This window comes from Engystomops pustulosus, chromosome 4 (assembly GCF_040894005.1).
Source record: "Engystomops pustulosus chromosome 4, aEngPut4.maternal, whole genome shotgun sequence".
In the NCBI taxonomy this organism is placed as follows: Eukaryota; Metazoa; Chordata; class Amphibia; order Anura; family Leptodactylidae; genus Engystomops; species Engystomops pustulosus.
The window spans coordinates 219,859,419-219,930,560 of NC_092414.1; the positions used below are offsets into that span (position 1 = coordinate 219,859,419).

Genomic DNA, 71,142 nt, shown 5'->3' on the forward strand with positions numbered 1-71,142 from the left:
GCTACGTCCCCGACTCTGATCCCGTGCTGCCTGTCCTGATCTATTGCTACGTCCCCGACTCTGATCCTGTGCTGCCTATCTTGACCTCCTGCCTGTCCCCAACCACGAGTTTGCCTTACGATTCTCCACTACGCCTTGGCCACCCCTGCTGAAAAAATCAAGCCTGTGGAACGACCTGGTGGTACCACGCCGCAAAAAGTCCAAAATGCTTTGCAACTCTGGTGAAAACCGGGTACCATTTAGACTGTGGTCCCAGGTGTCTGCTTACGTCATTATACTGGGTGGTACAGAGGATCCACTACCTCTGATCCTGCGCCACATTTATTATGCAAAGTCTGACAGAAGTGTGTTGCAGGACCGATGGTAAAGGGGCACCAAAAAAATAGTGGATCAATCCACGGTACATTGCTTACCTATTTTCTTTTTTTTTTTAGGGCTTACCAAGTAACATTTTAGACTAGCAAGTGCTTTGGAAGCATTTAGGCTAATAGATATCTATTAAATAAAGCTATGTATGTGTGTATGTACGTGTGTACATGCGTATGTGTATATGTACGTATGTCTACTAAAAAAATCTGCACCTTTGCATTTATAGTCACCAAATTTTGCATAGCTGCTCTCTGTGCCTTAGGGAACGCCATAGATTTGGTTTTGAACCTGAATTTTCACCCCGCGCTTTCCAAAATGCAGTTATTTACCACCATATACACAAGCCATGGTCTACTGCTGCGGCTCTGGCAGCTAGACGCTGAGCCGTGATTGGCTGCTGTTCTGCTGATAGGTTACTATAGGCAATGAGTATAAGATACTTATGCGTGAGGTAAAATGGATAGAGACAATTAGACAGGCAGGGAGAGCGACAACACAACATAAGGTTCCAAATGCAGTAAAATTGGTGAAAAAAAAGCATTTGCACCATTTTCTTATGGGCTTGGATTTTACGGCTTTTGCTGTACGCTCTGTAATGAATTATCAGCTGCTATACAGCCTGGGGTCTTACAAAGACCCCAGGCTGTCATAGCAACAGATGGTCGCTCCCCAATGACGCTACGGGTAGCAATGATCGAAGCCAAGATGGCGGCGCCCATCTGCTGCTGGCCTTTTGATGCAGCCGGCTGGTTGCTACCAGTATTAACGATTGTATGTGTTATCAGTGGGTTTTGCTGTATGACTATGTATTAATCTGAACTAGTATTGTATTATTGTCTTGCATAAGTACATTTTTATTTTTTTTAGCAAAAAAAAAAATTTGGTAAACTCTAAAGACTGTGCCGAAGTCCTTTCTATGGATCTGTCTTTATGTTTTATAATCCACATTTTTGTGCACATCTAAAAAGAGAAAATACATAGGAAATAGTGAGCCACTTCTATCCCTTTTTAATCATTATAATTTTAACTTTAGTAATTTTTGTCTTGACTCCAAATCAATCAAAACACATACATTGGGGTCAAACCACGACTGAGTCCATTCACAGTAATTTATGGCTGTGGATGGACAAAATCCTGATCTGATGAAATTGCTGGAGGACTCACAAATTGCTGGAATTTCTACTCATTTGCACTGTGGGATTGGTTGCCGTTTAATAAGTCTTTGCTCATGTGGTGTCATGGAGGTGAGATGATCTATGTATTGTGTTCTACAAATAAACTGCAGAATTCAATAAGTGGTTAATCCCTTTTCTGTTTTACCTGTTTATTCGGTGAATTCTCCCAAGAGCCTCATGTGAGGAGACCGGAGGACTCTACGGGGTCCATTATAATCCCTCAACATTTTCACCTTCCATGTGGGAGCCAATGTATCAATGTATAAATATGAGGTCTGATGATTCATTGTATTTCACATGGTGATCACTGACGCTTCTATCTGGGAGAATTATCTGTAAATCCTGCAGGAAGAAAATAAGGCCAAAGGATCTTGGAGAGAACAGAAATGAGAGAAAGATTTGTGAGTGAAGAGGAGAATTTTACAACAATTTCAGAGGTGAGGTTATTTTAAGAAGTCTGATACAAAAAATCTCTGTGTACAATATATACATTTCTATGTTTCAGGTTTAGCATGGTTCTTATGCAAGGTTAGAAGATCAAAAACATAAGAAAGTAAAATAGAAACAAAATAACCTTCCAAATATGTTTAGCCAAAATTCAAGTACATGTATTCCAGTTCTGTTTTTTTAAATGTTGATTTCAGATTGTTTTTTTTGCAAAACTTTGAAAAAAGTATGTCTGCTTATCCATATATGAGGATGCCCTGGAGCTGGAGAGGGTTCAACGTAGAGTCACACAAATGATAAGGGGTATGGAGGATCTCAGTTAGGAGGAAAGATTAAAACAACTGGATTTATTTAGTCTGGAAAAGAGACGACTACGAGGGGACATGATTAATTTATATAAATATATGAATGGTCAATACAAAAAATATGGTGGTAAGTTGTTCCAGATGAAATCAAATTAAAAGACGAGGGGGCACTGTCTCCATCTGGAGAAATCAATGTTTAATCACCGGAGGCGACAGGGCTTTTTTACTATGAGAACTGTAAATCTGTGGAATAGCCTGCCTCAGGCGCTGGTCACAGCAGGGACAGCAGAGAGCTTCAAGAAGGGTCTAGGTGTCTTTTTACACCTAAATAACATTGATGGTTATGTTATATAGAATTGTTTCCCCTAAATCTCTTCCTCATCCAATCCCTTCCCTTCCTTGGTTGAGCTTGATGGACATGTGTCTTTCCAACCGTATAAACTATGATACTATGATACTATGATGATACTCAGCGGTAACATCGCACTCAATGCTCTCATCAATCACAATTATTAACCCTTTAAATACTGGTGGCAGATGTGTGTCTAAAGTCTGGGTTCATGTTTGTGGGCCACTGAATCCTACTAATAGGTCTTTCCAGAAGTGCAGAGACATTACTTGTTTGTAGAGCACATTATCCTCACAATCTGCTTCACTGTCTTAAGGTTAAAGCTCCAAGTAACACAAGTGGGATAGTCTCAGTAATTCTCCTTGGATTTCCTAACATTGGAAGCTTTAGATGGATTCTTTTCACTCTCCTCTTGGTGATCTACTGTGTGACAATATGTGGGAACCTCCTGATCATCGCCCTGGTGTCCATCAGCCAGAACCTCCACTCTCCCATGTACTTCTTCCTCTCGTGTCTCTCCATCTGTGACATCATGTGGATAACAGACATTGTCCCCAATGCACTTTATTGCTTACAGGTTGAAGTGGGGATCATGTGTTTTAGATGTTGTTTTGTACAATATTACTTTTTTGCTGCTACTTTATGTGTGGAATGTCTTCTTCTTGCTGTCATGTCTTTTGATCGATATTTGGCTATTTGTAGTCCTCTACGTTATACGTCTATCATGAAGATGGTGATGTGCCGGTGTATGGCCTTAATTTCCTGGAGTCTGAGCTTCTTTGTCATTTGGCTGCTTACACTATCCATCTACCTGCTGGACTTTTGTGGACCTTATGTTATTAACCATTTCTTCTGTGATTTTTCTCCCTTGCTCCAAATGTCTTGTTCTGATACCTCAATGATTCAACTAGAAGTTACTCTACTGAGCGTTCCCGTTGTTTTTCTTCCATTTATTTTCATCATTTCAACATATGTTTGTATACTCTCCTCCATCTTTCAGATCCGAGCACTTACCCAGAGGCAGAAAGCTTTCTCCACCTGCAGCTCTCACCAGACTGTGGTTTCTGTATTTTATGGGACCATAATCAGCACGTACTTAGTTCCCAGCAATGGGGAAACCATGAAAGCCAGTAAAATCCTGTCCCTATTGTACACCGTGGGGACCCCATTGTTGAATCCCATTATATATAGTTTAAGAAATAAAGATATTAAACTAGCAATTATAAAATGTATTCAGAAATTATTCCCAACTAAAGGAGAATAATTCATGGTGGGACGAATATGGAAAACTTAAATGTGGACCACACAGTTTTGCGGGAAAACATCTAGCACCTCCTTTATTAGTCAACGGTGATATTGTTTTATGAGATTTTTTTGTGATTCCAAATTGCTTTTTTGTTGAGTCTCATTACTGGTGGAAAACATTCTATGATGTTCCAGGGTATCATGTAGGTTATTTGTAGATTGCCTAATAAATCATCTATTAAATATTTTTATACATTTGTTTCCTATTTTGTTCGCCTCTCCCTATTTATATACAGGATTTCTAGTGTTCTCGGTGGGATGGAAGGTAGAATCCACTGTCCATAAACATTAGATGACCGGTCTGTTTTTAATTATGTATGTTACTAATAAAGTATCTATAGAGATGGGACTAGAGGAATGATGATTCTTGGGGGACCTTCTCCAGTTATCTTCATGATGTGTTCATTTCAAATCCTATAGATGTGTCCACTAGACAAGCGAACCCATTAAGGGTATCGTTGGGGTACTTAACCTGAACCCAAACGCTCATCCCATGACCACACCTGGGATTGGTGTCGGCACTGAAATATTTGTACAGGAGGTTTTAATTTTTGTAAATGTATGAAAACATTATAAAATCTATACAAATTTGGTATCCCCGTGATTGCACCGAACCCAAAGAATAAATCAGACCTGTCATTTGTGGTGCACAGTGAAAGCCGTAAAATCCAAGCCCACAAGAAAACTTTGAAAATGCTTTTTTTTATTATTTTCACTGCATTTGGAAATGTTTTCCCGCTTCCCAGTACACGGCATGGAATATTAAATACCGTCACTATGAAGTGCAATTTGTTACACAAAAATTAAGCCATCACACAGCTTTTTATATGGAAAAATAAAAAAACAATATAGATTTTTGAAGGTGGTGAGTGAAAAATGGAAGTGAAAAAACGAAAAAGGGCCAAGTCGTTAAGGGGTTAATGTTTTTGACCTTTCATTGTTGCACTTCATAGAGATGGTATTTAATATTCCATGCCGTGTACTTGGAAGCATGAAAAAAATTCCAGTGAAATTGTTGATAAAATGCATTTGCTGCATTTTCTTGTGGGCTTGGATTTTATGGCCCCCCCCCCCAAATGACAGGTCTACTATATTCTATAGGTGGGTATGATCACGTGGATACAAAATTTTTATAGGTTTTATTGTGTTTTTATACATTTACATAAATTCAAACAAAGAAGATTAACAAAGTCACGGCGCCTTGATCTATTAGTAAGTGTCCTTGGTTTATGCTGTGGTAATCTTTGTTTTCATGCTGGACTTCGTCGCCACCACCTCTTCTTCCGAACCACCAGTTTCTTCAATCCATGTTCAGTCTAGGCATGAGGAAATTTTTAAAATCTCTATGGCGGAAACGTACCAAGCTGCCTAAGAGTAAGAATGTGCTTTGTTGCCCATTGCAGCCAATCACAGCTCAGCTTTCATTTTACCAGTGCTCATGAATATTTTAAGAGGAGCTGTAATTGGCTGCCATGGGCATCTAAGCGCATTCTTACTATTAGGCAGCTTGATAAATCTCCACTGTTTTTTCAATATCAAGTAACATAGACCAATGAAATAAAGATAGACATAACACTTCTATGTCCCCACCGCTTGTTAGTCCTTGTCTGTCTCCATATTTCAGAAAGCCACAGAACTTGGCAGTTAAGTTTCATCCTCATCATGGAGATGTCCTGGAATGTTCCGTCATCCACATCCTCATCCTCCAACATATGTTGTAGGGCATCTGGGAACATTATGGCTGCACATGGGGCAGGGGAATGGCGGATAGAATCCTAGCTAGGAAAGTAATGATATAGCATTACTGACTGCTCTATGACCTGCAGCTGAGATGTCCTTGCTTTTGGAAGGTCAAGAAAAAAACTACATAAAAATGGTTAAACATTTCCATTTTATTAGGAGCTTGGTGGGCATTCATTTCCCCTGGACATAACTTTAACAACCTTTGCCTCTCTTTAATTTGGTATTCACTGCTAAAGCAAATAACATTATGGGATTTATCAACAGAGACAGAGATTCTTATAATAAGGACATAGATTTGCCCTTTTACAAATCACCTTAAAAAATTGTGTACAGTTTTTATAGAATGCAATAGAATAAAATGCAGATTGTGGTTATTCAGCTTCGAAACAGGGAGAAGTAGGACAAAAACTTAAAGACCGGATAAGGTCTCATCGCCGCACAATAAAACATGAGCAGAAATATCTACCTGCGGTGAAACACTTTTGCAGTCCTGGCCATAATATCCTAAATATGAAGGTTCTAGTATTAAAGGGCAATTTCCGGTCACAAAATGAGAGACACATTTGGGAATACAAGTTTATAACCCTCTTTGACACCCTCTACACAGGACTCAATCGATCAAAGGGATTCATGGCCCACAACAACCTCTAACAGAAGTTATCCTCAGATTATGGTTCATCAGAGACTCCAGGGTTTTCAACTTAGAGGCAATAAACCATCACACTACCCAAGTCATATAATTAAGGACCTGTTGTCTCAACTTTGTTATTGCTATTGTCCTTTTGTTTATATTTTGTTTGCATTTCTTCTCTATTCATGGAGTATAAGATCTGTGTTACTTCAGAAAGACTGTTATACCTGCCTGATGAAGGGACCCTGGCTGTCCCTAGTTGTAACATCTTATATTTCAGTTAGCCATTAAAAGGCATCACAATCTCAAGAAGGTGACTTTATTTGACCTATCACAAGCAACAGGAATTTAAGCTTAGAAAAAAGATGGCTGAGGGGAGACCTCATTACAATGTATAAATATCTGCATAATCAGTACAAGGATCTCTCCAAAGATCTTTTTATACCTAGGACTGTGACTATGACAATGGAGAATACTCTACACCTAGAGGAAAGGCAGCTCCACCATTGCCATAGAAAGGGGGCTTCATATACACCTAGAGGAGAGGAGGTTCTACCATCCCCATAGAAAGGGGGCATCCTCTACACCTAGAGCAGAGGAGGTTCTACCATCACCATAGACAGGGGGCATCCTCTACACCTAGAGCAGATGAGGTTCTACCGTCATCATAGACAGGGGGCCTTCTCTACACCTAGAGTAGAGGTGGTTCTACCATCACCATAGACAGGGGACATCCTCTACACCTAGAGGAGAGGAGGTTCTACCATCACCATAGACAGGAGGCACCCTCTACACCTAGAGGAGAGGAGGTTCTATCATCACCATAGACAGGAGGCATCCTCTTTACCTAGAGGAGAGGAGGTTCTACCATCACCATAGACAGGGGGCATCCTCTACACTTAGAGGAGAGGAGGTTCTATCATCACCATAGACAGGAGGCATTCTCTACACCTAGAGGAGAGGAGGTTTTACCATCACCATAGACAGGGGGCATTCTCTACACCTAGAGGAGAGGAGGTTCTACCATCACCATAGACAGGGGGCATCCTCTACACCTAGAGGAGAGGAGGTTCTACCATCACCATAGACAGGGGGCATCTTCTACACCTACAGGAGAGGAGGATGTACCATCACCATAGACATGGGCCATCCTCTACACCTAGAGGAGAGAATGTTCTACCATCACCATAGATGGGGGCATCCTCTACACCTAGAGGAGAGATGGTTTACCTTCACCATAGAAGAAGGGCATCCTATAGTGTCAGGGCCTTTTTGGTTGAGAGAGCCATTAGCGCCACATATTTCAAAATGTAATTCTGCTAGAGCCATACAATATATTTCAAGGAACACTAACGGAAAAATATACATATACTGTTAGGGTTGGGTAACACAGAAGACAGGGGATAGTGTGCCCTGAGCTTGCCCCTACCTCTGTCCCTTCCTATAGCTCCCCCATGCTAAACAGTAGGGTGACTATTCGAAGACTCGAAATACACTAGATATGTGTGGGAAGGCAACATTATGAACAGACTGACAAACATAAAACACAAAAGAATAAACTAGCCAGAGTCACAAAGAGAGGATATGTCAAGAGAAAAATAAGTAAGACAAAGGGTCAGCGTCAATAACTAGCCGACATCACAACAATTCAGAACACAGAGCAAGTCAAACCTATAGCAAGGAGCAAGCGATGAAAGGGATTTCAAACACTGGCACAGGTGACTAGTGAAGCTTCAATTTTTGCGTCCAGAACCTCCAGAACCTGATTGGAGCTGGACAACTTCTATGAATCAACCCCTCATGGTGCAGAATAACCAAGCACAATAACAGACACCATGCAGAGGTACCACAACTCCCAGCAGTCCAGAACACAACCCCTAAACGGCATGAGGTCTTAGCAGCCGCTGCCCAGAGTGCGTGCCAGAGACCACTGGTTTCCCTTGAAGGGTTAACAATTTTAGAAATAACAAAAGGACCTACAAATCTGGGTGCAAACTTCAAAGAGGGGACCTTCAATTTAAGTTTTTTGTGGATAACCACTCTTTATCCCCTACCACAAACTTGTCCTTGAGTCTGTTTGACCAAAGAATTTTGTGCCCTCCGAATATTCTGCTGAAATCGTGACCAGAGCGTGCGCAATTTGGACGTATTAGTTTCAGCCCGAGACATATCAGGGACAGGCACAGATGAAAAGGAGAAACGAGGATGAAAACCATATTTGCAGAAAAATGGAGAAACCTGAGTAGAAGAATTACAGTGATTATTAATAGCAATTCTCCAACTGGTCCTGACTGTCCTAGACAAAGAGTCGCAGATATTGATTCATCTCCTGATTCATTCTCTAGGACTGACCATTAGTCTCAGGGTGAAACGCCGACGAGAACGACTAATTCACTTCCAGTCTACAACAAAATGCTTGTCAAAACTTGGAGACAAATTGTACGCCCCTATCTCACACAGTATCATCTGGTATACCATGGAGGCGTACAATATTCTGTATAAACAATTCAGCCAACACTTCAGCTGAAGGCTACTTTTCTAACGGGAAAAAAGTGTCCCATCTTAGAGAAACGATCCACCAGCACCCAAATCACATTGTGCCCTTAAGATGCTGGCAGATCAGTGACAAAATCAATAGAGACTTTATACCATGGCCTTGTAGGAACTGGAAGCGTAAGGCCCCTCAGGAATCTCTTAGGAGTGTTTCCTCGCGCACAGACCTGACAAGCTTGGACGAATGCGCGAACATCATTAGTCGTGTAATTAGTAATGAGGCCACCAGTAAATTCTCTTTAAGAGATCCAAGGTACTCCGCATTCCTGGATGACCTGCCAATATCGAACAATGCATCTCCTCCAACACTCTCAAACGACAGGAAAGAGGAACAAATAATTTGCCTTCCAGAAGGTCTTTAGGTGCAGATCTTTGTCCTGCTGAAATTCGAGAGGAGAGGTGGGAGGAGACAGCTGCCAGCACAGCACCTGGAGACAAAATATTAATGGCCGTAGCCTCTGGAGGCTCAGGAGCCCAGAAGCTATGGGACAAGGCATCAACCTTCACATTTCTTGACCCAGGTCAGAAGGTGACCACAAAATGAAAGCACAAGAAAATCAAGGCCCACCTAGCCTGACGTGAGTTCAAGCCCTTAGCAGTATCCAAATATACTACTTTCTTATGATCTGTGAGCACAGTTATCGGATGAAGAGCTCCCTCCAAAAAGTGTCACCAGACTTCAAATCCCCACTTTATGGCACGGAGCTCTTGATTACTAATATCATAATTCATCTCACAGGAAGAAAACTTTCTAGAGAAATATGCGCAGGATCAGACTGGCACAGGTGACTAGTGAAGCTGCAATTTATGCAGCCAGAACCCCACCTCCAGAACCTGATAGGAGCTGGACAACTTCTGGGAATCAACCCCTCATGGTGCAGAATAACCAAGCACAATCACAGACACCATGCAGAGGTACCACAACACCCAGCAGTCCAGAACACAACCCCTAAACTGCGTGAGATCTTAGCAGCTGCTACCCGGAGAGCATGCCAGAGACGGCTGGTAGTGGACGAGAGGTGGAGTTTGAGCCCACAGGCAAGATGGGCGAGATGGATGGGTGGGACACATATGAGAGTGCCGTGAGACAGGAGAAATTTGAGAGGGTCGGGCAGGTGGGACACAGGCAAAATGGATGGGCTGCAGGAACACAGGTGAGACAGGTGGGCAGAAACAGGCAAGACGGGTGGGCAGGACACAAGCAAGATGGGCCAGCAGGACACAGGCAAGACAGGTGGGCGGGACACAGGTGAGAAGGGTGGGCGGGACACAGACAAGATGGGTGGGAAACAGGTGAGATAGACAGACAGGCGAGATGGGCGGATGGATGGCCCGCCACATACAGGGTGTGCAGGCAGGTGGGCAGAGATAATGGGGCAGATTTATCAAGTGTCTAAAAGTCAGAATATTTCCAGTTGCCCATGGCAACCAATCACAGCTCAGCTTTCATTTTACCAGTGCTCATGAATATTTTAAAGGGGAGCTGTGATTGGTTGCCATGGGCAACTGAAAATATTCTGACTTTCAGACACTTGATAAATCTGCCCCAAATGTGTGTGGGTGGACGGGGCCCTATCATTGCCGTGCTGGGCACAGCCCCCATTAATGCTGTGCTGGGGGCCTCTTTCAACAAGGAGGGAAAGGCAATAATAAACTTTGGTTTCACAGGAGCCCTGTCTGCGAGCCGAATGCGGCCATTAAAAAGCCACATCTGGCTCGCGAGCCATATTTTCCCGACCCCTGCTCCAGACCAAGACTAGTGGCAGTTCGACCATCAGTATAGAAAGGATACACCTAAAGGAGATGTCTTTCTATCATCACCATAGACAAGGATCATCCTCTACACCTAGAGTAGAGGAGGTTCTGCCATCACCACAGACAAGGAGCATCCTAGAGGAGAGAAGGTTCTACCATCACCAGAGACAGGGGACATCCTCTACACCCAGAGTAGAGGCGGTTCTAACAACACCACAGACAGGGGGCCTATTCTACACCGAGAGATGAGGTAATTCTAAAATCATTAAAGAGGAGAGGTGGTTCTACCATCGCCACAGACAGGGAAGATCCTCTATACCTAGAGGAGAGGCTGTCCTACCATTATCATAGACAGGGGGCATTTATACACCTAGAGGAGAGGTGGTTCTACCATCACCATATACAGGGACATTATCTACACCTGTTGGAGAGGAGGTTCTACATTGGCTATAGACAGGGGCATATCCTCTTTACCTAGAGGAGAGGGTGCCCGAGCATTTCCATGGACAGGAGACATGCTATACAACCAGAGTAATGGAGATTTGAACATAAACATAGACAGGGCAATACTATACACCTATTGGAGAGGCGGATCCACTATCACCATAGACAGGGGGCATCCTCTCCAACAAGATGAGAGGTAACTCTACCATCACCATAGATAAGGGGCATCCATTACACCTAAAAAATAGGAGGAGGTTCTACCATGAACATAGACAGGGGGCATCCTCTACACGAAAGGGGAAATGGTTCTACCATCACCATGGAAAGGGGACATCCTCTACATCTAGAGGAGAGGATCTTCTACCATTATCATAGGCAGGGGACATCCTCTACACGGAGTGGAGAGGCAGTTATACCATTGACAGTAGGCAACATCTACACCTAGAAGAGTGGCAGCTCTACCATGACCACAGACAGTGGACACCAAGAGGAGAGAAGATTCTACCATCACCATAGAAAGGGTTTGTTTGCTAAAATATGGGACTCTCTGCCACAACATGTTGTAATGGCCGATGAAGGACAGATGTATTTTTCTGACCTTATTTACTGTGACTACAATACAAAACAAAGAGATTTTCTATATTGTATCTTAAAAATAACATATTGTGTAAATCTATTTTCAGTTTTATTTGTTTATTCAGTTAATTCTCATGAGATTCATTAGATACAGAGACTGGAGGACTCTACTGGGGCCTTTATAATCCCCCAACATTTCCATCTTCCATGCTGGCGCTGTACTTGTGCATCGTAACAGTGTATAAATGTGCGGTCTAATTCACTGTGATTTGTATGGAGGTCACTGCCGCATTCATTAGTCACAACCGCCTTGTAATTCTACAGGGCTGATGGGTGTCAAAGGACTTAGGAAAGAGAAAAGAGAAACCAACAGCAGGAACCATCAGTGGAGGGGAGGTTGTGTAAATGATTCCAGAGGTGAGGGTTTTATTAAGACTGTTTGTCACAAAGATGTCCTCTATTTCTTGGTTAGCTCATATATACAGTTTTAGAAAAAAAACTAACAAAAATCTACAGCTTCTACCTTGTTAGACACTGTACTTATGGCTTCCCAATGTTCAAACATGTTCTTCATCTCTTCAAAAATGTTCTTCAAAAAATGTTCTTCATCTCTTCAAAAATGTTCTTCAAAAATGTTCTTTGTTCTCTCCATCTCTTATTATTTATTTGGACTGCAAATTCTTTCACAAAGTGTTAAAGATGCTCCATTCCAGCAATAAATAAACCTTCCTTCTCCACTGTCCATAAATTATGAGTAATAATGAGAACTGACACAGGGGCAAAGTACTAGTACTACGTTACTGACACTTTTTAATACTTTCTGTAAACCCCTTATTGGTGATGACAGTTCCCAAGTTGCCTCCTGTATGGAGAAGTTACTAGGGACTTGCATTGCTCAGGTAGGTTCGGTGGACTCCTCCTATGAACTCTGAGCTTCCATAGGTTTCCTATTCATCAATGTCTTGGTACATTTTTTCCATTCATCCTTATTATTTTAAATGTGCCAGTTCTCTATGCTGAAAAACAGCCCCACACCATGTTTCCAGTTCCAAGCTTTACTATTGCTATGGTGTTCTTGGGTGATAGTCATTGCCATTTGACCTCCGAGTATGTAGTATGTATATTGCATGGTTCAATTTTGAGCAAATTATATTTGTTACATCTGTGCCTGTATCCATAGAGTAGGACTGATAGTTTCAGTTTGTCATTGGAAAGTTAACAACAAGACAGACCTTCTATTGAAGTGTCCTCAATAACATCATAAAATGACTTGAATGTCCAAAAGTCAGGACTGTTCTCCTAAGGTTTTGTAAAAACATTGATCACCATTCTGAGCTTCCTTACCAGGTCCATATTCTCTCACAAGGTCCAGATGAAGCTGCTTTTACACCTCTTGGCGTTCAACATGAGTTATGCTCAATGATGCTCTCGGATCATTTCTCAATTGACCACGAGAAATGTGGAACATTTAGAGAGTCTTGTTTACTGTATTTCAAGGTGAACCCACTTACCTCCATAGCCCAGGTGGTAGGGGTAGTTCCTGACTACCCTGTTATATCTCAGCTAACTCTGTCCTTGACACCAGCAATCAGTTTCCGCACTTTGTACTCTACTGATATTGCTCTTTCTAAAGTATCCAATGTTCTCCCCACTGCCAAATTATTTTTTATTAATATGTCCTATAAAGGTAGAAGGGGGGGTAGGTGGATGGATGGGACGTGAAAAAACACGTCCCGGGTGTTTTTTAGAAAACTTTATTGCAGGTATATGCTAATTTTTTTATGCGGCTACTGGGGCGTGGAGTAGCCGGACATGAGGCTACTAGTCGCGGCTACTCCACACCCCAGTAGCCGCGTTACTCCGCCTACCAGGTAATCTTCGGCGCGCAGCTCCTGGTAGCTGCGCTCCCTCGTCCGGGTCCCCTGCATTCTGCGCATGAGCCTTCGGCTGCGCGGCCGCGGCTCCGGGGCCGGAACTACTGCGCATGCGTAGTAGCCGTGGGACTCGGACGAGGTTACCTGGTAGGAAGAGTAACGCGGCTACTGGGGCGTGGAGTAGCCGCGACTAGTAGCCTCATGTCTGACTACTGCACGCCCCAGTAGCCACATAAAAAAAATTAGCATATACCTGCAATAAAGTTTTCTAAAAGACACCCGGAACGTGAGGATTAGCCAAAAAAAGGGCTCTCCTCACGTCCCATCCATCCGCCTACCACCCTTTCTACCTTTATAGGTAGAATCGGGGTGGTAGGTGCCCTTTAAGGATTCAAGCTTACTAGGTTTAAGCTTTATGAGATGTTTCATGTAAGGCACATTGGTAATGAGATATCTTCATATCAGCCAACAGTCAAACCAGCTGACATTATTAGAGTGACAGGATTGCTTTCTAATTGCTGACAGATTTCAGCAAGTGTCATGACTTTCAATGGTTTTCTGCACTTCTCTTTCATGTTTTCAATCCTTGCGTCATTTCTCATTATTGCACATTACTTAATTTATTGTCATCTATGGGTTTATTTATTGGCCAGTGTGGATTAACTGGGTAATTACAAACTTGTGCTGATCGCTTCCTGTCATTAGCACCTTTTTGATAGCCCTTAGGTGCATAGCCGTTGGGCTAATGACTGCTCAAAGGTGGCTAGCAGTCCGAATACAATAAAAGGTGTGTGGCCCCTTTAATTGGAGGCTTCTTTTCCCTCTCTTATCTTCATTCATCAGAGGGATGTGCTGGGGGCATGGGTAGTAACGTGGGCGCTACAAGAGGTGGGCACATGCTTAAAAACTGTGAGCAATAGAGACTCACTCTCTTTTTCATCGGTTTTCCCTCCCTTTTTATATGTTTTCCTTGTATTTTTTGTTACAGCGGGCGTTTTTTTAGGGGTAACACTGCCCTACATGCCCTTACATATGGCGGCATACAGGGTGTTATCTGGTGTTATGTAAAGTGGAATGGTTAAAAGTGTCTATATATTCAAATAATGAAAAGGTTAAATTATTAATGGTTTCAATAAAGCTGTGGCCGACCCCGAGTCACCCCACAATTGAGAATGGTTAAGCAATGGTTTCTGTGTGGTTATTTATATTTGGGGTATGCGGTATTAAAGGGGCCAATCCGGCTCCGGGTTAGTATTTGAACAGTCGGAAATATATTATCTTAGAAAATTGATAATGAGTCTTATACTTTATTCACCATCTGTATCTATAATTTATTCATGGGCAGAATACATTGGGGCTTATTTACTAAGGGTCCACGGACCGCACTTTCGGTGGATATTCCAACGTTTTTGGGTTTCGCACGGCTGGGACAGGTATTTAGAAGAGGATTTTGGCGCACACAATCGGATTTTGGTGCAAACCCACCGGCTTCCATGCAACAGAAATGGTGAATCTTAGTGAATCGCGGCACAATGCACTCCAGTTGGACATTCCGGATCAGGGAACGCACAAGGGACTGGTAAGTAAATGTGCCCCACTATCTTATGTGATAATGTTTCCTTGATGAAGTTGTATATTTAGTAGCCTTTGCATTGTCTTTACTGAATTGAACTGTCTTGCTGACTTGTTCTTCACTATCTTTAGAACTGACAATGATCTCAAAAAAATCTCATGATGTAGTAATTCTGATTTTCATTTTTTTACCTGTATCCATGGATCAGCAGAGCAGGGACACATTTCTTTTACAACTTTGAGGGTTTAAAATGAAGTTATTTCTTGCTTCTCTAGAACTTGCATATCTATAATTTCTTACTGTAACTCTCCAATCTCATCATATGTTTTCACTTTCTTCAGGTTCAATTTCAAAGTAACACAAGTGAGATTTCCTCAGTGATTCTCCTGGGATTTACTAACATTGGAAGCTTTAGATGGATTCTTTTCACTCTCCTCCTCGTGATTTATTTTGGGACAATATGTGGGAACCTCCTGATCATCGCCCTGGTGTCCACCAGCCAGAACCTCCACTCTCCCATGTACTTCTTCCTCACCCATCTTTCCATCTCTGACATCATGTTGATCACAGACATTGCCCCTTATGCCCTTTATGGCTTACTGGTTGAGGTAGGGATCATGTGTTTCAGATGCTGTTTTGCTCAATATTTCTTTTTCGGTGTTCCATTATGTTTTGAATGTCTTCTTCTTGCCGTCATGTCTTTTGATCGATATTTGGCCATTTGTAATCCACTTCGTTATATGTCTATCATGACCATGGTATTTTGTCGGAATGTGGCCTGTGTGTCATGGATTCTGAGCCTGATTGCAGTTTGGCTGGAAATAATGACTTTGAGCAAGCTGGACTTCTGTGGACCCAATGTCATTGATCATTTTCTATGTGATATGTCTCCCCTTCTCCAACTGTCCTGTTCCGATACCTCGATGGTGGAACTAGAGATCACCTTACTTTGCATTCCTGTGTTGATTCTGCCTTTCTTTTTCATAATTTCCACATATATTTGTATTATCTCTTCCATCTTAAGGATCAAGTCAGTTACACGGAGGCAGAAAGCTTTCTCCACATGCAGCTCCCACCTGACTGTGGTCTCCATATTTTATGGAACATTATCCAGCACGTATGTTCTTCCTGCCAGAGGAGAAACCATGCAATTAAGTAAAGCTCTGTCTCTTCTATACACTGTGGGGACCCCATTGTTGAACCCCATTATATATAGTCTAAGGAATAAAGATATCAAGCAGGCGTTTACCAAATTTATTAAGAAATTATCTCTCAGTACAGCGGACTAATTCCTGGAAATGCAAACAGAACACATAATTTGGGGGGATCTATATATTTTAAGGCCACATCTAGCACATTGTTATTTGAAGTAATCGCTGCCTTTGTCTGTTCATTGTATACATATAATTGTAATTACAAATAATAAAATATTGTATACTGTAATATTCCACAGCATCATAGGGTACATGTACCAAAATAATCTCAGGGTTTGGCTGGTAAGTAGATGGTGGAAAGATAAGAATTTCAGTTTTAAACAGATAAAGCTGCAGGTAGAGAGAGGACATGATGTTATAGACAACAGAGACACAATCTCCGGTGCTCTCTGGTGAGGCAGGGATTATGTTAAATGTAGCAGCAGATAGTTTGGTACCATCAGAATAAAGCTGATACTTTAAAAAATCTGCTCATTGTTTGTCAATGGAGAAGCATAGAAGAAAAGAAAGAAGGACCTAGGCCTGAACGTTGAGGAATCTCGACAATGAGAGGAAGATGAGAAGAGAAAGATCCAGAGAAAAAGACACACTGGGGCACATTTACTTACCCATTCCGTCCCGATCCCCGTCCCGATTTGGCTCTGCCACGATTCACTAAGATTGTGTGTCCAATTTCCTGCATCTGTCACTTCTCCCACTGAGGTCCGCCGGAGTTCACCTTCTTCTTCCCGGTGCATGTGAGTGCTGATCTTGTGACACAATTTGCTTTTTAAATTTCGCGACTTGTCCGAATCAGTTGGGTTGTCCGACGTCCATGCCCCCAAATTTGTGTTGCATGCAAGTCGGTGCTGATACGACACAATCCGATAGCGTGCAACAAAAATGCAGGGTGATTCAGCGCAAAATGGAAATAATTGTGAAACCCGACGAAAAGGCAGCATTCGGACCCTTAGTAAATGTCCCCCAGTAAGTTCGGTCAGAGAAAGTGCAGTGTCCTTCAGGCCAATGCAGTGAAGCCTCCTGAGGAGAAGCTGGTGGTCCACAGTATAAAATGCTGCCGACAGATCCAGGAGAATATGAAGAGAAAAGTCAATTTGGATTTAACAGTGAGGAGATCATTGGAGACAAGAGAAAGGCCAGTTTCAGTGGAGTCCATGGGAAATAAACCAGATTTTTAAGATTTGGGAGATGAAAGGTATATTAGAGACTAGTTCTAATTATTGCACAGGATTATATTCTTGGAGGAGACACTGTACTATGTGCAGTTTTCCTGTGGAATGTGCAGGGGGTGCCAAATTCATGATTTTTACCACCACATTTTTTGGTGCACCTTTAACACGGGGCGTGCAACACACTTTTATCAGACACTGCGTGTAAAATTTGGTGCATGGTCCAAATGAGCACAAAAACGCCCCCTTGAGTGAAGAAATTTGTGTTGCATGAAGAATAGTGCGGCCGCAATACAAAACGGTTGCGAGTAACACAATTGTGTCTCAGACACTTCTTAAATACCTCTGCAAGCAGTTTGCACTAGTAAGGATGTAACAGAAAGTCTGACAGTAAACTGGCGCAAGACCCTTAAATGTAAATGTGCCCCAGGGGAATCTAAATCTGTAAAGCTGCATTGTCAGAAGAGTTATAGTATCATAGAATATAAGGTTGGAAAAAGATGCCGGTCCATCAAGTTAAATGAAACAAATGTTTTTTCCCATTATCCCATGGTATTTTTGCTCTCAAGAAAGGCAGCCAGGCCTCTCTTGTACAAAGAATTTGCGATAATAACCTCCTACAGCAAAGAGTTCCATAGTCTCACTGCTCTTACAGTGAAGAATCCCTGTCTATGGTGAAAGTAGAACCGCCCCTCCTCTAGGTATAGAGGATGCCCCCTGTCTATAGTGATGGTAGAACCTCCTCTTTTCTAGGTGTAGAGGATGACCACTGTCTATGGTGATGGTAGAACCTCCTCTCCTCTAGGTGTAGAGGATGCCCAATGTCTATGGTGATGGTAGAACCTCCTCTCCTCTTGGTGTAGAGGATGCCCCATGTCTATGGTGATGGTAGAACCTCCTCACCATTAGGTGAAGAGGATGCCCCCTGTCTATGGTGATGGTAGAACCTCCTCTCCTCTAGGTGTAGAGGATATCCCCTGTCTATTGTGATGGTAGAACCTCCTCTCTTCTAGGTGTAGAGGATGACCACTGTCTATGGCGGTGGTAGAATCTCCTCTCCTCTAGGTGTAGAGGATGCCCCCTGTCAATGGTGATGGTAGAACCTCCTCTCCCCTAGGTGTAGAGGATGGCCCCTGTCTATGGTGATGGTAGAACCTCCTTTCCTCTGGATGTAGAGGATGCCCCTTCTCTATGGTTATGGTAGAACCTCCTCTCCTCTAGATGTAGAGGATGCCCCCTGTCTATGGTGATGGTAGAGCCATCTCTCCTCTAGGTGTAGAGGATGCCCCCTGTCAATGGTGATGGTAGAACCTCCTCTACCGTAGGTGTAGAGGATGGCCCCTGTCTATGGTGATTGTAGAACCTCCTCTCCTCTGGATGTAGAGGATGCCCCTTCTCTATGGTGATGGTAGAACCTCCTCTCCTCTAGGTATAGAGGAGGCCCCCTGTCTATAGTGATGGTAGAACCTACTGTCTTCTAGGTGTAGAGGATGATTACTATCAATGGTGATGGTAGAACCTCCTCTCCTCTAGGTATAGAGGATGCCCCCTGTCTATAGTGATGGTAGAACCTCCTCTCTTCTAGGTGTAGAGGATAACCCCTGTCAATGGTGATGGTAGAACCTCCTTTCCTCTAGATGTAGAGGATGCCCCCTGTCTATGGTGATGGTAGAGCCATCTCTCCTCTAGGTGTAGAGGATGCCCCCTGTCAATGGTGATAGTAGAACCTCCTCTCCCGTAGGTGTAGAGGATGGCCCCTGTCTATGGTGATGGTAGAGCCTCCTCTCTTCTGGATGTAGAGGATACCCCTTCTCTATGGTGATCTTAGAACCTCCTCTCCTCTAGGTATATTGGAGGCCCCCTGTCTATAGTGATGGTAGAACCTCCTCTCTTCTAGGTGTAGAGGATAACCCCTGTCAATGGTGATGGTAGAATCTCCTCTCCTCTAGATGTAGAGGATGCCCCCTGTCTATGGTGATGGTAGAGCTATCTCTCCTCTAGGTGTAGAGGATGCCCCCTGTCAATGGTGATGGTAGAACCTCCTCTCCCGTAGGTGTAGAGGATGGCCCCTGTCTATGGTGATGGTAGAACCTCCTCTCCCCTGGATGTAGAGGATGCCCCTTCTTTATGGTGATCTTAGAACCTCCTCTCCTCTAGGTATAGAGGAGGCCCCCTGTCTATAGTGAATGTAGAACCTCCTCTCTTCTAGGTGTAGAGGATAACCCCTGTCAATGGTGATGGTAGAACCTCCTCTCCTCTAGATGTAGAGGATGCCCCCTGTCTATGGTGATGGTAGAACCTCATCTCCCGTAGGTGTAGAGGATGGCCCCTGTCTATGGCGATGGTAGAACCTCCTCTCCTCTGGATGTAGAGGATGCCCCCTGTCTATAGTGAATGTAGAACCTCCTCTCTTCTAGGTGTTAAGGATAACCCCTGTCAATGGTGATGGTAGATCCTCCTCTCCTCTAGATGTAGAGGAGGTGGTAGAGCCATCTCTCCTCTAGGTGTAGAGGATGCCCCCTGTCAATGGTAATGGTAGAACCTCCTCTCCCATAGGTGTAGAGGATAACCCCTGTCAATGGTGATGGTAGAACCTCCTCTCCTCTAGATGTAGAGGATGCCCCCTGTCTATGGTGATGGTAGAGCCATCTCTCCTCTAGGTGTAGAGGATGCCCCCTGTCAATGGTGATGGTAGAACCTCCTCTCCCGTAGGTGAAGAGGATGGCCCCTGTCTATGGTGATGGTAGAACCTCCTCTCCTCTGGATGTAGAGGATGCCCCTTCTCTATGGTGATCTTAGAACCTGCTCTCCTCTAGGTATAGAGGAGGCCCCCTGTCTATGGTGATGGTAGTAACTCCTGTCTTCTAGGTGTAGAGGATGACCACTGTCATTGGTGATGGTAGAACCTCCTCTCCTCTAGATGTAGAGGATGCCCCCTGTCTATGGTGATGGTAGAGCCATCTCTCCTCTAGGTGTAGAGGATGCCCCCTGTCAATGGTGATGGTAGAACCACCTCTCCTCTAGTTATGGAGGATGCCCCCTGTCTATAATGATGGTAGAACCACCTCTCTTCTAGGCATAGAGGAAGTCCCCTGTCTATAGTGATGGTAGAACCTTCTCTCCTCTAGGTGTAGAGGATGCCCCCTGTCTAAGGTGATGGTAGAACCACTTCTCTTCTAGGTATAGAGGATGCCCCTGTCTATAGTGGTGGTAGAATCTCCTCTCCTCTAGGTGTAGAGGATGCCCCCTCTCTATGGTGATGGTAGAACCACCTCTGTTCTAGGTATAGAGGATACTCCCTGTGTAAGGGGACAGTAGAAAAGCATCTCCTTTAGGTGTAGAGGATGCCCCCTGTCTATTTTGATGGTAGAATATCCTCTTCTGTAGGTGTAGAGGATTATCCCTGTCTATGTTGATGGGAGAGCCTCCCCTCTTCTAGGTTCTGATGATGTCACCTGTCTATAGTGATGATAGAACCTCCTTTCCTCTAGGTGTAGAGGATGTTCCCTGTCTATAGTGATGATAGAAACTACTTTCTTCTAGGATTAGAGGATGACCCTGTATTTGGTGATGAGAGAACTGCCTCTCCTCTATGTGTAGAGGATTCCTCCTTTTTATGGAGATGGTAGAACCACCTCTTCTCCAGGTGTAGAGGATGCCCCTGTATATGTGGAAGGTAGAACTGACTCTCTTTTAAGCGTCGAAGATGCCCCCTGTCTACGGTGATGGTATAACCAACTCTCTTTTAGGTATAGAGGATGCCCCCTGTCTATGGTGATGATAGAACCTCCTCTGCTCTAGGTGTAGAGGATATCCCCTGTCTATGGTGATGGTAGAACCAACTCTCTTCTAGGTATAGAGGATGTCCCCTGTCTATGGTGATGGTAGAACCAACTCTCTTCTAGGTGTAGAGGATGCTCCCTGTCTATGGTGATGGTAGAACCTCCACTCCTCTAGGTGTAGAGGATGCCCCCTGTCTATGTTGATGGTAGAACCTCCTCTCCTCTAGGTGTAGAGTATGACCCTTGTCTATGGTGATGGTAGAACCTCCTCTCCTCTAGGTGTAGAGGATGCCCCCTGTCTATGGTGATGGTAGAACCTCTTCTCCCCTAGGTGTAGAGGATGCCCCCTGTCTATGGTGATGGTAGAGAAAAGAAAAACAAAAACAACAACGGAAGAGGACTGCGACTCGCGTGATAACGTAGGGATAGGTCGGTACCAACTGTGGTGAGAAAGGTGGGTGCTCACCTGGTAACCACTTGTGGGTAAGTGGTATTAGTTATCCAATGGGAGGGAAAAAAGGTTCCTTATTAGAGAAGAGCGAGCACTAAAATGCTCGGGTACTCGTTATTCGAGACAAACTTTTCCCGATGCTCGAGTGCTCGTCTCGAATAACGAGCCCCATTGAAGTCAATGGGAGACTCGAGCATTTTTCAAGGGGACCAAGGCTCTGCACAGGGAAGCTTGGCCAAACACCTGGGAACCTTAGAAAAGGATGGAAACACCACGGAAATGGACAGGAATCAGCAGGGGCAGCATGCATGGATGCCTCTGAGGCTGCTTAATCGCACCATTATGCCAAAATTATGGGAAACAGCATGGCCATGACAGAGTGACCGAATGAGGCTAGATAGCATCTAAAACATGCAATAATTGACCCTGAGACTATAGGGGATGGCACGCAGAGGCAGCGGCAGCAGCGGCAGGCTAGAGAGTGGCATGGCGACATACCCTAAATGGACTCAGGTTTCACCAAAGGAGGTGAGCAAGAAGCGCTGAAATGATTTCCTATGTGAACAAAAGGTTGACGGTATATTTAGTTGATAACACAGCATGGTGGCGACATAGTGACCAAGTTCCATAACGTATCTGGTGAAACACCCGAAAAACGAGCCTGACATAGCTCTTTTGATAAGGGGACGACATGTGGAGGCAGCTATGGAGACGACTTCCATGATTAAGAGTGACTGTATGGGGCATCCATATTGCGCTGCTATGATTGCAACTTCAGGTCTCCAGCATGGCGGCGACAGATGGGCCGAGTTCCACTATGTATCTGGTGAAACACCTGAAAATTCTGCCTGGCACAGCTCGTTTGATAAGGGGACCATGTATGGAGGCAGTGAACTAGTAGTAGATTAAAGGTGCTGCAGTTAAAACTCTGTTAGTTGGATCTTGGGATGGAGCTGGCGCTCCGCTGCGAGGCGAGCTTTCGCCTATCCAAGCCCCTGTCTCTCGGCTACTCCCCAAACAGCACTTCTAAGAACCTTTTGTATAAGATCAAGTGTAGTAGCGTTCTTATAAGTTTGGGTTATAGCGGGTAAGGGGAATGTAAACAGATGCGCAAGAAGCGCTGAAATAATATCGGTAAATGATAAAAGTTTGCCAGTATATTTTGTGGATTACACAGCAGGGTGGTGACAAGGTTAACAAGTTTGATGTGGAATCCATGAAAACAACCCAAAATTCTGCCTGACACAGCTCGTTTGATAAGGGGACCATGTATGGAGGCAGTGAACTAGTAGTAGATTAAAGGTGCTGCAGTTAAAACTATGTTAGTTGGATCTTGAGATGGAGCTGGCGCTTCGCTGCCAGGTGAGCTTTCGCCAATCCAAGCCCCTGTCTCTAGGTTACTCCCCAAACAGCACTTCTAAGAACCCTTTGTATAAGATCAAGTGTAGTAGCGTTCTTATAAGTTTGGGTTATGGCGGGTGAGGGGAATGTAAACAGATGCGCAAGAAGAGCTGAAATAATATCGGTAAATGATAAAAGTTTGCCAGTATATTTTGTGGATTACACAGCAGGGTGGCGACAAAGTTAACAAGTTTGATGTGGAAGCCATGAAAACAACCCAAAATTCTGCCTGACATAGCTCGTTTGATAAGGGGACCATGTATGGAGGCAGCTATATGGACGACTTTTGGAGGCAGCTATGGCGATGACGTGTGGAGGTAGCAATGGAGACAACGTGTGGAGGCAGCTAAAAAGACAACATGTGGAGGCTGCTATGGAGACAATTTTATTTGGATAGTGCCTGTATGTGGCAGTCCAAAAAAGTTTTCAAACCAGAGGAGCAGGTGGGTGGTCCTCCAGAAAAATTAAATAAATTGAGTGCCTGTATGTGGCACTCCCAAAAATTGTTTAAAACAGAGGACCAGGTAGGTGGCCCTCCAGAAAAATTAAATACATAGAGTACTATAGCTAGAGCCAGTTGGCCCTGGCAAAAAATAGCCAGTTTCCTCTGCTTTAGTGTACAAAGAGGAGGAGAAGGAGGACAATGAGGAGGAGGAGTGCATACATTATTCAGGTTGAGCTTCTTTCACCTGGTGGAGAATGAAAATCCGGAGAAATCCAGGCTTTATTCATCTTGATAAGCGTCAGCCTGTCAGCGCTGTCAGTCGACAGGCGTGTACGCTTATCGGTGATGATGCCACCAGCTGCACTGAAAACCCGCTCGGACAGCATGCTAGCGGCAGGGCAGGCAAGAACCTCCAAGGCGTACAGCGCCAGTTCGTGCCACTTGTCCAGCTTTGAAACCCAGTAGTTGTAGGGAGCTGTGTGATCATTTAAGACAATGGTATGGTCAGCTACGTACTCCCTCACCATCTTTCTGTAAAGATCAGCCCTACTCTGCCGAGACTGGGGACAGGTGACAGTGTCATGCTGGGGTGACATAAAACTGGCAAAGGGTTTGTAAAGCGTACCCCTGCCAGTGCTGGACAAGCTGCCTGCTCGCCTACTCTCCCTCGCTACCTGTCCCGCAGAAGTATGCCCTCTGCCGCTAGCGCTGTCAGAAGGGAAATACTGTTTCAGCTTGTGCACCAGGGCCTGCTGGTATTCATGCATTCTCACACTCCTTTCCTCTCCAGGGATGAGAGTGGAAAGATTTTGCTTGTACCGTGGGTCCAGGAGAGTGAATACTCAGTAATCGGTGCTGGAATAAATTCTTTGAACGCGAGTGTCACGGGATAGGCAGCCTAGCATGAAATCTGCCATATGCGCCAGAGTCCCAATGCACAAGAATTCACTCCCCTCACTGGCCTGACTGCCCATTTCCTCCTCCTCCAATTACTCCAACTCCTCTTCTTCTGCCCATACACACTGAACAGTGAAGGACTGAACAATGGTCCCCTCTTCTGTCTCGCCAACATTCTCCTCCTCTTCCTCCTCATCCTCCTCCACCTCCTCCGATATGCGCTGAGAAACAGACCAAAGGGTGCTTTGGCTATCAACAAGGGAATCTTCTTCCCCCGTCTCTTGTGACGAGCGCAAAGCTTCTGACTTCATGCTGACCAGAGAGTTTTTCAACAGGCCAAGCAGCGGGATGGTGAGGCTGATGATGGCGGCATCGCAACTGACCATCTGTGTTGACTCCTCAAAGTTACTCAGCACCTGACAGATATCAGACATCCACGTCCACTCCTCATTGTAGACTTGAGGAAGCTGACTGACCTGACTACCAGTTCTGGTGGAAGTTGACATCTGGCAGTCTACAATCGCTCTGCGCTGCTGGTAAACTCTGGATAACATGGTTAATGTTGGATTCCACCTCGTGGGCACGTCGCACAACAGTCGGTGAGCGGGCAGTTGGAGGCGGCGCTGCGCTGCCCTGAGAGTGGCAGCATCTGTGCTGGACTTCCTGAAATGCGCACAGATGCGGCGCACCTTTGTGAGCAAAACAGACAGATTGGGGTATGTCTTGAGGAAATGCTGAACTATGAGATTTAACACATGGGCCAGGCATGGCACATGTGTCAGTCTGCCGAGTTGCAGAGCCGCCACCAGGTTACGGCCGTTGTCACACACAACCATGCCTGGCTTCAGGTTCAGCGGTGCCAGCCACAGATCGGTCTGCGCCGTGATGCCCTGTGATAGCTCTTGGGCGGTGTGCCTTTTATCGCCTAGGCTCAGCAGATTGAGCACCGCCTGCTGTCGCTTAGCGACGGCACTGCTGCTGTGCCTAGAGCTACCGACTGATGGCGCCATGCCCACGGATGGTAATTCGGAGGAGGTGGAGGAGGGGTGGGAGGAGGAGGAGGCATAGTAGGCCTTTGAGACCTGGACCGAGGTAGGCCCCGCAATCCTCGGCGTCGGCAGTATATGACCAGCCCCAGGGTCAGACTCGGTCCCAGCCTCCACCAAGTTAACCCAATGTGCCGTCAGCGATATACAGTGGCCCTGCCCGACAGCACTCGTCCACGTGTCCGTGGTCAGGTGGACCTTGTCAGAAACGGCGTTGGTCAGGGCACGGATGATGTTCTCTGACACGTGCTTGTGCAGGGCCAGGACGGCACATCGGGAAAAGTAGTGGCGGCTGGGGACCGAATACCGAGGGGTGGCCGCCGCCATGAGGTTTCGAAAGGCCTCGGTCTCTACCAGCCTATAGGGCAGCATCTCCAGGCTAAGCAACTTGAAGATGTGGACATTGAGGGCTTGGGCGTGTGGGTGGGTTGCGCTATACTTCCTTTTGCACTCCAGCGTCTGGGGTATGGAGAGCTGAATGCTGGTGGATGCTGTGGAGGATCGTGGAGGCGAAGATGGGGTTTTCGCACGGGAGATTTTTGGGCCGTGGTCCTGGGCAGGGGGCTGACTAGCAGATGACACAGGGGAAGGAGCAGTGGTGTGCCCGGCCGGAGGTGAACGGGCTTGGTGCCTTTGAGTGGGGTGTTTAGCATTCATATGCCTGCGCATACTGGTGGTAGTTAAGCTAGTAGTGGTGGAACCCCTGCTGATCCTGGTTTGCCAAAGGTTGCCCACCACAGTCCGTCGGTCATCCAGTGTTTCTTTAAGGAACCTCCAGACTTCTGAAAATCTAGCCCTCGCCACGGGAGCTTGACTACGGGAAACATTTGGCGCTGATGCACCAGCTCTGGTCCTGCCTCTCCGTCTGGCCCCACCACTGCCTCTTCCAACCTGTTCTGCTATAGGACTCGCCTCCGTCTCAGAAGCACTGTGTTCACCCGGCCTATCAACCCAGCTTGGGTCTGTCACCTCATCATCCTCCGATCCCTCAGTCTGCTCCCCCCTCGGACTTCCTGCCCTGACAACAACTTCACCACTGTCTGACAACCGTGTCTCCTCATCGTCCGACACCTCTTTACACACTTCTTCCACTACGTCAATAATGTCATCATCACCCACAGACTGCGACCGGTTGAAAACCTGGGCATCGGAAAATTGCTCAGCAGCAACCGGACAAGTGGTTTGTGACTGTGGGAAGGGTCCAGAAAACAGTTCCTCAGAGTATGCCGGTTCAAATGCCAAATTTTGCTGGGAGGGGGCAGACTGGGGGGAAGGAGGCTTAGGTGGAGGAGCTGGAGGAGTGCTGATTTTGGCGACATGGGTGGACTGCGTGGAAGACTGACTGGTGGACAAATGGCTAGAAGCATTGTCCGCAATCCACGACATCACCTCTTCGCACTGTTCTGGCCTCAACAGTGCTCTACCATGAGTCCCAGTAACTTGAGACATGATGAACCTAGGGAGTGTAGCTCTGCGGCGTTCCCCTGCTCCCTCATCAGCAGGTGGTGTCTCACCCCGCCCAGGACCACGGCCTCTGACCCCTGCAGTAGTTGGACGCCCACGTCCACGCCCTCGTCCTCTACCCCTAGCCCTCGGGTTAAACATTTTCCAAATTAAAGTGTAAACTTAAATTTTTTTTTTTTGTGTGTTTATTTTTTTTTATTTCGTTTTTTTTTTTAAACAAAACGATGCTATCCTATTGCTATGGCTAGTTTCTAACCTACACTGACAGCACACAACTGGATTTTGTGCTGTGCCTGATGACTTTGAGCTATAAAAAGAAATAAAGGTAAAAAAAAATAAATCAGCAGCCTAATTCTAATCAAACCCCTAATAAATTGTCCCACTTCGGTGTTTGAGGTGGATATGCGTGTCACTAAGAGCTAAACACAACGGTCGCAGGTCTCCCAGCAAATTCCTCACAATATGGTACTAGCTGCACTACTAGTGCCAGCAAGCCCAGCCACAAGCAAACAAAAGAAAGGAAAATATAACGCTATTGTAGGCCTAAGTAAGCCGTTGGGGTTCTCCAATGGCTATTTTGTTGCCTACAATGAAAGCACGCTGCTTTGCAATATGACTTTGAGCTATAAAAAGAAATAAAGGTAAAAAAAAATAAATCAGCAGACTCTGCCTAATTCTAATCAAACCCCTAATAAATTGTCCCACTTCGGTGTTTGAGGTGGATATGTGTGTCACTAAGAGCTAAACACAACGGTCGCAAGTCCCCCTGCATATTCCTCACAATATGGTACTAGCTGCACTACTAGTGCCAGCAAGCCCAGCAACAAGCAAACAAAAGAAAGGAAAATAAACCGCTATTGTAGCCCTAAGAAGGGCTGTTGGGTTCTTGGAGAATCACTCCTGCCTAACAGTATTCTAATAGAACACCCTAACGCTTTCCCTGACCAGGAGCAGCTCTCTCCCTAGCGGCATCAAGACAGAGAATGACGCGAGCAGCGCAGGCAGGGGCTAGTGTATTCCAGGGTCTCCTGATCTGGCCAGCCAACCACTGCTGTCGACGTTAAGGGTACCACGTCATGCTGGGTGGAGTGCAGAGTCTCCTGGCTTGTGATTGGCTCTGTTTCTGGCCGAAAAAAAGCAAAACGGCGGGAGATGCCATTTTCTCGAGCTGGCGAAATACTCGTCCGAGCAACGAGCAGTTTCGAGTACGCTAATGCTCGAACGAGCATCAAGCTCGGACGAGTATGTTCGCTCATCTCTATTGTTAAACCTTTAAGTACCGGTGGCAAATGTGTGCCACCATTTTCACCAATAGGTTCCTAGGGCGTTATCGGTGTGGGTGAAACTAAACAGCGAACCCGAACTTCTGGCTAAAGTCTGGGTTCATGTTTGTTGGCCACTGAATCCTACTGATAGGTCTTTCTAGAAGTGCAGAGACATTACTTCTTTATAGAGCACATTATCCTCACAATCTGCTTCACTGTCTTAAGGTTAAAGCTCCAAGTAACACAAGTGGGATAGTCTCAGTAATTCTACTGGGATTTCCTAACATTGGAAGCTTTAGATGGATTCTTTTTGCCCTCCTCTTGATGATCTACTGTGTGACAATATGTGGTAACCTACTAATCATCACCCTGGTGTCCACCAGCCAGAACCTCCACACTCCCATGTACTTCTTCCTCTCCCATCTCTCCACCTGTGACATCATGTGGATAACAGACATTGTCCCCAATGCCCTCTATTGCTTCCAGGTTGAAGTGGGGATCATGTGTTTTAGATGTTGCTTTGTACAATATTACTTTTTTGCTGCTACTATATGTGTGGAATGTCTTCTTCTTGCCGTCATGTCTTTTGATCGATATTTGGCTATTTGTAGTCCTCTACGTTATACGTCTATCATGAAGATGGTGATGTGCCGGTGTATGGTCTTAATGTCCTGGAGTCTGAGCTTCTTTCTTATTTTGCTGCTTACAGTATCCATCTACCTGCTGGACTTTTGTGGACCTTATATTATTAACCATTTCTTCTGTGATCTTTCTCCCTTGCTCCAAATGTCTTGTTCTGATACCTCAATGATTCAACTAGAAGTTACTCTACTGAGCGTTCCTTTTGTATTTCTTCCATTTATTTTCATAATTTCCACATATGTTTGTATAATCTCCTCCATCTTTCAGATCCGAGCACTTACCCAGAGGCAGAAAGCTTTCTCCACCTGCAGCTCTCACCAGACTGTGGTTTCTGTATTTTATGGGACCATAATCAGCACGTACTTAGTTCCCAGCAATGGGCAAACCATGAAAGCCAGTAAAATCCTGTCCCTATTGTACACCGTGGGGACCCCATTGTTGAACCCCATTATATATAGTTTAAGAAATAAAGATATTAAACTAGCAATTATAAAATTTATTCAGAAATTATTTCCCACTAAAGGAGAATAATTCATGGTGGGACGAACATGGAAAACTTAAATGGGGACCACACAGTTTCACAAGAAAACATCTAGCACCTTCTTTATTACTCAATGGTGATATTGTTTTATGATTTCTTGAGATTTCAAATTGCCTTTTTATTGAGTCTCATTACTGGTGGAAAACATTGTATGATGTTCCAGGGTATCATGTAGGTTATTTGTAGATTGCCTAATAAATTGTCTATTAAATATTTTTATACAATTGTTTCCTATTTTGTTCGCCTCTCCCTATTTATATACACGATTTTCGGTAGGATGGAAGGTGTAATCCACTGTCCATAAACATTAGAAGACCGGTCTGTTTTGTGATTTTTACTTATGTATGTTACTAATAAATTTTCTATTAAGATGGAACTAGGGGAATGATGTTTCTTGGGGGACCTTCTCCAGTTATCTTCATGATGTGTTCATTTCAAATCCTATAGATATGTCCACTAAAGACAAGCGGACCCATTAAGGGTATCGTTGGGGTACTTAACCTGAACCGAAACGCTCATCCCACGACCATACCTGGGATTGGTGTCGGCACTGAAACGTTATAAAATCTATACAAATTTGGTATCCTCGTGATTGCCCCGAACCCAAAGAATAAAGTAGACATGTCATTTGTGGTGCACAGTTAAAGCCGTAAAATCCAAGCCCACAAGAAAACGTTGAAAATGCATTTTTTCATTATTTTCACTGCATTTGGAAATTTTTTCCCCGCTTCCCAGTACACGGCATGGAATATTAAATACCGTCACTATGAAGTGCAATTTGTTACACAAAAATTAAGCCATCACACAGCTTTTTATATGGAAAAATAAAAAAACAATACTGTATAGTTTTTTGAAGGTGGTGAGTGAAAAATGGAAGTGAAAAAACGAAAAAGGGCCAAGTCGTTAAGGGGTTAATGTTTTTGAGTTTTCATTGTTGCACTTCATAGAGATGGTATTTAATATTCCATGCCATGTACTTGGAAGCATGAAAAAAATTCCAGTGAAATTGTTGATAAAATGCATTTGCGGCATTTTCTTGTGGGCTTGGATTTTATGGCCCCCCAAATGACAGGTCTACTATATTCTATAGGTGGGTATGATCACGTGGATACTACATTTTTATAGGTTTTATTGTGTTTTTATACATTTACATAAATTCAAACAAAGAAGATTAACAAAGTCACGGCGCCTTGATCTATCAGTAAGTGTCCCTGGTTTATGCTGTGGTTATCATTGTATTCATGCTGGACTTCGTAGCCACCAGCTCTTCCTCCGAACCACCAGTTTCTTCAATCCATGTTCAGTCTAGGCATGAGGAAATTTTTTAAATCTCTATGGCGGAAATGTATCGAGCTGCCTAAGAGTAAGAATATGCTTTGTTGCCCATTGCAGCCAATCACAGCTCAGCTTTCATTTTACCATTGCTCATGAATATTTTAAGAGGAGCTGTAATTTGCTGCCATGGGCAACTAAGCACATTCTTACTATTAGGCTGCTTGATAAATCTCCCGCTGTTTTTTCAAGATCTAGTAACATAGACCAATGAAATAAAGGTAGACATAACACTTCTATATCTTCTTTTATAGAGACCCCACCGCTTGTTAGTCCTTGTCTGTCTCCATATTTCAGAAAGCCACAGAACTTGGCAGTTAAGTTTCATCCTCATCATGGTAGATGTCCTGGGATGTTCCATCGTCCACATGCTCATCCTCCAACATATGTTGTAGGGCATCTGGGAACATTATGGCTGCACATGGGGCAGGGGAATAGCGGATGGAATCCTAGCTAGGAAAGTAATGATATAGGATTACTGACTGCTCTATGACCTGCAGCTGAGATGTCCTTGGTGAAGTGGGTGCCTTTGGAAGGTCAAGGAAAAAACCACATAAAAATGGTTAAACATTTCCATTTTATTCGGAGCTTGGTGGGCATTCATTTCCCCTGGACATAACTTTAACAACCTTTGCCTCTCTTTAATTTGGTATTCACTGCTGAAGCAAATAACATTATGGGATTTATCAACAGAGACAGAGATTCTTATGATAAGGACATAGATTTGCCCTTTTACAAATCACATAGAAAATTGTGTACAGTTTTTATAGAATGCAATAGAATAGAATGCAGATTGTGGTTATTCAGCTTCGAAACAGGGAGAAGTAGGACAAAAACTTAAAGACCGGATAAGGTCTCATAGCTGCCCAATAAAACATGAGCAGAAATATCTACCTGCGGTGAAACACTTTTGCAGTTCTGGTCATAATATCCTAAATATGAAGGTTCTAGTATTAAAGGGCAATTTCCGGTCACAAAATGAGAAACACATTTGGGAATACAAGTTTATAACCCTCTTTGACACCCTCTACACGGGACTCAATCGATCAAAGGGATTCATGGCCCACTACAACCTCTAACAGAAGTTATCCTCAGATAATGGTTCATCAGAGACTCCAGGGTTTTCAACTTAGAGGCAATAAACCATCACACTACCCAAGTCATATAATTAAGGACCTGTTGTCTCAACTTTGTTATTGCTATTGTCCTTTTGTTTAGATTTTGCTTGACTTTCTTCTCTATTCTGTGTCACTTTAGAAAGACTGTTATACCTGTCTGAGGAAGGGACCATGGCTGTCCCTAGTTGTCAAATCTTATATTTCAGTTAGCCATCACAATCTCAAGAAGGTGACTTTATTTGACCTATCACAAGCAACAGGAATTTAAGCTTAGAAAAAAGATGGCTGAGGGGAGACCTCATTACAAAGTATAAATACCTGAATAAGCAGTACAAGGATCTCTCCAAATATATTTTATACCTAGGCCTGTGACTATGAAAATGGAGCATACTCTACACCTAGAGGAAAGGCAGCTCCACCATTGCCATAGAAAGGGGGCTTCATATACACCTAGAGGAGAGGAGGTTCTACCATCCCCGTAGAAAGGGGGCATCCTCTACACCTAGAGCAGAGGAGGTTTTACCGTCACCATAGACAGTGGGCCTCCTCTACACCTAGAGTAGAGGTGGTTCTACCATCACCATAGACAGTGAGCATCCTCTACACCTAGAGGAGAGGAGGTTCTACCATCACCATAGACAGGGGGCATCCTCTACACCTAGAGGAGAGGTGGTTCTACCATCACCATAGACAGGGGGCATCCTCTACACCTAAAGGAGAGGAGGTTCTACCATCACCATAGACAGGGGGCATCCTCTACACCTAGAGGAGAGAAGGGTCTATCATCACCATAGACAGGAGGCATCCTCTTTACCTAGAGGAGAGGAGGTTCTACCATCACCATAGACAGGGGGCATCCTCTACACCTAGAGGAGAAGTGGTTCTACCATTACCATAGACAGGGGGCATCCTCTACACCGAGAGGAGAGGAGGTTCTATCATCACCATAGACAGGAGGCATCCTCTACACCTAGAGGAGAGGAGGTTTTACCATCACCATAGACAGGGGCATTCTCTACACCTAGAGGAGAGGAGGTTCTACCATTACCATAGACAGGGGGCATCCTCTACACCTAGAGGAGAGGATGATGTACCATCACCATAGACATGGGCCATCCTCTACACCTAGAGGAAAGAATGTTCTACCATCACCATAGATGGGGGCATCCTCTACACCTAGAGGAGAGATGGTTCTACCTTCACCATAGAAGGAGGGCATCCTATAGTGTCAGGAACTTTGTGGTTGAGAGAGCCATAAGCGCCACATATTTCAAAATGTAATTCTGCTAGAGCCGTACAATATATTTCAAGGAACACTAACGGAAAAATATACATATACTGTTAGGGTTGGGTAACACAGAAGACAGGGGATAGTGTGCCCTGAGCTTGCCCCTGCCTCTGTGCTTTCCTATAGACCCCCCACGCTAAACAGTAGGGTGACTATTCGAAGACTCGAAATACACTAGATAAGTGTGGGAAGGGAACAACATGAACAGACTGACAAACATAAAACACAAAAGAATAAACTAGCCAGAGTCACAAAGAGAGGATATGTCAAGAGAAAAATAAGTAATACAAAGGGTCAACGTCAATAACTAGCCGACATCACAACAATTCAGAACACAGAGCAAGTCAAACCTATAGCAAGGAGCAAGCGATGAAAGGGATTTCAAACACTGGCACAGGTGACTAGTGAAGCTTTAATTTTTGCGTCCAGAACCTCCAAAACCTGATTGGAGCTGGACATCTTCTATGAATCCACCCCTTATGGTGCAGAATAACCAAGCACAATCACAGACACCATGCAGAGGTACCACAACTCCCAGCAGTCTAGAACACAACCCCTAAACGGCATGAGGTCTTAGCAGCCGCTGCCCAGAGTGTGTGCCAGAGACCACTGGTTTCCCTTGAAGGGTTAACAATTTTAGAAATAACAAAAGGACCTACAAATCTGGGTGCAAACTTCAAAGAGGGGACCTTCAATTTAAGTCTTTTGTGGATAACCACTCTTTATCCCCTACCACAAACTTGTCCTTGAGTCTGTTTGACCAAAGAATTTTGTGCCCTCCGAATATTCTGCTGAAATCGTGACCAGAGTGTGCACAATTTGGACATATTAGTTTCAGCCCGAGACATATTAGGGACAGGCACAGATGAAAAGGAGAAACGAGGATGAAAACCATATTTGCAGAAAAATGGAGAAACCTGAGTAGAAGAATTACAGTGATTATTAATAGCAATTCTCCAACTGGTCCTGACTGTCCTAGACAAAGAGTCGCAGATATTGAATCATCTCCTGATTCATTCTCTAGGACTGACCATTAGTCTCAGGGTGAAACGCCGACGAGAACGACAAATTCACTTCCAGTCTACAACAAAATGCTCGTCAAAACTTGGAGACAAATTGTACGCCCCTATCTGACACAGTATCATCTGGTATACCATGGATGCGTACAATATTCTGTATAAACAATTCAGCTAATTCTTCAGCTGAAGGTAACTTTTCTAACGGAAAAAAAATGTCCCATCTTAGAGAAACGATCCACCAGCACCCAAATCACATTGTGCCCTTGAGATGCTGGCAGATCAGTGACAAAATCAATAGAGGCTTTAGACCATGGCCTGGTAGGAACTGGAAGCGTAAGAAGAGGCCCTTCAGGAATCTCTTAGGAGTCTTTCCTCGCGTACAGACCTGAGAGGCTTGGACAAATGCGTAAACATCATTAGTCGTGTAATTAGTCATGAGGCCACCAGTAAATTCTCTTTAAGAGATCCAAGGTACTCCGCATTCCTGGATGACCTGCCAATATCGAACAATGCATCTCCTCCAACACTCTCAAACGACAGGAAAGAGGAACAAATAATTTGCCTTCCAGAAGGTCTTTAGGTGCAGATCTTTGTCCTGCTGAAATTCGAGAGGAGAGGTGGGAGGAGACAGCTGCCAGCACAGCACCTGGAGACAAAATATTAATGGCCGTAGCCTCTGGAGGCTCAGGAGCCCAGAAGCTATGGGACAAGGCATCAACCTTCACATTTCTTGACCCAGGTCAGAAGGTGACCACAAAATGAAAGCACAAGAAAATCAAGGCCCACCTAGCCTGACGTGAGTTCAAGCGCTTAGCAGTATCCAAATATACTACTTTCTTATGATCTGTGAGCACAGTTATCGGATGAAGAGCTCCCTCCAAAAAGTGTCACCAGACTTCAAATCCCCACTTTATGGCACGGAGCTCTCGATTACTAATATCATAATTCATCTCACAGGAAGAAAACTTTCTAGAGAAATATGCGCAGGATCAGACTGGCACAGGTGACTAGTGAAGCTGCAATTTATGCAGCCAGAACCCCACCTCCAGAACCTGATAGGAGCTGGACAACTTCTGGAAATCAACCCCTCATTGTGCAGAATAACCAAGCACAATCACAGACACCATGCAGAGGTACCACAACACCCAGCAGTCCAGAACACAACCCCTAAACTGCGTGAGGTCTTAGCAGCTGCTACCCGGAGAGCACGCCAGAGACGGCTGGTAGTGGACGAGAGGTGGAGTTTGAGCCCACAGGCAAGATGGGCGAGATGGATGGGTGGGACACATATGAGAGTGCCGTGAGACAGGACAAATTTGAGAGGGTCGGGCAGGTGGGACACAGGCAAAATGGATGGGCTGCAGGAACACAGGTGAGACAGGTGGGCAGAAACAGGCAAGACGGGTGGGCAGGACACAAGCAAGATGGACCAGCAGGACACAGGCAAGACAGGTGGGCGGGACACAGGTGAGAAGGGTGGGCGGGACACAGACAAGATGGGTGGGAAACAGGTGAGATAGACAGACAGGCGAGATGGGCGGATGGATGGCCCGCCACATACAGGGTGTGCAGGCAGGTGGGCAGAGATAATGTGTGTGGGTGGGCGGGGCCCCTATCATTGCCGTGCTGGGCACAGCCCCCATTAATGCTGTGCTGGGGGCCTCTTTCAACAAGGAGGGAAAGGCAATAATAAACTTTGGTTTCACAGGAGCCCTGTCTGCGAGCCGAATGCGGCCATTAAAAAGCCACATCTGGCTCGCGAGCCATATTTTCCCGACCCCTGCTCCACACCAAGACTAGTGGCAGTTCGACCATCAGTATAGAAAGGATACACCTAAAGGAGATGTCTTTCTATCATAACCATAGACAAGGATCATCCTCTACGCCTAGAGTAGAGGAGGTTCTGCCATCACCACAGACAAGGAGCATCCTAGAGGAGAGAAGGTTCTACCATCACCAGAGACAGGGGACATCCTCTACACCCAGAGTAGAGGCGGTTCTAACAACACCACAGACAGGGGGCCTATTCTACACCGAGAGATGAGGTAGTTCTAAAATCATTATAGAGGAGAGGTGGTTCTACCATCGCCACAGACAGGGAAGATCCTCTATACCTAGAGGAGAGGCTGTCCTACCATTATCATAGACAGGGGGCATTTATACACCTAGAGGAGAGGTGGTTCTACCATCACCATATACAGGGACATTATCTACACCTGTTGGAGAGGAGGTTCTACATTGGCTATAGACAGGGGCATATCCTCTTTACCTAGAGGAGAGGGTGCCCGAGCATTTCCATGGACAGGAGACATGCTATACAACCAGAGTAATGGAGATTTGAACATAAACATAGACAGGGCAATACTATACACCTATTGGAGAGGCGGATCCACTATCACCATAGACAGGGGGCATCCTCTCCAACAAGATGAGAGGTAACTCTACCATCACCATAGACAAGGGGCATCCATTACACCTAAAAAATAGGAGGAGGTTCTACCATGAACATAGACAGGGGGCATCCTCTACACGAAAGGGGAAATGGTTCTACCATCACCATAGACAGGGGGCATCCTCTACACGAAAGGGGAAATGGTTCTACCATCACCATAGAAAGGGGACATCCTCTACATCTAGAGGAGAGGATCTTCTACCATTATCATAGGCAGGGGACATCCTCTACACGGAGTGGAGAGGCAGTTATACCATTGACAGTAGGCAACATCTACACCTAGAAGAGTGGCAGCTCTACCATGACCATAGACAGTGGACACCAAGAGGAGAGAAGATTCTACCATCACCATAGAAAGGGTTTGTTTGCTAAAATATGGGACTCTCTGCCACAACATGTTGTAATGGCCGATGAAGGACAGATATTTTTCTGACCTTATTTACTGTGACTACAATACAAAACAAAGAGATTTTCTATATTGTATCTTAAAAATAACATATTGTGTAAATCTATTTTCAGTTTTATTTGTTTATTCAGTTAATTCTCATGAGATTCATTAGATACAGAGACTGGAGGACTCTACTGGGGCCTTTATAATCCCCCAACATTTCCATCTTCCATGCTGGCGCTGTACTTGTGCATCGTAACAGTGTATAAATGTGCGGTCTAATTCACTGTGATTTGTATGGAGGTCACTGCCGCATTCATTAGTCACAACCGCCTTGTAATTCTACAGGGCTGATGGGTGTCAAAGGACTTAGGAAAGAGAAAAGAGAAACCAACAGCAGGAACCATCAGTGGAGGGGAGGTTGTGTAAATGATTCCAGAGGTGAGGGTTTTATTAAGACTGTTTGTCACAAAGATGTCCTCTATTTCTTGGTTAGCTCATATATACAGTTTTAGAAAAAAAACTAACAAAAATCTACAGCTTCTACCTTGTTAGACACTGTACTTATGGCTTCCCAATGTTCAAACATGTTCTTCATCTCTTCAAAAATGTTCTTCAAAAAATGTTCTTCATCTCTTCAAAAATGTTCTTCAAAAATGTTCTTTGTTCTCTCCATCTCTTATTATTTATTTGGACTGCAAATTCTTTCACAAAGTGTTAAAGATGCTCCATTCCAGCAATAAATAAACCTTCCTTCTCCACTGTCCATAAATTATGAGTAATAATGAGAAATTAAACAGGGACAAAGTACTAGTACTACCTTACTGACACTTTTTTATACTTTCTGTAAACCCCTTATTGGTGATGACAGTTCCCAAGTTGCCTCCTGTATGGAGATGTGACTAGTGACTTGCATTGCTCAGGTAGGTTCGGTGGACTCCTCCTATGAACTCTGAGCTTCCATAGGTTTCCTATTCATCAATGTCTTGGTACATTTTTTCCATTCATCCTTATTGTTTTAAATGTGCCAGTTCTCTATGCTGAAAAGCAGCCCCACACCATGTTTCCAGTTCCAAGTTTTACTATTGCTATGGTGTTCTTGGGTGATAGTCATTGCCATTTGACCTCGGAGTATGTATATTGCATGGTTCAATTTTGAGCAAATTATATTTGTTACATCTGTGCCTGTATCCATAGAGTACGACTGATGTTGTGCTGATTGTCATTGGAAAGTTAACAACAAGACAGACCTTCTATTGAAGTGTCCTCAATAACATCATAAAATGACTTGAATGTCCAAAAGTCAGGACTGTCCTCCTAAGGTTCTGTAAAAACATCACCATTCTGAGCTTCCTAACCAGGTCCATATTCTCTCACAAGGTCCAGATGAAGCTGCTTTTACACCTCTTGGCGTTCAACATGAGTTATGCTCAATGATGCTCTCGGATCATTTCTCAATTGACCACGAGAAATGTGGAACATTTAGAGAGTCATGTTTACTGTATTTCAAGGTGAACCCACTTACCTCCATAGCCCAGGTGTTAGGGGTAGTTCTTGACTACCCTGTTATATCTCAGCTAACTCTGTCCTTGACACCAGCAATCAGTTTCCGCACTTTGTACTCTACTGATATTGCTCTTTCTAAAGTATCCAATGTTCTCCCCACTGCCAAATTATTTTTTATTAATATGTCCTATAAAGGTAGAAGGGGGGGTAGGTGGATGGATGGGACGTGAAAAAACACGTCCCGGGTGTTTTTTAGAAAACTTTATTGCAGGTATATGCTAATTTTTTTATGCTGCTACTGGGGCGTGGAGTAGCCGGACATGAGGCTACTAGTCGCGGCTACTCCACACCCCAGTAGCCGCGTTACTCCGCCTACCAGGTAATCTTCGGCTCGCAGCTCCTGGTAGCTGCGCTCCCTCGTCCGGGTCCCCTGCATTCTGCGCATGAGTCTTCGGCTGCGCGGCCGCGGCTCCGGGGCCGGAACTACTGCGCATGCGTAGTAGCCGTGGGACTCGGACGAGGTTACCTGGTAGGAAGAGTAACGCGGCTACTGGGGCGTGGAGTAGCCGCGACTAGTAGCCTCATGTCTGACTACTCCACGCCCCAGTAGCCACATAAAAAAAATTAGCATATACCTGCAATAAAGTTTTCTAAAAGACACCCGGAACGTGAGGATTAGCCAAAAAAAGGGCTCTCCTCACGTCCCATCCATCCGCCTACCACCCCTTCTACCTTTATAGGTAGAATCGGGGTGGTAGGTGCCCTTTAAGGATTCAAGCTTACTAGGTTTAAGCTTTATGAGATGTTTCATGTAAGGCACATTGGTAATGAGATATCTTCATATCAGCCAACAGTCAAACCAGCTGACATTATTAGAGTGACAGGATTGCTTTCTAATTGCTGACAGATTTCAGCAAGTGTCATGACTTTCAATGGTTTTCTGCACTTCTCTTTCATGTTTTCAATCCTTGTGTCATTTCTCATTATTGCACATTACTTAATTTATTGTCATCTATGGGTTTATTTATTGGCCAGTGTGGATTAACTGGGTAATTACAAACTTGTGCTGATCGCTTCCTGTCATTAGCACCTTTTTGATAGCCCCTAGGCGCATAGCTGTTGGGCTAATGACTGCTCAAAGGTGGCTAGCAGTCCGAATACAATAAAAGGTGTGTGGCCCCTTTAATTGGAGGCTTCTTTTCCCTCTCTTATCTTCATTCATCAGAGGGATGTGCTGGGGGCATGGGTAGTAACGTGGGCGCTACAAGAGGTGGGCACATGCTTAAAAACTGTGAGCAATAGAGACTCACTCTCTTTTTCATCGGTTTTCCCTCCCTTTTTATATGTTTTCCTTGTATTTTTTGTTACAGCGGGCGTTTTTTTAGGGGTAACACTGCCCTACATGCCCTTACATATGGCGGCATACAGGGTGTTATCTGGTGTTATGTAAAGTGGAATGGTTAAAAGTGTCTATATATTCAAATAATGAAAAGGTTAAATTATTAATGGTTTCAATAAAGCTGTGGCCGACCCCGAGTCACCCCACAATTGAGAATGGTTAAGCAATGGTTTCTGTGTGGTTATTTATATTTGGGGTATGCGGTATTAAAGGGGCCAATCCGGCTCCGGGTTAGTATTTGAACAGTCGGAAATATATTATCTTAGAAAATTGATAATGAGTCTTATACTTTATTCACCATCTGTATCTATAATTTATTCATGGGCAGAATACATTGGGGCTTATTTACTAAGGGTCCACGGACCGCACTTTCGGTGGATATTCCAACGTTTTTGGGTTTCGCACGGCTGGGACAGGTATTTAGAAGAGGATTTTGGCGCACACAATCGGATTTTGGTGCAAACCCACCGGCTTCCATGCAACAGAAATGGTGAATCTTAGTGAATCGCGGCACAATGCACTCCAGTTGGACATTCCGGATCAGGGAACGCACAAGGGACTGGTAAGTAAATGTGCCCCACTATCTTATGTGATAATGTTTCCTTGATGAAGTTGTATATTTAGTAGCCTTTGCATTGTCTTTACTGAATTGAACTGTCTTGCTGACTTGTTCTTCACTATCTTTAGAACTGACAATGATCTCAAAAAAATCTCATGATGTAGTAATTCTGATTTTCATTTTTTTACCTGTATCCATGGATCAGCAGAGCAGGGACACATTTCTTTTACAACTTTGAGGGTTTAAAATGAAGTTATTTCTTGCTTCTCTAGAACTTGCATATCTATAATTTCTTACTGTAACTCTCCAATCTCATCATATGTTTTCACTTTCTTCAGGTTCAATTTCAAAGTAACACAAGTGAGATTTCCTCAGTGATTCTCCTGGGATTTACTAACATTGGAAGCTTTAGATGGATTCTTTTCACTCTCCTCCTCGTGATTTATTTTGGGACAATATGTGGGAACCTCCTGATCATCATCCTGGTGTCCACCAGCCAGAACCTCCACTCTCCCATGTACTTCTTCCTCACCCATCTTTCCATCTCTGACATCATGTTGATCACAGACATTGCCCCTTATGCCCTTTATGGCTTACTGGTTGAGGTAGGGATCATGTGTTTCAGATGCTGTTTTGCTCAATATTTCTTTTTCGGTGTTCCATTATGTTTTGAATGTCTTCTTCTTGCCGTCATGTCTTTTGATCGATATTTGGCCATTTGTAATCCACTTCGTTATATGTCTATCATGACCATGGTATTTTGTCGGAATGTGGCCTGTGTGTCATGGATTCTGAGCCTGATTGCAGTTTGGCTGGAAATAATGACTTTGAGCAAGCTGGACTTCTGTGGACCCAATGTCATTGATCATTTTCTATGTGATATGTCTCCCCTTCTCCAACTGTCCTGTTCCGATACCTCGATGGTGGAACTAGAGATCACCTTACTTTGCATTCCTGTGTTGATTCTGCCTTTCTTTTTCATAATTTCCACATATATTTGTATTATCTCTTCCATCTTAAGGATCAAGTCAGTTACACGGAGGCAGAAAGCTTTCTCCACATGCAGCTCCCACCTGACTGTGGTCTCCATATTTTATGGAACATTATCCAGCACGTATGTTCTTCCTGCCAGAGGAGAAACCATGCAATTAAGTAAAGCTCTGTCTCTTCTATACACTGTGGGGACCCCATTGTTGAACCCCATTATATATAGTCTAAGGAATAAAGATATCAAGCAGGCGTTTACCAAATTTATTAAGAAATTATCTCTCAGTACAGCGGACTAATTCCTGGAAATGCAAACAGAACACATAATTTGGGGGGATCTATATATTTTAAGGCCACATCTAGCACATTGTTATTTGAAGTAATCGCTGCCTTTGTCTGTTCATTGTATACATATAATTGTAATTACAAATAATAAAATATTGTATACTGTAATATTCCACAGCATCATAGGGTACATGTACCAAAATAATCTCAGGGTTTGGCTGGTAAGTAGATGGTGGAAAGATAAGAATTTCAGTTTTAAACAGATAAAGCTGCAGGTAGAGAGAGGACATGATGTTATAGACAACAGAGACACAATCTCCGGTGCTCTCTGGTGAGGCAGGGATTATGTTAAATGTAGCAGCAGATAGTTTGGTACCATCAGAATAAAGCTGATACTTTAAAAAATCTGCTCATTGTTTGTCAATGGAGAAGCATAGAAGAAAAGAAAGAAGGACCTAGGCCTGAACGTTGAGGAATCTCGACAATGAGAGGAAGATGAGAAGAGAAAGATCCAGAGAAAAAGACACACTGGGGCACATTTACTTACCCATTCCGTCCCGATCCCCGTCCCGATTTGGCTCTGCCACGATTCACTAAGATTGTGTGTCCAATTTCCTGCATCTGTCACTTCTCCCACTGAGGTCCGCCGGAGTTCACCTTCTTCTTCCCGGTGCATGTGAGTGCTGATCTTGTGACACAATTTGCTTTCTAAATTTCGCGACTTGTCCGAATCAGTTGCGTTGTCCAACGTCCATGCCCCCAAATTTGTGTTGCATGCAAGTCGGTGCTGATACAACACAATCCCATAGCGTGCAACAAAAATGCAGGGTGATTCAGCGAAAAATGGAAATAATTGCGAAACCCGACGAAAAGGCAGCATTCGGACCCTTAGTAAATGTCCCCCAGTAAGTTCGGTTAGAGAAAGTGCAGGGTCCTTCAGGCCAATGCAGTGAAGCCTCCTGAGGGGAAGCTGGTGGTCCACAGTATAAAATGCTGCCGACTTACATGCATCAGGAAGAAGAAGGTGAACTCCGGGGACCTGAGCGGGGAAGCGACACATGCAGGATATTGGGCGCGATCCAGGAGAATATGAAGAGAAAAGTCAATTTGGATTTAACAGTAAGGAGATCATTGGAGACAAGAGAAAGGCCAGTTTTAGTGGAGTCCATGGGGAATAAACCAGATTTTTAAGATTTGGGAGATGAAAGGTATATTAGAGACTAGTTCTAATCAATAGCACAGGATTTTATTCTTGGAGGAGACACTGTACTATGTGCAGTTTGCCTGTGGAATGTGCAGGGGGTGCCAAATTCATGATTTTTACCACCACATTTTTTGGTGCACCTTTAACACTGGGCGTGCAACACACTTTTATCAGACTCTGCGTGTAAAATTTGGTGCATGGTCCAAATGAGCACCAAAACGCCCCCTTGAGTGAAGAAATTTGTGTTGCATGAAGAATAGTGCAGCCGCAATACAAAACGGTTGCGAGTAACACAATTGTGTCTCAGACACTTCTTAAATACCTCTGCAAGCAGTTTGCACTAGTAAGGATGTAACAGAAAGTCTGACAGTAAACTGGCGCAAGACCCTAAAATGTTAATGTGCCCCAGGGGAATCTAAATCAGTAAAGCTGCATTGTCAGAAGAGTTATAGTATCATAGAATATACGGTTGGAAAAAGATGCCGGTCCGTCAAGTTAAATGAAACAAATGTTTTTTCCATTTATCCCATGGTATTTTTGCCCTCAAGAAAGGCAGCCAGGCCTCTCTTGTACAACAAATTTGCGATAATAATCTCCTACAGCAAAGAGTTCCATAGTCTCACTGCTCTTAAAGTGAAGAATCCCTGTCTATGGTGAAGGTAGAACCGCCTCTCCTCTAGGTATGGAGGATGCCCCCTGTCTATAGTGATGGTAGAACCTCCTCTCCTCTAGGTGTAGAGGATGACCACTGTCCATGGTGATGGTAGAACCTCCTCTCCTCTAGGTGTAGAGGATGCCCAATGTCTATGGTGATGGTAGAACCTCCTCTCCTCTAGGTGTAGAGGATGTCCCCTGTCTATAGTGATGGTAGAACCTCCTGTCTTCTAGGTGTAGAGGATGACCACTGTCTATGGTGGTGGTAGAATATCCTCTCCTCTAGGTGTAATGGATAACCCTGGTCTATGGTGATGGTAGAGCCATCTCTCCTCTCGGAGTAGAGGATGCCCCCTGTCAATGGTGATGGTAGAACCTCCTCTCCCCTAGGTGTAGAGGATGGCCCCTGTCTATGGTGATGGTAGAACCTCCTCTCCTCTAGATGTAGAGGATGCCCCCTGTCAATGGTGATGGTAGAGCCATCTCTCCTCTAGGTGTAGAGGATGCCCCCTGTCAATGGTGATGGTAGAACCTCCTCTACCGTAGGTGTAGAGGATGGCCCCTGTCTATGGTGATGGTAGAACCTCCTCTCCTCTGGATGTAGATGATGCCCCTTCTCTATGGTGATGATAGAACCTCCTCTCCTCTAGGTATAGAGGAGGCCCCCTGTCTATAGTGATGGTAGAACCTCCTGTCTTCTAGGTGTAGAGGATGACCACTGTCAATGGTGATAGTAGAACCTCCTCTAGGTATAGAGGAGGCCCCCTGTCCATAGTGATGGTAGAACCTCCTCTCTTCTAGGTGTAGAGGATAACCCCAGTCAATGGTGATGGTAGAACCTCCTCTCCTCTAGATGTAGAGGATGCCCCCTGTCTATGGTGATGGTAGAGCCATCTCTCCTCTAGGTGTAGAGGATGCCCCCTGTCAATGGTGATGGTAGAGCCTCCTCTCCCGTAGGTGTAGAGGATGGCCCCTATCTATGGTGATGGTAGAATCTCCTCTCCTCTGGATGTAGAGGAGATGTATGGTGATGGTAGAACCTCCTCTCCTCTAGGTATAGAGGAGGCCCCCTGTCTATAGTGATGGTAGAACCTCCTCTCTTCTAGGTGTAGAGGATGGCCACTGTCAATGGTGATGGTAGAACCTCCTCTCCCATAGGTGTAGAAGATAACCCCTGTCTATAGTGATGGTAGAACCTCCTGTCTTCTAGGTGTAGAGGATGACCACTGTCAATTGTGATGGTAGAACCTCCTCTCCCGTAGGTGTAGAGGATGGCCCCTGTCTATGGTGATGGTAGAACCTCCTCTCCTCTGGATGTAGAGGATGCCCCTTCTCTATGGTGATGGTAGAACCTCCTCTCCTCTAGGTATAGAGGAGGCCCCCTGTCTATAGTGATGGTAGAACCTCCTCTCTTCTAGGTGTAGAGGATAACCCCTGTCAATGGTGATGGTAGAACCTCCTCTCCTCTAGATGTAGAGGAGATGGTAGAGCCATCTCTCCTCTAGGTGTAGAGGATGCCCCCTGTCAATGGTGATGGTAGAACCTCCTCTCCTCTAGATGTAGAGGATGCCCCCTGTCTATGCTGATGGTAGAGCCATCTCTCCTCTAGGTGTAGAGGATGCCCCCTGTCAATGGTGATGGTAGAACCTCCTCTCCCGTAGGTGTAGAGGATGGCCCCTGTCTATGGTGATGGTAGAACCTCCTCTCCTCTGGATTTAAAGGATGCCCCTTCTCTATGCTGATGGTAGAGCCATCTCTCCTCTAGGTGTAGAGGATGCCCCCTGTCAATGGTGATGGTAGAACCTCCTCTCCCGTAGGTGTAGAGGATGGCCCCTGTCTATGGTGATGGTAGAACCTCCTCTCCTCTGGATTTAAAGGATGCCCTTTCTCTATGGTGATGGTAGAGCCTCCTCTCCTCTAGGTATAGAGGAGGCCCCCTGTCAATAGTGATGGTAGAACCTCCTCTCTTCTAGGTGTAGAGGATAACCCCTGTCAATGGTGATGGTGGAACCTCCTCTCTTCTAGGTGTAGAGGATAACCCCTGTCAATGGTGATGGTAGAACCTCCTTTCCTCTAGATGTAGAGGATGCCCCCTGTCTATGGTGATGGTAGAGCCATCACTCCTCTAGGTGTAGAGGATGCCCCCTGTCATTGGTGATGGTAGAACCCCCTCTCCCGTAGGTGTAGATGATGGCCCCTGTCTATGGTGATGGTAGAACCTCTTCTCCTCTGGATGTAGAGGATGCCCCTTCTCTATGGTGATCTTAGAACCTCCTCTCCTCTAGGTATAGAGGAGGCCCCCTGTCTATGGTGATGGTAGTAACTCCTGTCTTCTAGGTGTAGAGGATAACCACTGTCAATGGTGTTGGTAGAACCTCCTCTCCTCTAGATGTAGAGGATGCCCCCTGTCTATGGTGATGGTAGAGCCATCTCTCCTCTAGGTGTAGAGGATGCCCCCTGTCAATGGTGATGGTAGAACCACCTCTCCTCTAGTTATGGAGGATGCCCCCTGTCTATAATGATGGTAGAACCACCTCTCTTCTAGGTATAGAGGAAGTCCCCTGTCTATAGTGATGGTTGAACCTTCTCTCCTTTAGGTGTAGAGGATGCCCCCTGTCTATGGTGATGGTAGAACCACTTCTCTTCTAGGTATAGAGGATGCCCCTGTCTATGGTGGTGATAGAATCTCCTCTCCTCTATGTGTAGAGGATGCCCCCTTTCTATGGTGATTATAGAACCACCTCTCTTCTAGGTATAGAGGATACTCCCTGTGTAAGGGGACGGTAGAAAAGCATCTTCTTTAGGTGTAAAGAATGCCCCCCTGTCTATGATGATGGTAGAACTTCCTCTTCTCTAGGTGTAGAGGATGCCCCCTGTCTATTGTGATGGTAGAATATCCTCTTCTGTAGGTGTAGAGGATTATCCCTGTCTATGTTGATGGGAGAACCTCCCCTCTTCTAGGTGCTGATGATGTCACCTGTCTATAGTGATGATAGAACCTCCTTTCCTCTAGGTGTAGAGGATGTTCAATGTCTATAGTGATGATAGAAACTACTTTCTTCTAGGATTAGAGGATGACCCTGTATTTGGTGATGAGATAACTGCCTCTCCTCTAGGTGTAGAGGATTCCTCCTTTTTATGGTGATGGTAGAACCTCCTCTCCTCTAGGTGTAGAGCATGTCTCCTGTCTATGATGATGGTAGAACCCCCTCTCCTCTAGGAGTAGAGGATGCCCCTGTCTATGGTGATGGTAGAACCTCCTCTCCTCTAGGTGTAGAGGATACCCCTGTCTATGGTGATGGTAGAACCACCTCTTCTCCAGGTGTAGAGGATGCCCCTGTCTATGTGGAAGGTAGAACTGACTCTCTTTTAAGCGTCAAAGATGCCCCCTGTCTACGGTGATGGTAGAACCAACTGTCTTCTAGGTATAGAGGATGTCCCCTGTCTATGGTGATTGTAGAACCAACTCTCTTCTAGGTATAGAGGAAGTCCCCTGTCTGTGGTGATGGTAGAACCAACTCTCTTCTAGGTGTAGAGGATGCCCCCTGTCTATGGTGATGGTAGAACCTTCACTCCTCTAGGTGTAGAGGATTCCTCCTGTCTATGGTGATGGTAGAACCTCCCCTCCTCTAGGTGTAGAAGATGCCCCCTGTCTATGGTGATGGTAGAACCTCCTCTCCTCTAGGTGTAGAGGATGCCCCCTGTCTATGGTGATGGTAGAGAAAAGAAAAACAAGAACAAAAACGGAAGAGGACGGCGCCTCGCGTGATAATGTAGTGATAGGTCGGTACCAACTGTGGTGAGAAAGGTGGGTGCTCACCTGGTAACCACTTGTGGGTAAGTGGTATAAGTTATCCAATGGGAGGGAAAAAAGGTTCCTTATTAGATTTGAGCGAGCACTAAAATGCTCGGGTACTCGTTATTCGAGACAAACTTTTCCCGATGCTCGAGTGCTCGTCTCGAATAACGAGCCCCATTGAAGTCAATGGGAGACTCGAGCATTTTTCAAGGGGACCAAGGCTCTGCACATGGAAGCTTGGCCAAACACCTGGGAGCCTCAGAAAAGGATGGAAACACCACGGAAATGGACAGGAAACAGCAGGGACAGCATGCATGGATGCCTCTGAGGCTGCTTAATCGCACCATTATGCCAAAAGTATGGGCAACAGCATGGCAATGACATGACACTATAATTGACCCTGACACTATAAGGGACGGCATGCAGAGGCAGCGGCAGCAGTGGCAGGCTAGAGAGTGTCATGGCGACATACTCTAAATGTACTCAGGATTCACCAAAGGAGGTGAGCAAGAAGCGCTTAAATGATTTCTAGAGATGAGCGAACATACTCGTCCGAGCTTGATGCTCGTTCGAGCATTAGCGTACTCAAAACTGCTCGTTGCTCGGACGAATACTTCGCCCGCTCGAGAAAATGGCAGCTCCCGCCATTTTGCTTTTTGGCGGCCAGAAACAGAGCCAATCACAAGCCAGGAGACTCTGCACTCCATCCAGCATGACGTGGTACCCTTACACGTCGATAGCAGTGGTGGGCTGGCCAGATCAGGTGACCCTGGGATAGACTAGCCCCTGCCCGCGCTGCTCGGATCATTCTGTGTCTGGATGCCGCTAGGGAGAGAGCTGCTGCTGGTCAGGGAAAGCGTTAGGGTGTTCTATTAGAATAGTGTTAGGCAGGAGTGATTCAACAAGAACCCAACAGCCCTTCTTAGGGCTACAATAACGTTATACTTTTTTTTTTTTGTTTGCCTGTGGCTGGGCTTGCTGGCACTAGTAGTGCAGCTAGTACCATATTGTGAGGAATTTGCAGGGGGACTTGCTACCGTTGTGTTTAGCTCTTAGTGACACACATATCCACCTCAAACACCAAAGTGGGAAAATTTATTAGGGGTTTGATTTCAATTAGGCACAGTCTGCCATTTACTTTTTATTTTACGTTTATTTTTTCATAACTCAGCATCATCTCATCTGGCATAGCAGTGTGCTTTCATACTTGGCTAGAAAATAGCCAAAGGAGAATCCAAACGGCTTACTTACGCCTACAGTAGCGTTATATATATTTTATTTCTGGTTGATCTGCTGGTGGCTGTCCTTGCTGCAGTGCATCTACTAGCCAATTGTGAGGAATTTGGAGTGAGACTTGCGACCGCTGTGTTTAGCGCTTAGTGACGCACATATCCATCGCAAAGACCGAAGTGGGAAAATTTATTAGGGGTTGGATTTCAATTAGGCACAGTCTGGCAGTTTCTTTTTATTTTACGTTTATTTTTTCATAACTCAGCGTCATCTCATCAGTGTGCTTTCATACTTGGCTAGAAAATAGCCAAAGGAGAATCCAAACGGCTTACTTACGCCTACAATAGCGTTATATATATTTTATTTCTGGTTGATCTGCGGTTGGCTGTCCTTGCTGCAGTGCATATACTAGCCAATTGTGAGGAATTTGGAGTGAGACTTGCGACCACTGTGTTTAGCGCTTAGTGACGCACATATCCATCGCAAAGACCGAAGTGGGAAAATTTATTAGGGGTTGGATTTCAATTAGGCACAGTCTGCCATTTCCTTTTTATTTTACGTTTATTTTTTCATAACTCAGCGTCATCTCATCTGGCATAGCAGTGTGCTTTCATACTTGGCTAGAAAATAACCATAGCAATAGGATAGCATTGTTTGGTTTTAAAAACTAAAAAACACAAAAAAAAACAAAAAAACACAAAAAAACACAAAAAACGTTTAAAAAAAATTAAAGTTATAACTTTCATTTTCAAAATGTTTAACCCGAGGGCTAGGGGTAGAGGACGAGGACGAGGGCGGGGACGTGGGCGTCCAACTACTGCAGGGGTCAGAGGCCGTGGTCCTGGGTGGGGTGGGACACCACCTGCTAGGTTCATGTCTGAAGTTACTGGGACTCGTGGTAGAGCACTGTTGAGGCCAGAACAGTGCGAACAGGTGATGTCGTGGATTGCCGACAATGCTTCGAGCAATTTGTCCACCAGTCAGTCTTCCACGCAGTCCACCCATGTCACCGAAATCGGCACTCCTCCAGCTCCTGCACCTCAGCCTCCTCCCCCCCAGTCTGCCCCCTCCCATGAAAATTTGGCATTTGAACCGGCATACTCTGAGGAACTTTTTTCTGGACCCTTCCCACAGTCACAAACCACTTGTCCGGTTGCTGCTGAGCAATTTTCCGATGCCCAGGTTTTCCACCAGTCGCAGTCTGTGGGTGATGATGACCATCTTGACGTAGTGGAAGAAGTGTGTAAAGAGGTGTCCGACGATGAGGAGACACGGTTGTCAGACAGTGGTGAAGTTGTTGTCAGGGCAGGAAGTCCGAGGGGGGAGCAGACTAAGGGATCGGAGGATGATGAGGTGACAGACCCAAGCTGGGTTGAGAGGCCGGGTGAACACAGTGCTTCTGAGACGGAGGAGAGTCCTCGACCAGAACAGGTTGGAAGAGGCAGTGGTGGGGCCAGACGGAGAGGCAGGGCCAGAGCAGGTGCATCAGCGCCAAATGTGTCACGTAGTGAAGCTCCCGTGGCGAGGGCTCCCGCGGCGAGGGCTAGATTTTCAGAAGTCTGGAGGTTCTTTAAGGAAACACCGGATGACCGACGGACTGTGGTGTGCAACCTTTGCCAAACCAGGATCAGCAGGGGTTCCACCACTACTAGCTTAACTACCACCAGTATGCGCAGGCATATGAATGCTAAACACCCCACTCAGTGGCACCAAGCCCGTTCACCTTCGGCCGTGCACACCACTGCTCCTTCCCCTGTGTCAGCTGATAGTCAGCCCCCTGCCCAGGACCCTGGCACAAAAACCCCATCGTCGCCTCCACGATCCTCCACAGCATCCACCAGCGTTCAGCTCTCCATACCCCAGACGCTGGAGCGGAAACGTAAATATAGTGCAACCCACCCGCACGCCCAAGCCCTTAGTGTCCACATCTCCAGATTGCTTAGCCTGGAGATGCTGCCCTATAGGCTAGTAGAGACCGAGGCCTTTCGCAACCTCATGGCGGCGGCCGCCCCTCGGTATTCGGTCCCCAGCCGCCACTACTTTTCCCGATGTGCCGTCCCAGCCCTGCACCAGCACGTATCAGACAACATCATCCGTGCCCTGACCAACGCCGTTTCTGACAAGGTCCACCTGACCACGGACACGTGGACGAGTGCTGCCGGGCAGGGCCACTTTATATCGCTGACGGCACATTGGGTTAACTTGGTGGAGGCTGGGACCGAGTCTGACCCTGCGGCTGGTCATATACTGCCGACGCCGAGGATTGCGGGGCCTACCTCGGTCCAGGTCTTTCAGGCCTACTATGCCTCCTCCTCCTCCCACCCCTCCTCCACCTCCTCCTCCGAACTACCATCCGTGGGCATGGCGCCATCAGTCGGTAGCTCTAGGCACAGCAGCAGTGCCGTCGCTAAGCGTCAGCAGGCGGTGCTCAAACTGCTGAGCCTAGGCGATAAAAGGCACACCGCCCAAGAGCTATTACAGGGCATCACGGCGCAGACTGATCTGTGGCTGGCACCGCTGAACCTGAAGCCAGGCATGGTTGTGTGTGACAACGGCCATAACCTGGTGGCGGCTCTGCAACTCGGCAGACTGACACATGTGCCATGCCTGGCCCATGTGTTAAATCTGATAGTTCAGCGTTTCCTCAAGACATACCCCAATCTGTCTGATTTGCTCACGAAGGTGCGCCGCATCTGTGCGCATTTCAGGAAGTCCAGCACAGATGCTGCCACTCTCAGGGCAGCGCAGCGCCGCCTCCAACTGCCCGCTCACCGACTGTTGTGCGACGTGCCCACGAGGTGGAATTCAACATTAACCATGTTATCCAGAGTTTACCAGCAGCGCAGAGCGATTGTAGACTGCCAGATGTCAACTTCCACCAGAACTGGTAGTCAAGTCAGTCAGCTTCCTCAAGTCTACAATGAGGAGTGGACGTGGATGTCTGATATCTGTCAGGTGCTGAGTAACTTTGAGGAGTCAACACAGATGGTCAGTGGCGATGCCGCCATCATCAGCCTCACCATCCCGCTGCTTGGCCTGTTGAAAAACTCTCTGATCAGCATGAAGTCGGAAGCTTTGCGCTCGTCACAAGAGACGGGGGAAGAAGATTCCCTTGTTGATAGCCAAAGCACCCTTAGGTCTGTTTCTCAGCGCATATCGGAGGAGGTGGAGGTGGAGGAGGATGAGGAGGAAGAGGAGGAGAATGTTGGCGAGACACAAGAGGGGACCATTGTTGAGTCCTTCACTGTTCAGCGTGTATGGGCAGAAGAAGAGGAGTTGGAGGAGTTGGAGGAGGAGGAAATGGACAGTCAGGCCAGTGAGGGGAGTGAATTCTTACGCGTTGGTACTCTGGCGCATATGGCATATTTCATGCTAGGCTGCCTATCCCGTGACCCTCGCGTTCAAAGAATTTATTCCAGCACCGATTACTGGGTGTTCACTCTCCTGGACCCACGGTACAAGTAAAATCTTTCCACTCTTATCCCTGGAGAGGAAAGGAGTGTGAGAATGCATGAATACCAGCAGGCCCTGGTTCACAAGCTGAAACAGTATTTCCCTTCTGACAGCGCTAGCGGCAGAGTGCGTAGTTCTGCGGGACAAGTAGCGAGGGAGAGTAGGCGAGCAGGCAGCTTGTCCAGCACTGGCAAGGGTACGCTTTACAAGGCTTTTGCCAGCTTTATGTCACCCCAGCAAGACACTGTCACCTGTCCCCAGTCTCGGCAGAGTAGGGCTGATCTTTACAGAAAGATGGTGAGGGAGTACGTAGCTGACCATATCGTCCTAAATGATCACACAGCTCCCTACAACTACTGGGTTTCAAAGCTGGACATGTGGCACGAACTGGCGCTGTACGCCTTGGAGGTTCTTGCCTGCCCTGCCGCTAGCGTGTTGTCCGAGCGGGTTTTCAGTGCAGCTGGTGTCATCATCACCGATAAGCGTACACGCCTGTCGACTGACAGCGCTGACAGGCTGACGCTTATTAAGATGAATAAAGCCTGGATTTCTCATAATTTCCAATATCCACCAGGTGAAGGAAGCTCAACCTGAATAATTTATCCACTCCTCCTCCTCCTCATTTTCCTCCTTCTCCTCCTCTTTGTACACTAAAGCAGAGGAAACTGGCTATTTTTTTACAGGGCCCACTGGCTCTAGCTATAGTACTTAATGCATTTAATTTTTCTGGAGGGCCACCTACCCGGTCCTCTGTTTTAAACAATTTTTGGGAGTGCCACATACAGGCACTCAATCTATTCAATTTTTCTGGAGGGCCACCTACCTGCTCCTCTGGTTTGAAAACTTTTTTGGACTGCCACATACAGGCACTCAATCTATTTCATTTTTCTGGAGGGCCACCTATCTGCTCCTCTGGTTTGAAAACTTTTTTGGACTGCCACATACAGGTACTCCATCTATTCAATTTTTCTGGAGGGCCACCTACCTGCTCCTCTGGTTTGAAAACTTTTTGGACTGCCACATACAGGCACTTAATCTATTTCATTTTTCTGGAGGGCCACCTACCTGCTCCTCTGGTTTGAAAACTTTTTTGGACTGCCACATACAGACACTCAATCTATTTCATTTTTCTGGAGGGCCACCTACCTGCTCCTCTGGTTTGAAAACTTTTTTGGACTGCCACATACAGGCACTCAATCTATTTCATTTTTCTGGAGGGCCACCTACCTGCTCCTCTGGTTTGAAAACTTTTTTGGACTGCCACATACAGGCACTCAATCTATTTCATTTTTCTGGAGGGCCACCTACCTGCTCCTCTGGTTTGAAAACTTTTTTGGACTGCCACATACAGGCACTATCCAAATTAAATTGTCTCCATAGCAGCCTCCACACGTTGTCTCCATTGCTACCTCCAAAAGTCGTCCATATAGCTGCCTCCATACATCGTCCCCTTATCAAACGAGGTGTGTCAGGCAGAAATTTGGGTTGTTTTCATGGATTCCACATCAAAGTTGTTAACTTTGTCGCCACCCTGCTGTGTTATCCACAAAATATACTGGCAAACTTTTACCATTTACGGATATTATTTCAGCGCTTCTTGCGCATCTGTTTACATTCCCCTCACCCGCCATATCCCAAACTTATAAGAACGCTACTACACTTAACTTGGTGCAGGCTGGGACCGAGTCTGACCCTGGGGCTGGTCATATACTGCCGACGCAGAGGATTGCGGGGCCTACCTCGGTCCAGGTCTCAAAGGCCTACTATACCTCCTCCTCCTCCCACCCCTCCTCCACCTCCTCCTCCTCCGAATTACCATCCGTGGCCATGGCGCCATCAGTCGGTAGCTCTAGGCACAGCAGCAGTGCCGTCGCTAAGCGACAGCAGGCGGTGCTCAAACTGCTGAGCCTAGGCGATAAAAGGCACACCGCCCAAGAGCTATTACAGGCCATTCCACATCAAACTTGTTAACTTTGTCGCCACCCTGCTGTGTAATCCACAAAATATACAGGCAGTAAGTTCGGTTAGAGAAAGTGCAGGGTCCTTCAGGCCAATGCAGTGAAGCCTCCTGAGGGGAAGCTGGTGGTCCACAGTATAAAATGCTGCCGACTTACATGCATCAGGAAGAAGAAGGTGAACTCCGGGGACCTGAGCGGGGAAGCGACACATGCAGGATATTGGGCGCGATCCAGGAGAATATGAAGAGAAAAGTCAATTTGGATTTAACAGTAAGGAGATCATTGGAGACAAGAGAAAGGCCAGTTTTAGTGGAGTCCATGGGGAATAAACCAGATTTTTAAGATTTGGGAGATGAAAGGTATATTAGAGACTAGTTCTAATCAATAGCACAGGATTTTATTCTTGGAGGAGACACTGTACTATGTGCAGTTTGCCTGTGGAATGTGCAGGGGGTGCCAAATTCATGATTTTTACCACCACATTTTTTGGTGCACCTTTAACACGGGGCGTGCAACACACTTTTATCAGACTCTGCGTGTAAAATTTGGTGCATGGTCCAAATGAGCACCAAAACGCCCCCTTGAGTGAAGAAATTTGTGTTGCATGAAGAATAGTGCAGCCGCAATACAAAACGGTTGCGAGTAACACAATTGTGTCTCAGACACTTCTTAAATACCTCTGCAAGCAGTTTGCACTAGTAAGGATGTAACAGAAAGTCTGACAGTAAACTGGCGCAAGACCCTAAAATGTAAATGTGCCCCAGGGGAATCTAAATCAGTAAAGCTGCATTGTCAGAAGAGTTATAGTATCATAGAATATACGGTTGGAAAAAGATGCCGGTCCGTCAAGTTAAATGAAACAAATGTTTTTTCCCTTTATCCCATGGTATTTTTGCCCTCAAGAAAGGCAGCCAGGTCTCTCTTGTACAACAAATTTGCGATAATAATCTCCTACAGCAAAGAGTTCCATAGTCTCACTGCTCTTAAAGTGAAGAATCCCTGTCTATGGTGAAGGTAGAACCGCCCCTCCTCTAGGTATGGAGGATGCCCCCTGTCTATAGTGATGGTAGAACCTCCTCTCCTCTAGGTGCAGAGGATGACCACTGTCCATGGTGATGGTAGAACCTCCTCTCCTCTAGGTGTAGAGGATGCCCAATGTCTATGGTGATGGTAGAACCTCCTCTCCTCTAGGTGTAGAGGATGCCCCCTGTCTATGGTGATGGTAGAACCTCCTCTCCTCTAGGTGTAGAGGATGTCCCCTGTCTATAGTGATGGTAGAACCTCCTGTCTTCTAGGTGTAGAGGATGACCACTGTCTATGGTGGTGGTAGAATATCCTCTCCTCTAGGTGTAGTGGATAACCCCTGTCTATGGTGATGGTAGAGCCATCTCTCCTCTCGGGGTAGAGGATGCCCCCTGTCAATGGTGATGGTAGAACCTCCTCTCCTCTAGGTGTAGTGGATAACCCCTGTCTATGGTGATGGTAGAGCCATCTCTCCTCTCGGGGTAGAGGATGCCCCCTGTCTATGGTGATGGTAGAGCCATCTCTCCTCTCGGGGTAGAGGATGCCCCCTGTCAATGGTGATGGTAGAACCTCCCCTCCCCTATGTGTAGAGGATGGCCCCTGTCTATGGTGATGGTAGAACCTCCTCTCCTCTAGATGTAGAGGATGCCCCCTGTCAATGGTGATGGTAGAGCCATCTCTCCTCTAGGTGTAGAGGATGCCCCCTGTCAATGGTGATGGTAGAACCTCCTCTACCGTAGGTGTAGAGGATGGCCCCTGTCTATGGTGATGGTAGAACCTCCTCTCCTCTGGATGTAGATGATGCCCCTTCTCTATGGTGATGATAGAACCTCCTCTCCTCTAGGTATAGAGGAGGCCCCCTGTCTATAGTGATGGTAGAACCTCCTGTCTTCTAGGTGTAGAGGATGACCACTGTCAATGGTGATAGTAGAACCTCCTCTAGGTATAGAGGAGGCCCCCTGTCCATAGTGATGGTAGAACCTCCTCTCTTCTAGGTGTAGAGGATAACCCCTGTCAATGGTGATGGTAGAACCTCCTCTCCTCTAGATGTAGAGGATGCCCCCTGTCTATGGTGATGGTAGAGCCATCTCTCCTCTAGGTGTAGAGGATGCCCCCTGTCAATGGTGATGGTAGAGCCTCCTCTCCCGTAGGTGTAGAGGATGGCCCCTATCTATGGTGATGGTAGAATCTCCTCTCCTCTGGATGTAGAGGAGATGTATGGTGATGGTAGAACCTCCTCTCCTCTAGGTATAGAGGAGGCCCCCTGTCTATAGTGATGGTAGAACCTCCTCTCTTCTAGGTGTAGAGGATGGCCACTGTCAATGGTGATGGTAGAACCTCCTCTCCCATAGGTGTAGAAGATAACCCCTGTCTATAGTGATGGTAGAACCTCCTGTCTTCTAGGTGTAGAGGATGACCACTGTCAATTGTGATGGTAGAACCTCCTCTCCCGTAGGTGTAGAGGATGGCCCCTGTCTATGGTGATGGTAGAACCTCCTCTCCTCTGGATGTAGAGGATGCCCCTTCTCTATGGTGATGGTAGAACCTCCTCTCCTCTAGGTATAGAGGAGGCCCCCTGTCTATAGTGATGGTAGAACCTCCTCTCTTCTAGGTGTAGAGGATAACCCCTGTCAATGGTGATGGTAGAACCTCCTCTCCTCTAGATGTAGAGGAGATGGTAGAGCCATCTCTCCTCTAGGTGTATATATACGCCTACAGTAGCGTTATATATATTTTATTTCTGGTTGATCTGCTGGTGGCTGTCCTTGCTGCAGTGCATCTACTAGCCAATTGTGAGGAATTTGGAGTGAGACTTGCGACCGCTGTGTTTAGCGCTTAGTGACGCACATATCCATCGCAAAGACCGAAGTGGGAAAATTTATTAGGGGTTGGATTTCAATTAGGCACAGTCTGGCAGTTTCTTTTTATTTTACGTTTATTTTTTCATAACTCAGCGTCATCTCATCAGTGTGCTTTCATACTTGGCTAGAAAATAGCCAAAGGAGAATCCAAACGGCTTACTTACGCCTACAATAGCGTTAAATATATTTTATTTCCGGTTGATCTGCTGGTGGCTGTCGTTGCTGCAGTGCATATACTAGCCAATTGTGAGGAATTTGGAGTGAGACTTGCGACCACTGTGTTTAGCGCTTAGTGACGCACATATCCATCGCAAAGACCGAAGTGGGAAAATTTATTAGGGGTTGGATTTCAATTAGGCACAGTCTGCCATTTCCTTTTTATTTTACGTTTATTTTTTCATAACTCAGCGTCATCTCATCTGGCATAGCAGTGTGCTTTCATACTTGGCTAGAAAATAACCATAGCAATAGGATAGCATTGTTTGGTTTTAAAAACTAAAAAACACAAAAAAAAACAAAAAAACACAAAAAAACACAAAAAAAGTAAAAAAAAAATTAAAGTTATAACTTTCATTTTCAAAATGTTTAACCCGAGGGCTAGGGGTAGAGGACGAGGACGAGGGCGGGGACGTGGGCGTCCAACTACTGCAAAGGTCAGAGGCCGTGGTCCTGGGTGGGGTGGGACACCACCTGCTAGGTTCATGTCTGAAGTTACTGGGACTCGTGGTAGAGCACTGTTGAGGCCAGAACAGTGCGAACAGGTGATGTCGTGGATTGCCGACAATGCTTCGAGCAATTTGTCCACCAGTCAGTCTTCCACGCAGTCCACCCATGTCACCGAAATCGGCACTCCTCCAGCTCCTGCACCTCAGCCTCCTCCCCCCCAGTCTGCCCCCTCCCATGAAAATTTGGCATTTGAACCGGCATACTCTGAGGAACTTTTTTCTGGACCCTTCCCACAGTCACAAACCACTTGTCCGGTTGCTGCTGAGCAATTTTCCGATGCCCAGGTTTTCCACCAGTCGCAGTCTGTGGGTAATGATGACTATCTTGACGTAGTGGAAGAAGTGTGTAAAGAGGTGTCCGACGATGAGGAGACACGGTTGTCAGACAGTGGTAAAGTTGTTGTCAGGGCAGGAAGTCCGAGGGGGGAGCAGACTGAGGGATCGGAGGATGATGAGGTGACAGACTCAAGCTGGGTTGAGAGGCCGGGTGAACACAGTGCTTCTGAGACGGAGGAGAGTCCTCGACCAGAACAGGTTGGAAGAGGCAGTGGTGGGGCCAGACGGAGAGGCAGGGCCAGAGCAGGTGCATCAGCGCCAAATGTGTCACGTAGTGAAGCTCCCGTGGCGAGGGCTCCCGCTGCGAGGGCTAGATTTTCAGAAGTCTGGAGGTTCTTTAAGGAAACACCGGATGACCGACGGACTGTGGTGTGCAACATTTGCCAAACCAGGCTCAGCAGGGGTTCCACCACTACTAGCTTAACTACCACCAGTATGCGCAGGCAAATGAATGCTAAACACCCCACTCAGTGGCACCAAGCCCGTTCACCTTCGGCCGTGCACACCACTGCTCCTTCCCCTGTGTCAGCTGCTAGTCAGCCCCCTGCCCAGGACCCTGGCACAAAAACCCCATCGTCGCCTCCACGATCCTCCACAGCATCCACCAGCGTTCAGCTCTCCATACCCCAGACGCTGGAGCGGAAACGTAAATATAGTGCAACCCACCCCCACGCCCAAGCCCTTAGTGTCCACATCTCCAGATTGCTTAGCCTGGAGATGCTGCCCTATAGGCTAGTAGAGACCGAGGCCTTTCGCAACCTCATGGCGGCGGCCGCCCCTCGGTATTCGGTCCCCAGCCGCCACTACTTTTCCCGATGTGCCGTCCCAGCCCTGCACCAGCACGTATCAGACAACATCATCCGTGCCCTGACCAACGCCGTTTCTGACAAGGTCCACCTGACCACGGACACGTGGACGAGTGCTGCCGGGCAGGGCCACTATATATCGCTGACGGCACATTGGGTTAACTTGGTGGAGGCTGGGACCGAGTCTGACCCTGCGGCTGGTCATATACTGCCTCCTCCTCCTCCCACCCCTCCTCCACCTCCTCCTCCGAACTACCATCCGTGGGCATGGCGCCATCAGTCGGTAGCTCTAGGCACAGCAGCAGTGCCGTCGCTAAGCGTCAGCAGGCGGTGCTCAAACTGCTGAGCCTAGGCGATAAAAGGCACACCGCCCAAGAGCTATTACAGGGCATCACGGCGCAGACTGATCTGTGGCTGGCACCGCTGAACCTGAAGCCAGGCATGGTTGTGTGTGACAACGGCCATAACCTGGTGGCGGCTCGGCAACTCGGCAGACTGACACATGTGCCATGCCTGGCCCATGTGTTAAATCTGATAGTTCAGCGTTTCCTCAAGACATACCCCAATCTGTCTGATTTGCTCACGAAGGTGCGCCGCATCTGTGCGCATTTCAGGAAGTCCAGCACAGATGCTGCCACTCTCAGGGCAGCGCAGCGCCGCCTCCAACTGCCCGCTCACCGACTGTTGTGCGACGTGCCCACGAGGTGGAATTCAACATTAACCATGTTATCCAGAGTTTACCAGCAGCGCAGAGCGATTGTAGACTGCCAGATGTCAACTTCCACCAGAACTGGTAGTCAGGTCAGTCAGCTTCCTCAAGTCTACAATGAGGAGTGGACGTGGATGTCTGATATCTGTCAGGTGCTGAGTAACTTTGAGGAGTCAACACAGATGGTCACCATCCTGCTGCTTGGCCTGTTGAAAAACTCTCTGATCAGCATGAAGTCGGAAGCTTTGCGCTCGTCACAAGAGACGGGGGAAGAAGATTCCCTTGTTGATAGCCAAAGCACCCTTAGGTCTGTTTCTCAGCGCATATCGGAGGAGGTGGAGGTGGAGGAGGATGAGGAGGAAGAGGAGGAGAATGTTGGCGAGACACAAGAGGGGACCATTGTTGAGTCCTTCACTGTTCAGCGTGTATGGGCAGAAGAAGAGGAGTTGGAGGAGTTGGAGGAGGAGGAAATGGACAGTCAGGCCAGTGAGGGGAGTGAATTCTTACGCGTTGGTACTCTGGCGCATATGGCAGATTTCATGCTAGGCTGCCTATCCCGTGACCCTCGCGTTCAAAGAATTTATTCCAGCACCGATTACTGGGTGTTCACTCTCCTGGACCCACGGTACAAGCAAAATCTTTCCACTCTTATCCCTGGAGAGGAAAGGAGTGTGAGAATGCATGGATACCAGCAGGCCCTGGTTCACAAGCTGAAACAGTATTTCCCTTCTGACAGCGCTAGCGGCAGAGTGCGTAGTTCTGCGAGACAAGTAGCGAGGGAGAGTAGGCGAGCAGGCAGCTTGTCCAGCACTGGCAAGGGTACGCTTTACAAGGCTTTTGCCAGCTTTATGTCACCCCAGCAAGACACTGTCAACTGTCCCCAGTCTCGGCAGAGTAGGGCTGATCTTTACAGAAAGATGGTGAGGGAGTACGTAGCTGACCATATCGTCCTAAATGATCACACAGCTCCCTACAAGAACTGGGTTTCAAAGCTGGACATGTGGCACGAACTGGCGCTGTACGCCTTGGAGGTTCTTGCCTGCCCTGCCGCTAGCGTGTTGTCCGAGCGGGTTTTCAGTGCAGCTGGTGTCATCATCACCGATAAGCGTACACGCCTGTCGACTGACAGCGCTGACAGGCTGACGCTTATTAAGATGAATAAAGCCTGGATTTCTCATAATTTCCAATATCCACCAGGTGAAGGAAGCTCAACCTGAATAATTTATCCACTCCTCCTCCTCCTCATTTTCCTCCTTCTCCTCCTCTTTGTACACTAATGCAGAGGAAACTGGCTATTTTTTTACAGGGCCCACTGGCTCTAGCTATAGTACTTAATGCATTTAATTTTTCTGGAGGGCCACCTACCCGGTCCTCTGTTTTAAACAATTTTTGGGAGTGCCACATACAGGCACTCAATATATTCAATTTTTCTGGAGGGCCACCTACCTGCTCCTCTGGTTTGAAAGCTTTTTTGGACTGCCACATACAGGCACTCAATCTATTTCATTTTTCTGGAGGGCCACCTACCTGCTCCTCTGGTTTGAAAACTTTTTTGGACTGCCACATACAGGCACTCAATCTATTTCATTTTTCTGGAGGGCCACCTACCTGCTCCTCTGGTTTGAAAACTTTTTTGGACTGCCACATACAGGCACTCAATCTATTTCATTTTTCTGGAGGGCCACTTACCTGCTCCTCTGGTTTGAAAACTTTTTTGGACTGCCACATACAGGCACTATCCAAATTAAATTGTCTCCATAGCAGCCTCCACACGTTGTCTCCATTGCTACCTCCAAAAGTCGTCCATATAGCTGCCTCCATACATCGTCCCCTTATCAAACGAGGTGTGTCAGGCAGAAATTTGGGTTGTTTTCATGGATTCCACATCAAAGTTGTTAACTTTGTCGCCACCCTGCTGTGTTATCCACAAAATATACTGGCAAACTTTTACCATTTACGGATATTATTTCAGCGCTTCTTCTTCTGTTTACATTCCCCTCACCCGCCATATCCCAAACTTATAAGAACGCTACTACACTTAACTTGGTGCAGGCTGGGACCGAGTCTGACCCTGGGGCTGGTCATATACTGCCGACGCAAAGGATTCTGGGGCCTACCTCGGTCCAGGTCTCAAAGGCCTTCTATACCTCCTCCTCCTCCCACCCCTCCTCCACCTCCTCCTCCTCCGAATTACCATCCGTGGCCATGGCGCCATCAGTCGGTAGCTCTAGGCACAGCAGCAGTGCCGTCGCTAAGCGACAGCAGGCGGTGCTCAAACTGCTGAGCCTAGGCGATAAAAGGCACACCGCCCAAGAGCTATTACAGGCCATTCCACATCAAACTTGTTAACTTTGTCGCCACCCTGCTGTGTAATCCACAAAATATACTGGCAAACTTTTATCATTTACCGATATTATTTCAGCGCTTCTTGCGCATCTGTTTACATTCCCCTCACCCGCCATATCCCAAACTTATAAGAACGCTACTACACTTGATCTTATACAAAAGGTTCTTAGAAGTGCTGTTTGGGGAGTAGCCTAGAGACAGGGGCTTGGAATGGCGAAAGCTCGCCTGGAAGCGGAGCGCCAGCTCCATGCCAAGATCCAACTAACATAGTTTTAACTGCAGCACCTTTAATCTACTACTAGTTCACTGCCTCCATAATAATAATAATAATAATAATCTTTATTTATATAGCGCCATCATATTCCGTAGCGCTTTACAAATCATAGGAAACAAATACAAATGTAAGGTAACAGAGCACAACATTTGTATGGAACAACAGGAGTGAGGTCCCTGCTCGCCAGAGCTTACGGTTTATGAAGATGATGGGGTAACACGAGGTAAAAGAATTTTTAATGGTCAAGCCATTCTTCTTAGGGAATAGAACAAAATATAATAAATGGAATTGCTGTCGCTTGAACCACTCAGCCGTCATCTTATATACCAGGTCCAGGGTGAATGGGACTGCAGAGAAGTCTGGTGCCTGTTGGTTGCTGGATAACAGATGGGAGGACGACACAGGACGGGTTAGTAGAAGAGTTAAAACTTCATGCAGTTCATGAGTGTTATAGGCTTGCCTAAAGAAATGGGTTTTAAGAGCAGGTTTGAAACTTTGGAGGTTAGGTATTAGTCTGATAGTCCGGGGCAGAGCATTCCATAGAATTGGTGCAGCTCTAGAGAAGTCTTGGAGACGCGAGTGGGAGGTCCGCACTAGGGTAGAGGTTAATCTAAGATCACTGGCGGATCTAAGAGCACGGGTTGGGCGATAGACTGAGATAAGAGAGGAGAGGTAGGGGGGTGCAGCATTATACAGAGCTTTATGGATGAGGGTTATTATTTTAAACTGTATTCGAAAGGAGACTGGCAGCCAGTGCAGCGACTGGCATGAACTGTAGGCATACATGGTCCCCTTATCAAACGAGCTGTGTCAGGCAGAATTTTGGGTTGTTTTCATGGCTTCCATGTTAACTTTGTCGCCACCCTGCTGTGTAATCCACAAAATATACTGGCAAACTTTTATCATTTACGGATATTATTTCAGCGCTTCTTGCGCATCTGTTTACATTCCCCTCACCTGCCATATCCTAAACTTATAAGAACGCTACTACACTTGATCTTATACAAAAGGTTCTTAGAAGTGCTGTTTGGGGAGTAGCCTAGAGACAGGGGCTTGGATTGGCGAAAGCTCGCCTGGCAGCGGAGCGCCAGCTCCATGCCAAGATCCAACTAACATAGTTTTAACTGCAGCACCTTTAATCTACTACTAGTTCACTGCCTCCATACATGGTCCCCTTATCAAACGAGCTATGTCAGGCAGAATTTTGGGTTGTTTTCATGGCTTCCATGTTAACTTTGTCGCCACCCTGCTGTGTAATCCACAAAATATACTGGCAAACTTTTATCATGTACCGATATTATTTGAGCGCTTCTTGCTCACCTCCTTTGGTTCCTCTCTGCCACCCATTGGTTTGAAGCCTGAGTCCATTTAGGGTATGTCGCCATGCCACTCTCTAGCCTGCCGCTGCTGCCGCTGCCTCTGCATGCCGTCCCCTATAGTGTCAGGGTCAATTATTGGATGTTTTAGATGCTATCTAGCTTCATTCTGTCACTCTGTCATGGCCATGCTGTTGCCCATAATTTTGGCATAATGGTGCGATTAAGCAGCCTCAGAGGCATCCATGCATGCTGCCCCTGCTGTTTCCTGTCCATTTCCGTGGTGTTTCCATCCTTTTCTGAGGTTCCCAGGTCTTTGGCCAAGCTTCCCTGTGCAGAGCCTTGGTCCCCTTGAAAAATGCTCGAGTCTCCCATTGACTTCAATGGGGCTCGTTATTCGAGTCGAGCACTCGAGCATCGGGAAAAGTTTGTCTCGAATAACGAGTACCCGAGCATTTTAGTGCTCGCTCATCTCTAATGATTTCCTATTTGAACAAAACGTTGACGGTATATTTAGTCGATAACACAGCATGGTGGCGACATAGTGACCAAGTTCCATAAAGTATCTGAAACACCCAAAAAATGAGCCTGACACAGCTCTTTTGATAAGGGGACGACATGTGGAGGCAGCCATGGAGACGACTTCCATGATTAAGAGCGACAGTATGGGGCATTCATATTGCGCTGCTATGATTGCAACTTCAGGTCTCCAGCATGGCGGCGACAGATGGGCCGAGTTCCACTATGTATCTGGTGAAACACCTGAAAATTCTGCCTGACACAGCTCGTTCGATAAGGGGATGATGTGCTGCATATCCTCTCGTGCTCCAGCGTCTGGGGTATAGAGAGTTGAAATGAGACATTGGTGGACGCTGTGGAGGATCGTGGAGGCAAAATGGACAGGAAACTGCAGGGGCAGCATGCATGGATGCCTCTGAGGCTGCCTAATCTTGGGATGCAGCTGGCGGTCCACTGCCAGGCGAGCTTTCGCCTGTCCAAGCCCCTGTCTCTCGGCTCCTCCCCACCCAAAATGGGCCTGGGGGCCAGAAGCGTTTACTTTGAAAAAATTATAATTTTCAAAGCAGGCCGAGTTGTTTGAATATTTCATTTTATTTAGGAATAATGGAATAGCATAGTGATTCTATTTTTAATTGTTTTTACGGAAATGGTTCCATGATTAAGAGCGACAATATGGGGCATCCATATTGCGCTGCTATGATTGCAACTTCAGGTCTCCAGCATGGCGGCGACAGATGGGCCGAGTTCCACTATGTATCTGGTGAAACACCTGAAAATTCTGCCTGACAGAGCTCGTTTGATAAGGGGACGATAAGTGAACTAGTAGTAGATTAAAGGTGCTGCAGTTAAAACTATGTTAGTTGGATCTTGGGATGGAGCTGGCGCTCCGCTGCCAGGTGAGCTTTCGCCAATCCAAGCCCCTGTCTCTCGGCTACTCCCCAAACAGCACTTCTAAGAACCTTTTGTATAAGATCAAGTGTAGTAGCGTTCTTATAAGTTTGGGTTATGGCGGGTGAGGGGAATGTAAACAGATGCACAAGAAGCGCTGAAATAATATCGGTAAATGATAAAAGTTTGCCAATATATTTTGTGGATTACACAGCAGGGTGGCGACAAAGTTAACAAGTTTGATGTGGAAGCCATGAAAACAACCCAAAATTCTGCCTGACACAGCTCGTTTGATAAGGGGACCATGTATGGAGGCAGCTATATGGACGACTTTTGGAGGCAGCTATGGCGATGACGTGTGGAGGTAGCAATGGAGGCAACATGTAAAGGCAGCTAAAAAGACGACATGTGGAGGCTGCTATGGAGACAATTTAATTTGGATAGTGCCTGTATGTGGCAGTCCAAAAAAGTTTTCAAACCAGAGGAGCAAGTAGGTGGTCCTCCAGAAAAATTAAATAAATTGAGTGCCTGTATGTGGCAGTCCAAAAAAGTTTTCAAACCAGAGGAGCAGGTAGGTGGTCCTCCAGAAAAATTAAATAGATTGAGTGCCTGTATGTGGTACTCCCAAAAATTGTTTAAAACAGAGGACCGGGTAGGTGGCCCTCCAGAAAAATTAAATACATAGAGTACTATAGCTAGAGCCAGTTGGCCCTTGCAAAAAATAGCCAGTTTCCTCTGCTTTAGTGTACAAAGAGGAGGAGAAGGAGGACAATGAGGGGGAGGAGTGCATACATTATTCAGGTTGAGCTTCTTTCACCTGGTGGAGAATGAAAATCCGGAGAAATCCAGGCTTTATTCATCTTGATAAGCGTCAGCCTGTCAGCGCTGTCAGTCGACAGGCGTGTACGCTTATCAGTGATGATGCCACCAGCTGCACTGAAAACCCGCTCTGACAGCACGCTAGCGGCAGGGCAGGCAAGAACCTCCAAGGCGTATAGCGCCAGTTCGTGCCACATGTCCAGCTTTGAAACCCAGTAGTTGTAGGGAGCTGTGTGATCATTTAGGACGATGGTATGGTCAGCTATGTACTCCCTCACCATCTTTCTTTAAAGATCAGCCCTACTCTGCCGAGACTGGGGACAGGTGACAGTGTCTTGCTGGGGTGACATAAAACTGGCAAAGGCTTTGTAGAGCATACCCCTGCCAGTACTGGACAAGCTGCCTGCTCGCCTACTCTCCCTCGCTACCTGTCCCGCAGAAGTACGCCCTTTGCCGCTAGCGCTGTCAGAAGGGAAATACTGTTTCAGCTTGTGCACCAGGACCTGCTGGTATTCATGCATTCTCACACTCCTTTCCTCTCCAGGGATGAGAGTGGAAAGATTTTGCTTGTACCGTGGGTCCAGGAAAGTGAATACCCAGTAATCGGTGCTGGAATAAATTCTTTGAACGCGAGGGTCACGGAGTAGGCAGCCTAGCGCAGTCCCAACGCGCAAGAATTCACTCCCCTCACTGGCCTGACTGCCCATTTCCTCCTCCTCCAACTCCTCCAACTCCTCTTCTTCTGCCCATACACGCTGAACAGTGAAGGACTGAACAATGGTCCCCTCTTCTGTCTCGCCAACTATCTCCTCCTCTTCCTCCTCCTCCACCTCCTCCGATATGCGCTGAGAAACAGACCTAAGGGTGCTTTGGCTATCAACAAGGGAATCTTCTTCCCCCGTCTCTTGTGATGAACGCAAAGCTTCTGACTTCATGCTGACCAGAGAGTTTTTCAACAGGCCAAGCAGCGGGATGGTGAGGCTGATGATGGCGGCATCGCTACTGACCATCTGTGTTGACTCCTCAAAGTTACTCAGCACCTGACAGATATCAGACATCCACGTCCACTCCTCATTGTAGACTTGAGGAAGCTGACTGACCTGACTACCAGTTCTGGTGGAAGTTGACATCTGGTAGTCTACAATCGCTCTGCGCTGCTGGTAAACTCTGGATAACATGGTTAATGTTGAATTTCACCTCGTGGGCACGTCGCACAACAGTCGGTGAGCGGGCAGTTGGAGGCGGCGCTGCGCTGCCCTGAGAGTGGCAGCATCTGTGCTGGACTTCCTGAAATGCGCACAGATGTGGCGCACCTTCGTGAGCAAATCATACAGATTGGGGTATGTCTTGAGGAAATGCTGAACTATGAGTTTTAACACATGGGCCAGGCATGACAGATGTGTCAGTCTGCCAAGTTGCAGAGCCGCCACCAGGTTACGGCCGTTGTCACACACAATCATGGCTGGCTTCAGGTTCAGCGGTGCCAGGAACAGATCGGTCTGCGCCGTGATGCCCTGTAATAGCTCTTGGGCGGTGTGCCTTTTATCGCCTAGGCTCAGCAGTTTGAGCACCGCCTGCTGTCGCTTAGCGACGGCACTGCTGCTGTGCCTAGAGCTACCGACTGATGGCGCCATGCCCACGGATGGTAATTCGGAGGAGGAGGTGGAGGAGGGGTGGGAGGAGGAGGAGGCATAGTAGGCCTTTGAGACCTGGACCGAGGTAGGCCCCGCAATCCTCGGCGTTGGCAGTATATGACCAGCCCCAGGGTCAAACTCGGTCCCAGCCTCCACCAAGTTAACCCAATGTGCCGTAAGCGATATATAGTGGCCCTGCCCGGCAGCACTCGTGTTGGGAGGTGTTTGGGCCGGGGTCCTGGGCAGGGGGCTGACTAGCAGATGACACAAGGGGAAGAGCAGTGGTGTGCCCGGCCGGAGGTGAACAGGCTTGGTGCCATTGAGTGGGGTGTTTAGCATTCAGATGCCTGCGCATACTGGTGGTAGTTAAGCTAGTAGTGGTGGAACCCCTGCTGATCTTGGTTTGGCGCAGGTTGCACACCACAGTCCGTCGGTCATCCCGTGTTTCTTTAAAGAACCTCCAGACTTCTGAAAATCTAGCCCTCGCCACGGGAGCTTGACTACGGGAAACATTTGGCGCTGATGCACCAGCTCTGGCCCTGCCTCTCCATCTGGCCCCACCACTGCCTCTTCCAACCTGTTCTGCTATAGGACTCACCTCCGTCTCAGAAGCACTGTGTTCACCCGGCCTATCAACCCAGCTTGGGTCTGTCACCTCATCATCCTCCGATCCCTCAGTCTGCTCCCCCCTCGGACTTCCAGCACTGACAACAACTTCACCACTTTCTGACAACCGTGTCTCCTCATCGTCCGACACCTCTTTACACACTTCTTCCACTACGTCAATCATCATCACCCACAGACTGCGACTGGTGGAAAACCTGGGCATCGGAAAATAGCTCAGCAGCAACCGGACAAGTGGTTTGTGACTGTGGGAAGGGTCCAGAAAACAGTTCCTCAGAGTATGCCGGTTCAAATGCCAAATTTTGCTGGGAGGGGGCAGACTGCGGGGACGGAGGCTGAGGTGGAGGAGCTGGAGGAGTGCTGATTTCGGTGACATGGGTGGACTGCGTGGAAGACTGACTGGTGGACAAATGGCTAGAAGCATTGTCTGCAATCCACGACATCACCTCTTCGCTCGGTTCTGGCCTCAACAGTGCTCTACCACGAGTCCCAGTAACTTGAGACATGATGAACCTAGGGAGTGTAGCTCTGCGGCGTTCCCCTGCTCCCTCATCAGCAGGTGGTGTCTCACCCCGCCCAGGACCACAGCCTCTGACCCCTGCAGTAGTTGGACGCCCACGTCCACGCCCTCATCCTCTACCCCTAGCCCTCGGGTTAAACATTTTCTAAATTAAAGTGTAAACTTTATTTATTTATTTATTTTTAAACAAAACAATGCTATCCTATCGTTATGGCTAGTTTCTAACCTGACAGCACACAACAGCACACAACACTGACAGCACACAACTGGATTTTGTGCTGTGCCTGATGACTTTGAGTTATAAAAAGAAAGAAATGTAAAAAAAAATAAATCAGCAGACTGTGGCTAATTCAAATCAAACCCCTAATAAATTGTCCCACTTCGGTGTTTGAGGTGGATATGTGTGTCACTAAGAGCTAAACACAACGGTCGCAAGTCTCCCTGCAAATTACTCACAATATGGTACTAGCTGCACTACTAGTGCCAGCAACCCCAGCCACAAGCAAACAAAAAAAATTTAAAATATAACACTATTGTAGGCCTAAATAAGCCTTTGGGGTTCTCCTATGGCTATTTTCTAGCCTACACTGAAAGCACACTGCTTTGCCTGATGACTTTGAGTTATAAAAAGAAATAAACGTAAAAAAAAATAAATCAGCAGACTCTGCCTAATTCTAATCAAACCCCTAATAAATTGTCCCACTTCGGTGTTTAAGGTGGATATGCCTGTCACTAAGAGCCAAACACAACGGTCGCAGGTCTCCCAGCAAATTCCTCACAATATGGTACTAGCTGCACTACTAGTGCCAGCAAGCCCAGCCACAGGCAAACCAAAAAAAAGTGAAATAAAACGTTATTGTAGCCCTAAGAAGGGCTGTTGGGTTCTTGTAGAATCACTCCTGCCTAACACTATTCTAATAGAACACCCTAACACTTTCCCTGACCAGCAGCAGCTCTCTCCCTAGCGGCATCCAGACAGAGAATGATGCGAGCAGCGCGGGCAGGGACTAGTCTATTCCAGGGTCACCTGATCTGACCAGCCAACTACTGCTATCGACGTGTAAGGGTACCACTTCATGCTGGGTGGAGTGCAGAGTCTCCTGGCTTGTGATTGGCTCTGTTTCTGGGCGCCAAAAATCACAACGGCGGGAGATGCCATTTTCTTGAGCGGGCGAAGTATTCGTCCGAGCAACGAGCAGTTTCGAGTACGCTAATACTCGTCCAAGCTCGAGCATCAAGCTTGGACGAGTATGTTTGCTCATCTCTATTTAAAACACATACATTGGGGTCCAACCAAGACTAAGTCCATTCACAGTAATTTATGGCTGTGGATGGACAAAATCCTGATCTGTATCTTTTGCTGAATTTTGAATAGAGGCTGATGAAATTGCTGGAGGACTCACAAATTGCTGGAATTTCTACTCATTTGGACTGTGGGATTTGTTGCCGTTTCACTGCAGAATTCAATAAGTGGTTAATCCCTTTTCTGTTTTACCTGTTTATTCAGTGAATTCTCCCAAGAGCCTCATGTGAGGAGACCGGAGGACTCCACGGGGTCCATTATAATCCCTCAACATTTTCTCCTTCCATGTGGGAGCCGTACGTTATCAATGTATAAATATGAGGTCTGATGATTCATTGTATTTCACATGGTGATCACTGACGCTTCTATCTGGGAGAATTATCTGTAAATCCTACAGGAAGAAAAAATTATAAATTATAAAATTTATTTTGAAATTATTCCCTACTAAAGGAGACTAAAACTTAAATAGGGGCCATACAGTTTCGCGGGAAAACATCTAGCGCCTTCTTTATTACTCAACGGTAAAATTGTTTTATGAGATTTTTTGGGATTCCAAATTGCCTTTTCGTTGGTGGAAAACATTGTATGATGTTCCAGGGTATCATGTAGAATATTTGTAGATTTCCTAATAAATCATCTATTAAATATTTTTATACATTTGTTTCCTATTTTGTTCGCCTCTCCCCATTTATATACTGGATTGCTAGTGTTCTCGGTGGGATGGAAGGTAGAATTCACTGTCCATAAACATTAGATGACCGGTCTGTTTTGTGATTTTTGTATGTCACTAATAAAGTATCTATGGAGATAGGACTAGAAGAATGATGATTTTTCTTGGGGACCTTCTCCTTATGACATCATTATCTTCATGATGTGTTGATTTCAAATCCTATAGATGTGTCCACTAAAGACAAGCAGACCCATTAAGGTTATTGTTGGGTTAGTCAACCTGAACCCAAACAATGATCCCCACGACCACACCTGGGATTGGTGCCGGCACTGATTGTGATTGTTAGTCTTTAAATGGTGCTGCATTGAGGAGAAGAATTCCTCAGTAAAATGCTAGAGGAGAGGAGGTTCTACCATCACCATAGACAGGGGGCATCCTCTACACCTAGAGGAGAGGTGGTTCTACCATCACCATAGACAGGGGGCATCCTCTACACCTAGAGGAGAGGAGGATCTACCATCACCGTAGACAGGGGGCATCCTCTACACCAAGAGGAGAGGAGGTTCTACCATCACCATAGACAGGGGGCATCCTCTACAACTAGAGGACAGGGGATTCTACCATCACCATAGACAGGGGACATCCTCTACACCTAGAGGATAAGGCGGTTCAACCATTACCATAGACATTACCATAGGAGCATTCTCTACACCTAGAGAAG

General features: G+C 46.2%; 3 protein-coding genes across 3 annotated transcripts; all 3 read left to right on the forward strand.

Moving 5' to 3' along the window:
• The first annotated feature begins 2,056 nt into the window (after positions 1-2,056).
• Positions 2,057-3,909, forward strand: LOC140128655 (olfactory receptor 11L1-like). Its single transcript, XM_072150353.1, has 2 exons — positions 2,057-2,072; positions 2,888-3,909. The coding sequence occupies exons 1-2, from the start codon at positions 2,057-2,059 to the stop codon at positions 3,907-3,909; spliced, it is 1,038 nt and encodes a 345-aa protein (XP_072006454.1).
• Positions 3,910-9,866: 5,957 nt separating this feature from the next.
• Positions 9,867-16,388, forward strand: LOC140128656 (olfactory receptor 11L1-like). Its single transcript, XM_072150354.1, has 3 exons — positions 9,867-10,031; positions 13,000-13,149; positions 15,441-16,388. The coding sequence occupies exons 1-3, from the start codon at positions 9,867-9,869 to the stop codon at positions 16,386-16,388; spliced, it is 1,263 nt and encodes a 420-aa protein (XP_072006455.1).
• Positions 16,389-35,597: 19,209 nt separating this feature from the next.
• LOC140128657 (olfactory receptor 11L1-like) lies at positions 35,598-41,763 on the forward strand. The gene is made up of 4 exons (XM_072150355.1): positions 35,598-35,640; positions 37,362-37,454; positions 38,394-38,524; positions 40,816-41,763. The coding sequence occupies exons 1-4, from the start codon at positions 35,598-35,600 to the stop codon at positions 41,761-41,763; spliced, it is 1,215 nt and encodes a 404-aa protein (XP_072006456.1).
• The last annotated feature ends 29,379 nt before the right edge of the window (positions 41,764-71,142 follow it).

Excerpts from the sequence above, each read along its gene's own strand:
- LOC140128656 (XM_072150354.1), top strand. The coding sequence starts at position 9,867 with ATGCCAGAGACGGCTGGTAGTGGACGAGAGGTGGAGTTTGAGCCCACA. Across the intron at positions 10,032-12,999 it reads GATGGGCTGCAGGAACACAG|GTCCATATTCTCTCACAAGG; the intron begins GTGAGACAGGTG and ends CTTCCTTACCAG. Across the intron at positions 13,150-15,440 it reads CTTGTTTACTGTATTTCAAG|GTTCAATTTCAAAGTAACAC; the intron begins GTGAACCCACTT and ends CACTTTCTTCAG.
- LOC140128657 (XM_072150355.1), top strand. The coding sequence starts at position 35,598 with ATGGACCAGCAGGACACAGGCAAGACAGGTGGGCGGGACACAG. Across the intron at positions 37,455-38,393 it reads TTGTGTAAATGATTCCAGAG|GTCCAGATGAAGCTGCTTTT; the intron begins GTGAGGGTTTTA and ends TTCTCTCACAAG. Across the intron at positions 38,525-40,815 it reads CATGTTTACTGTATTTCAAG|GTTCAATTTCAAAGTAACAC; the intron begins GTGAACCCACTT and ends CACTTTCTTCAG.